The sequence below is a fragment of the Haemorhous mexicanus genome, chromosome 18 (genome assembly GCF_027477595.1).
Source record: "Haemorhous mexicanus isolate bHaeMex1 chromosome 18, bHaeMex1.pri, whole genome shotgun sequence".
Classification (NCBI taxonomy): Eukaryota; Metazoa; Chordata; class Aves; order Passeriformes; family Fringillidae; genus Haemorhous; species Haemorhous mexicanus.
The window spans coordinates 1,848,837-1,917,967 of NC_082358.1; the positions used below are offsets into that span (position 1 = coordinate 1,848,837).

The following is a 69,131-nucleotide window of genomic DNA, read 5'->3' on the forward strand; positions in this document are numbered from 1 at the left end:
AACAGTGCTGAGGATGAGGCCCTGCTGACGCAGAGCTCTGGGCCTGCAGGGCTGCTGCCTCCATGGCGAGGGCGGCGATGTCTCCTCGAGCAGGGCTGCTGAGTCGCTGCTGCCAAAGTGGCTCTGGACACTACAGAAACAGCACCAGAGCCTGCACAGGAACAGCAGCAGCCCCATCACCGGCACCTTCTCAAGGAGGCGTATGCGCCAGCTGCCATTGCCAGAAGAGATGATACTGTGGGCATCATTGCATGTGATTTAGCAAAAGGGTTCAGCACACTTGGCCACAATGGCTTTCTCTTGCCTTGCCAGCCTCACAGCAGTGCTTGCCAGCTGCAGCTGCAGCCTGTGCCCCTGACTGACCTCAGTGGCCGTGCTTGAGGGCAGACTCGCCTTCCACTGGCAGGCACCCCCAGGCAGCAGCACTGGTGCCATTGGGACAGGCAGCACAAGCCCTGGGCTGCAGCTGCCATCCCTCTCCTCCGTGCAGGCACCTTAAAAACACGTGCATGAGCTTCCAGCCTAAATTGTGGACTGGCTTGCAACAAAGAAAGCAGCAGCAGGCCCTGAAGAAAGGCAGGCACGTGTGGCCAGCATTCAGGCTTGGAGGGAAGCACTTTGGTGTCTGCTGAGGACATGGCTCGCTTCACAAGCTCAGGATTTGCTGCTAGAAGATCCTGCTTTGCCCTTGCCTGAGGCCATTTCCTACCCATGCCTGGGCTTCCATTGTTCCGGGATCAAGTCTGGTGATCCTGTGGGCCACAAGTCTGTCCGTGTGCATCTGACAGAAGAAAAGAGCAGGACACGGCTGCTTCCAGCACTTGTCTTGGCCGCTCCTTCAGTGCGCTGGCACCCTCATCAGAGACACAGAACAGCTTCTCCTCCCAGAGTTATCCCTATCCTCTGCACTTCCCCAGGTGTCTGCCTTGATGTTCACCAGGCACTTCCCTGTTTGTGGCCATCCACTGCCACGCTCAGCAGGCAGCCAGTTGTGTTTGCACGTGAGCTGCCACAGGAAGACACCCGTAAGTGGACAGTTGAATAGCAGAGGATGGGCCAATTCTTTTTCTTTCCGAGTGCAAGAAAGACAGAAAAGCACAAGGAAACATGGCAGTGTTTTGGTGGAGTCTCTTTGTGCTGTGAAATTCTGTAGCTGTTGGTGTTTCTGTGCTACTGCTAATCCCTTCCTTGAAAAAATCATTCCAGGAAGGAGCAACATCATCTGGCCCATACCAAATGCTGCCACCAGGTGCTCCAGGTGCTCCTACCAAGAGGCCCTGTAGGATGGAGCACAGCCCCCAGTGCACGTCAGCTTTGGCTGCCCTCTGGCAGAGAAGCCCTCTGGAGGCACAGGTCTCTGGGGCAGGAGATGGGCACCAGCGCTGCCAGCGCTTGGGGGGACTTTGCTTCGGCGGGGACTCTGCCACACGGGCTGATGTCAGTGCTCCCCGGGCCCCAGGGCTCAGAGCAGCATTGGTGCCCTGGCCCACATGTTCCTTGTCTGTGTCACAGGGGCATACTTAGCTCCAGTGTCACTCAGTCCTGCTCAGACTTTGTCTTTGCCTTTCAGAGTCACTTTGCATGGGCATGTGGGACAATGATATGTAATACGTTGTGTCCAAAATTTCTGCAGGACCCCTGTGGAACCAAACCCCCGCCCCTCTCTTCGGCTATCAGGGGAACAGATATGGGTGCTGTCAGGAAAAGTAATATTATAAATACATATTATAATACTGGCTTTTTGCAAATATTTAGATGGATTCTGTATGTATATTAGAGTAGCTTTGCTATAAAAATATAGGCTTTTTTTTTTGTTTTTAACAAAGCCTAGACACAGTATTAAAATAGCTGATATAAAAATAAATAGCTGTGTTAAACTGCCTGCTTGGTTGGGATAACATTCAATGAACATCTGATGGAGCCCCCTGCTGCTGACATGCCAGTTATCAGCACCCACTGTCTGTAGAAAACATGGACCAAAGCCCAAACAGGAGGTGATAACAAGGACAGACTAAAACAACAGCCACGAAATGCACACGCTCTGAAAAGGTGGACCTGAGGAGCAGCCATGCTAAACAATTCTTGGAACATGTAAACTAGTTTGGGGAAAAGTTTAAAGAGGCATAATTGTTTCTGACTATGCAGTAGGCTGATGCAATAGAAAGGGTATGTAAAGGACATCTCTGAAATGGCAGGTGTGCTCTTGGCTAAATGCCAAGCACACACCACCAAAACTTTGCTTTATTATCTTTGTCTCTTATTGTCCTTTATTCAACTTCTACATTTTTACAGGAGAGTGAACCTTGTTTTTCACAATGGGGATAAACAGGGGCTTGGGGTGCTCAAATGCCTCAAGAAAGCACCAAAAAAACCCAAGCACCACATTCCCCTCATGCCTGGGCTGGCAGCCCAGCAGCTCAAGTAGAAGAGTCCTCCATGAGCTCAGGGGAGCAGCAGCCCTCGTGCTGAGGCACAGCCTGTGGAGAAAGAGGTGAGTGGCCCTAATGTGTGCTTTGGAAATCACCAAATGGTTCCTAAATCCCGTTGGAAGTCTCTGTACTAGACCTGGTGGTGGCTGAGGGATGTACGTGGGAAGGGTTTGCCAGCCTTGAGCTGGACTTGTTGACCATCTGAGCTCTGTTCTGTCTGGGAGCCTGTTCCTTTCCCCTTGCCCAAGGGCAGAGTATTGATGAGGGCTGGAGTTGGAGGCTGTGTCTGCCCCGAGAGCCGGAACCGTGGCGCTGCAGGTGCTCCTGCCAGCATGGGCTTGTCTGAGCTGGGCCTTGTGCCTCTTTCAGGTGTCCCTGCTGCAGTCACAGCTGGCCCAAGACCGACAGCACCGGCAGAACTACACTGAGAGCTGTGCAAGGACCAGGCAGGAGCTGTCAGACCTTCACCAGGAGCTGTCCTGCTCCTTTGCAGCTCTGCTCAAGGAGCCCAAAGCTGCTCTTGTGGAAGCAGAGACTTGAAGCTGCATCGCTCTCAACCTTAACTTGGCAGTGACATCCTTGGGCCATCTGTCTCTGGAGAGACAGGCCTTAGAGAAGGCAGGTGCAGCTCTTCTCTTCCACGCAGGATTTGTGCCCTGCTCAGAAGCCCATTCGTGTCAACTGGGGCACAAAAATCCTCCCTAGGACACAGATGAACACTATCGAAGATGAGGGCAAAAAGTACCTGCCAAAGCTTCTGCAAGCAGACCCATTTGGTTCTTGAAGGTCTGTTCCTAGCAAGGAATCTTTGATGTAAGCAGCAAGACTTTTCTTCTGCCTACAAGACCTAGTGATATAATGCCAAACAGAAAGCAGAGAGAAAAATGCATTTGTGGTTGTGTCTCAGTGTTCTTAATCTATTTGATGAGCCTTAAAACCTGCAGCTCTTGGCATTTCTCTGTAGAAATTTGAAAAGCCCATGAAACACCATTCTTCCTCCACATGTGGCTGTTCTCAATGCAAAGCTTTACTTTCCATGAATATTTGTAAGCACCAAGAAACTTTTTAGGCTTTTTGTTTCATGTGCCCTTTGTCAGGGAAGACAGAAGAATTCCTGTGACTCAGGAACTAAGCACATCCCTAAAGAACCTGCAGTTTGAGAATGCTGAGCCTTAGCGCTGACTTATGAGCCAGGTCCCTGCCCAGCTGCCCAGGAGGGCTCTGGGGACCCAGGGGAGGCAGGGCCTGTGCCAGGAGCAGCAGGGAGCTGGGGTGGGGGAGAGTCAGGGAGGGCCTCTCCAACAGCCCCTGGAATGCTGGGGTTTGGACCCTGGCAGCCATCACAAAGGCCATGGAATGCTGGGGGTATGACCCTGGCAACTGTCACAAAGGCCATAGAATGCTGGGGATTGGATCCTGGCAACAATCAGCAGCTCCTGGCTATTGGGGTTTGGACCCTGGAGCTGCCAACAGCTCGTGCTCTTTGGGGCTTGGACCTTGCAAAGGCCAACGGCACTCGTGTGCTATTGACCCTGCAAAGGCCAAGAACCTTTGGATATTGGGATTCAGACCCTGCAAAGGCCAAGGGCATTTGGATATTGGGGTGTACACCCTGCAAAGGCCAAGGGCCTTTGGATATTGGGGTGTAGACCCTGCAAAGACCAAGGGCCGTTGGTCACCGGGGTTTAGACCCTGCTAAGGCCAAGGGCTTTTGGTCACTGCTGCTTCCTCACTGCTGGTGCCAAGGGGCGGATGGAGACCCGGAGGGTGAGTGTCAAGGCCGCTGCTCTCCTTGTGCCAAGCCCTGCAGGGGCCTGGGTGGGCCTGGGCTGTGCCTCAGGGAACAGTTCCCTTTGGGATTAGCAAGGGATTAACAGTTGGCTGTTCCAGAGCTGGCAGCAGCTGTGGTGCTTGCCCTGGGGACAGGCCTGGGAGGGAATAGGGGGCTCCTGGATATCCCAGAGCACAGCCACATCTCCTCCTCTGTCCTTGTCCCACTGGAGGCCATGGGCACAAACAAGGCAGCAGCTTTTCATTGCCTTCCCCTCACCCAAATTACAGCACAGCGTCAGCGCTTCCCAGAGTCAAGAATGAGTTTCTCCCAGACATCTCCAAAATGATCCCCAGTGGCCCAGAAGAGGTCAGAAGGATGATAGGAAGATGCTCCAAGGGCTGGAGCACCTGTGCCAAGGGAAAAGGATGCAAGAGTTGGGGTTGTCCAGGCTGGAGAAGGTTCCAGGGTGACCTTAGCGCCCCTTCCAATGCATGAAAGGGCTGCAAGAGAGCTGGAGAGGGACTTAAGCCAGGGACCTGCAGGGACAGGACAAGCCTTCCCACCAAGACAGGACAGGGATGGATGGGATGTTGGCAGGGAATTCTGCCCTCTGAGGGTGCTGAGGCCCTGGCACCCAGGCTTGAGGTTGCCCAGAGAAGTTGTGGCTGCCCCTGGATCCCTGGGGGTGTTCACGGCCAGGATGGATTGGGCTCTGGGCAGCTCCCCTTCTCGTGTTCTTAGAAGTGATGAGACACCTTCCAGCATGTTTGTTTGTGCTGCTGTCAAACTGCTGGGCTGAAAATATTGCCACGGAGGGGAGGAAGAGCTCAGCTGGAAGTGCTGTGCTCTGGGACAGGCTGGGAAGCACTTAGAGGCAACTGCCTCAGGGGCAGCCATGCAGTCTGAGTGTGCTCTTCCCTGTGCACTTGCAGGGAGCTCGAGGGCTTTCTCACCAGGAACGTTCCTCCAGACCCCCTGAGGTGAGTAAACTGTGCTGAGCTGGCTGGCATTTTGAAACTGGCTCTCCATGAATGGACACTGGTTCTTGTGGGATCAGAAGAGGCATTTCAGTGCTACTTTGGAATAGGAACACAATACCTGACTAACAGCTGGATGTGGGCTTTCAGGTGCTGGCAGACAACGGTGACAGCATGGCCAATTCCATCATTTCCACCCACAATCCTGGGAACATCCTCTCCACTCTGACATCCACTGATGAGCAGCATCCCTTTGAATTGGCTCGGGAAGCTACAGAGAATTGTGGGCGCATGTGGCAACAGTTTGACCAAATAGAGGAGAGAACCCAGAGGATCAGAAGCCAATACCAAATCATAGACTCTCTGCTAGAAGAAATCAGTAGGTGAGCATTTCCTCCTCCTCCTCCTGCATTCCAGAGGCAATCTGCTTCCAGGCCTGGGAGGTCAGAGGTGTCCTGGAGAAGAAATCACCTGCCTACCATGTGTAGGCCTCAGTGTGGCTCTCGAGCATTGTCCTGTCTGGGTTTTTCATGCTCTACTGTGCCTCCCAAGGCTGTCTAGGAGATGCAGAGCCATGCTGGAATAGAAGACTCCTTCTCGCTGTGCTGCTTCCCTGAATTCTGTTCTTTGCGTGCCCCTGCCCAGCCACTGCTTCTTACTGAAAGAAGGCATAATCCTGCCTTCCTTTCCCTTTGCCTCTGCAGGATTTCCTTGGGAGGGAAAGACCAAGGTCTTCCTTAGCCCACTGCCCCCAGCTCCATCCTGGAGTGCTGAAAATTGCACTGCTGACTCTTCAGGCCTCTTGTTTCTTCTGACTGAGCCTTGTCTCTGCAGTGACTGTGCAAACCTTGAGAAGTCCAGGGAAATTCTGCTGCAATGCACCGGAATCCCAGAGCCAGGAGCCTTTTGTCTGCATCAGAAGAGCACCAAGCAGCAGAAGGAAGCATCAGCCCAGGCAGAAAAGACAGAGCAGCAGGACATGATGGAGGTTGGTTTTGGAAAGGAGACTGGTTTTCCCTTGAAAACTCATCTTGCCCCTTCTTGTACAGTGGAGGACTTGGCTGCGCTCGAGGGAAAAGAGCCCTCATTGCAGAGGCAGCTGGAAGTCAAGAGGCAGACATTGGAGGAATTGCAGCTTCAGAGGGATCTGCTGGAGCAAGAGAGGGATGATGTTAGCACGGCTCTGAACACCTTATTGCTGGGCAGCACCTGTGGGAGTGGCAGTTGTGGCAGCCAGATCAGCCCAGATGCTCTTTCTGGCAGTAGAGGACAGGCACACTGCTGTGCACACCTGGCTCAAGATGGCACACGCATTTCTTAGGCAGGGATATGCACGTTCATCAGCAAAGTGTTGCATGCTTCTGCAAAATGTATGGCTTTGGGCAGCCACAGAGCCTCTAAAACAGGGAACGGAGCTGGGGAAACTTTGAGCCCAGGGCACAGGTGCTCCTTGTCCTCTGGCTGCCTGCGAGGTGGCACTGGCTGGCTCTGCACAGGGCACTTGAGGAAGGGCTCGAGCTGTACCTTGTCCCACTTGCAGGATTCTCTGGAGGAAGAGTCATCCAGCTGGTCTCTGGAGTATCTGAGCCAGGAATCCTCTGATCAAGGGCATGAAGTGGCCCAGGTGTGGCAAGAGGAGGAGCTGCTGGGCCAGAAGGCTGACCTTGAGGGCCGACTGGCAGCCACCGAGTGGCTCCGACAAGACCTTGCCAGGCAGCTGGCAGAGACCAGGTAAAGGCAGGGAGCTGAGCCTTTTCAGATGTTTTTACATTCTGTGGACCGAATATGGAAGTGTCTCAAGAAAAAAACAAAAAAAACACAAAATGAAGGTTATTCTTCTGACACCTAAAGCCAGCAAAGTTCTCGTGAGCCTTGGGCTCCTGTTTGTGCCACTGAGCACGCTCCTGTGGGATGTCAAAAGCAATCCACCCAGCCCTGAACTGAGTAGTAGTTCAACCATGCAGATGAGTGAAACCTCAGGTTTCTCTTGGGTTTGGTTCCTTGTTCTGGGCATTGAACATCCCTCGTTCCTTTCCAAGTAGCTTGACATGATCCTGATCTTCAGATCAGGAAGCTTCATCTTCAGCATTCCAGGATCTTACCTTGGCACTTTGGGCGTAGCACACTGCCATTCAGGGTGAAGCCAAAGGCTCCTGCTGAAAATCTTGAGGCATTTCTACTTCCAAGAACACTCTTGAGAAGTGTGGGACAGGACATAGAGCGGGTTAGAGAGCAGCAGGGAAAGCTCTTTGGAATTCTCAACAGCCTCTGGGCACTCTTGATGATTGTTGATGGGCAGCCAGCTGCCAAAGCCTCCAAGGTGCCTTTGGATGGTCCCTCTCACTCTGTAAGGAAGGACAAGTCCCTTGGGCTACTGTCTGCTTAGCCAGCAACACTAAAATAAAGGTGGCAAGTCTACTCCATGACCATGCAAGAGTTGAAAGTGCAGTCTCTGCATTCAGGTAGTTGTTCAGGCAAAAGGCTGTTGTGATTTTTTACAAGTGCTGCCCTGACCATGAGATTTTACTGTATTTGCAAAGTAGTTCTGAAGCCTCTTAAATACAGAGTGTCTGGAGGATGATGTACCTTTATGTCCATTATCAAGAGCATTAAAAAGTCAGGAGTCAGCCAGGACAAGAATCTGTTCTCTCCCCCTGCAGAGCAGCTTGGAAGTGCTGATGAGAGAAAGGCTGTGAGCAAGGCTGGGCTTTTGCTCCTTGCTCCAGCCTGTTTGGGCACAGCTACCCAGTGTCATAGGTCAGGAACAGCAACTGAAGGTTTGGCTGTTGAGGCCAGCTTGGGCTGGGCAGTCTGTGCTATGCCAGGCCATAAGGAAGGCCTGGGCAGTCCCTCAGAGGGCCCTGCTCTCCTCTTGAAATGGCCCAGATGTGCCTTCTCTAGATGAGTTTCCAGGTGACCCATTTTCCATACTCAGGTGTGGGGATCTTGAGCCACGTTGTCCTGGAATACCGGGCTGTGGGCATCTGGAGCAAGCAACTCATGTGTGTCCACAATTGTAACTTGTAGGTCAGCAAAGGAGAGACTGCAATCCAGGCTGTTTGCTGCTCAGCAGCAGATATCACAGCTGCAGATGACCAGGAAGCAAGTGGAGGCAGAGCTGCAAGATGAGCTGCAGGAGGCTCGCAGTGAAGTCCAGGCAGTGCAGAGGAGGCATGAGGAAGGTCTACAAGGCCTCAAAGAGGAAATGAATCTCCTCCTCGAGCAGAGGGAGGCTCTACAAAAGCAGGTGAGTAAAACTGCAGTGACACTGCAGTCATGCAGCCAGGGGTCTGTGGCCTTTTTGCTTTTCCATGGCAGAGCAGCAGCTGCTGGGGTGAGCCCTGGGGCTGACTCATGCTCTGGGGGCTCAATGGCAGCTGCTCTGGGGGACACTCAATCCTCTGCTGAATGTCAGCTGCTGCTCTGGACAGCTGGGCTAGTCCTCTGCGCTGTTGGCCAGCAACCACCAGCATAGATTCCTGCTGGCCTCTTTTTGCTAACCTTGGCTTGGCAGGTGCTTTTTCAGGTGCCCTTGGTGGTGGGCCACTGAGAGACTGAAACAAGTTGTCCATATGCTTTGTGAATCTGGTGCTCTCAAGACAGGGAGAAATGGAAATTGTCCTTTACCTTTGCTCACAGCCTGTGCTGTGGCTGAGAGTGAGAAGCTGTGGCTGTAGCCTCTGACTGCTTTGTTCTCTTTGACTGGAGGTGGGAGAGTTGACATCTCAGCTGGAAGCCTCCCGAGAATGCCAGGAAATGACTGTGCAGAGAGCCCAGCAAGATGGGAGGGAGGCCCAGGAAGACTCCAGGCAGAAGCTGTTGGAGATTGAGCACATCCAGAAGCTGCTGGAGGAGGCAGAACATCAGAACAAGCAGCTGCAGGAGCATCTGCAGAACTTGGAGACGGACTGGAGTAAATGGGAAGAAGTGGCTCAGCAGAATTCAGAACTGCAGGCGTCAGTGAATGCCCTAGAGAAGGAAAAAGCCAGGTAAATGAAAGCCTGTAAGACTCTGCATTGTGGTGAATGGATTCCCTCTTTGCCTTCTTTGCACCTGCCAGGGACTCTGGCAGCATTTCCTGAATGGCAGATTCTGAACTCTCCATGCAATCACATCTGATTTTCTGGATGTTGTGTTTCATTTTCTTTTCTTTTAAGCCTTCAGACAGAGTTCTTCTGAAGACAAAGATTTTTAGGGGGGCTCTTTCCCTCTAGGGTGTATTGTGTGGTTAGGTGGGTGTGTTGTCACTGACCGAGCTGTGCTGTAAGGAGCTGGATACATCCATCAGCTCCACCTTGGGTCCTGTAACTTGAAGCCTTTGGGATCTGGATCAGCCTGGCATCTGATGCTATTTCTGGGCAGAACCATCTTAAGACCCTGATTACTGATCTAGGCCAGATTGCCCTCGGAGGCAGCCCAGAAACAAGAATGTCTCTGTTGCATCCTTCCTCATCAAATGTCCCCCGCTGCCTGCAGGGGGTCAAGCAGGGTCCCTGCCACCCTGCACAGTCACAGGCATTTCTGACTGTGCCAAGAATGCAAGAAACAGGACCAAGGTATGGGGGGCTCCTGCAGCTGATCAAGTCCTGCCAGGCTTCAGTGCCACAGGATTCTTCCTCCAAGAAGACAAAGGAAAGGCAGGGCACTCCTGCTTGCCTGGAGCCTTCTGCATCTTCCATCAGGTTGTGCTCCAAGCCTCGGTTGCCACTTTAGCCATTGTTTCTCTAGGTGAAATTAGGAGGGGTGCTGGTAAATCTTAGGGATCTTGCCAGAGATCCCCTGGCTGTAGGGTGCTGCTCATCCTACCTGGATGTGTAAGGTGGGGGAAGCAAATGTCTCTTCCATGTTGACCAAACCTCCCTGTTTGGAGCCTGGTTAGTCAGAAGGAAATTGTTCCTCTCCCCTAATGTCTTCATGACAAGACTTTGTTATGTTTGAATTCACATTTCCATCTCAAAAAGAAGGTAGGGCATGTAGGCAGGAACTCACTGTTCCTTCAGGGACAAAGCAGAGTAGGCACATGCTGGGCTGGGACTGCATGAGGAACAAACAGCCAAGTTGTTCAGACAAACCTCATCAGACAGAGCAGTTTTTCCCTGAGCTGATGCAAGTCCTAAGAGTTGATAAAATGTGATATCAGTTAGTAATGAGTTGCTTGCTTCCCTTCTAGCCTGATTCTGTCTCTGGAGGAGAAGAATGTGTGCCTCAGATCGCTGGAAGAGCAGAACCTGGCACTGAACAATCAGGTGTCTCAGTGTCAATCTGCCCTTCAGCTGGCCGAACAGCTCTCTTCCAACCGTGCTGGACAACTGCGGGAGCTCAACACGCAGGTAAGCTGTGCAGTGGCATCCTCTTCTCCAGGGACACACAACAGCACCTTTGGCTTGGAGGCTCCAACCTCTTTCCCCTCCCAGCAGCATCCACAGCTGCTGTATTCTGCCCGGGGCTGCTGCTGCACCCTGAGGCCGAGGCTGGATTTGGTGTCTGCTGCAGAAGTTTTCCCCCATCCTCTCCCGGGTCCCAGCAGGAAGTCTGGGAAGAGAAACAGCAGCAGACTCCTCTGGGGCTTCTCTGTCCCTCTGTTAGCAGTGCTGTCCCAGACAGAGTGTGGGCCTGTGCCGGGCACTGAGCAATGTGGGGACACAGAGGTGGCTGTGGCAGGCTGGGCAGGGCACTTCCAGCACAGCCAGTTGAGCCGCTGTTCAGAGCTGCCGCCCAAGGATGCCCAGTGCCTCCCTTACTTGTTTTCTCTGCATTTGTCTCCATTGGAATCCTTGCTTCTGTGCCTTCTGGTTTTGACATGTTTTTTGCCTGAAATCTTTTCTCCTTTGTTGCTCTCCCTGCGGCCCACTCTGCTCCCTCAGGAGCAGCCCTGTCCCTGAGGCTGTGTGCATCCATCTTCCAGATCCTGGCCCTGCAGGACGCAGTGCTGCAGATGGAGGCTTCCCAGGCAACTCGACAGAAGAAGCTGCTGAAGGAGCTGGAAGGGTCTCGAGCAGGAGAACGCTCTTTGAGGGACTCTGTGCACGTCCTGGAGGCTGAGGTGTCTGAGCTGCGTGTGAAGCTCCAGAGCTCTGAGGACAAAGCTCTTGCCTTGGCCACACAGTGTAAGGCTGTGGAGCTGGAGCTGAGGAAAACAGAGGCTCAGAGAGACAACCTCAGAGCCTGCAACCTGGAGCTGCAGAAGAAGTTGGAGGAATGTGAGCAAGGTACAGCTTCTCCTCTGCCACTCATTGCCCCATGCTGTCTCACCAGCTGAGGAGCTGTAGCTGGATGCCTCAGCTCCATTCCCCCAAAATCCAGGCCCTGCCAGAGCCTCCAGGCTATTGGCCTCACTGGAGCAGGCCTGCACAGGCATCCCCTCTCCTTCATCTCTCTTGCCTTGCTCACTCTGCACAAGGCCAAGAGCAAACACACTTTCCTATCCCTCTGAACCTTGCCCCTTTCATTCCTGCCTTTTTCTCTACTGGGAACTTTCCTTCATTTCTGTCAGCTTTGGAACCTTCGTGGGCTTGGGGCCTGGCAAACACAGGCAAGCAGAGAAGACAGTGCTGTTGTCTCTGCAGGATGCACATCAGTTTGGCTTTGCTTTGCTTTTCCCCTTCTACTTCTCCTTCCCCTTCTCTGCTGCAGAGTGGGTGCTGGCAGAAGCCAGGCAAATCTCTCGCCAAATTGCCCTGGAGAAAGAGGCCACTGAAAGGCAGGAAGAGTCTGTGACTCTTCGTCAGGAGGTGGAATCTCTGCAGAGGAAATTGGAGGACCTGGAGAAGGAAAGGAAGGATGTGCTGGTGAGAATTGAAGATCGCCACAAAGGGCCATTTCCTAGCTACGTTTGGACCTTGTGTTCACAGTTCTAAGGGGCGCCTTTTTCCAGTTTCTCTTTTCTAATTGTGTGTGTACTCGTATATATTCATGGCCAAGGTGAGTTTGTAGGACTTTTCTTTAGTGGGCATGGGGAGGGTGTAGCAGGAATGCTGACAGGAGAAAGATCTTTTTAAAGGCTTGCCTGGAGTATTTCTGAACAGTAACCCAGAGATGTCTTCTGGGCTGTGTTTTAAGTCACTTCCTGGGAAGCTGTGTCTCCCCCAGAGCAGGCAGTGGCCCAGGGCAGCAGCAGCCAAGTGCTCTGAGAGCACGTGAGCCCATCAGTCTTTGCTTCTTGCCACAAGGATGTTGCAGGAGAAGTGTGAAGGCCTCTGCTGTTTCCTTCTGTGCAGGTCCTGCTGGAAGAGCAGGAGGAGAAGAGTGCTTTAGCAGAGGCACTGCTCCAAACTCAGGGAGAGCTCAGCCGAGCCCGCCAGCAGGTCCAGCAGCTCAGGCAGGAGGTGAAAGAGCAGCAAGAGAAGGGGCAGGTGAGTGTGAGTAGGCAGGCTACAGAGGACAGGGCAGTGACCAGGGCACAAAAGGCAGCTCCTGGGACTGAGGAAGCAAGGGCTGCTTCAGGCCCTGGGAGCACAGAGCCTGGTAAGCTCCAGAGCTCAGCCCCAGGAAGGAAGGCTTGCAGTGAAGCAGAGCTGGGGAGAGAAGCCAAAAGAAGCAGCAGAGGGAATGGGATTTTGGGGCAGCACATGGAAAGAGGTGAGCCTGAGGGCAGGTCCCAGGGAGTTGCTCTGCTTTTTGTTGCCAGACCATCAAGGCAAATCTGCAGGATGAGCTACAGGAGGCTCACAGAGAAGTCCAGGCAGTGCAGAGGAGGCATGAGGAAGAGCTACAAGGCCTCAAAGAGGAAATGAATCTCCTCCTTGAGCAGAGGGAGGCTCTACAAAAGCAGGTGAGTAAAACTGCAGTGACACTGCAGTCATGAAGCCAGGGGTCTGTGGCCTTTTTGCTTTTCCATGGCAGAGCAGCAGCTGCTGGGGTGAGCCCTGGGGCTGTCTCCTGCTCTGGGAGCTCCATGGCAGCTGCTCTGGGGGACACTCAATCCTCTGCTGAATGTCAGCTGCTGCTCAGGACAGCTGGGCTAGTCCTCTGCGCTGTTGGCCAGCAACCACCAGCATGGATTCCTGCTGGCCTCTTCTTGCTAGCCTTGGCTTGGCAGGTGCTTTTTCAGGTGCCCTTGGTGGTGGGCCACTGAGAGACTGAAACAAGTTGTCCATATGCTTTGTGAATCTGGTGCTCTCAGGACAGGGAGAAATGGAAATTGTCCTTTACCTTTGCTCACAGCCTTGCTGTGGCTGAGAGTGAGAAGCTGTGGCTGTAGCCTCTGACTGCTTTGTTCTCTTTGACTGGAGGTGGAAGAGTTGACATCTCAGCTGGAAGCCTCCCGAGAATGCCAGGAAATGACTGTGCAGAGAGCCCAGCAAGATGTGAAGGAGGCCCAGGAAGAGTCCAGGCAGAAGATGTTGGAGATTGAGCACATCCAGAAATTGCTGGAGGAGGCAGAACATCAGAACAAGCAGCTGCAGGAGCATCTGCAGAACTTGGAGAGGGAACAGAGTCACTGGGAAGAAGTGGCTCAGCAGAATTCAGAACTGCAGGCGTCAGTGAATGCCCTAGAGAAGGAAAAAGCCAGGTAAATGAAAGCCTGTGGGACTCTGCATTGTGGTGAATGGATTCCCTCTTTGCCTTCTTTGCACCTGCCAGGGACTCTGGCAGCATTTCCTGAATGGCAGATTCTGAACTCTCCATGCAATCACATCTGATTTTCTGGATGTTGTGTTTCATTTTCTTTTCTTTTAAGCCTTCAGACAGAGTTCTTCTGAAGACAAAGATTTTTAGGGGGGCTCTTTCCCTCTAGGGTGTATTGTGTGGTTAGGTGGGTGTGTTGACACTGTGGTTAGGTGGGTGTGTTGTCACTGGCCGAGCTGCGCTGTAAGGAGCTGGATACATCCATCAGCTCCACCTTGGGTACTGTAACTTGAAGCCTTTGGGATCTGGATCAGCCTGGCATCTGATGCTATTTCTGGGCAGAACCATCTTAAGGCCCTGATTGCTGATCGAGGCCAGATTGCCCTCGGAGGCAGCCCAGAAACAAGAATGTCTCTGTTGCATCCTTCCTCATCAAATGTCCCCAGCTGCCTGCAGGGGGTCAAGCAGGGTCCCTGCCACCCTGCACATGTGATATCAGTTAGTAATGAGTTGCTTGCTTCCCTTCTAGCCTGATTCTGTCTCTGGAGGAGAAGAATGTGTGCCTCAGATCGCTGGAAGAGCAGAACCTGGCACTGAACAATCAGGTGTCTCAGTGTCAATCTGCCCTTCAGCTGGCCGAACAGCTCTCTTCCAACCGTGCTGGACAACTGCGGGAGCTCAACACGCAGGTAAGCTGTGCAGTGGCATCCTCTTCTCCAGGGACACACAACAGCACCTTTGGCTTGGAGGCTCCAACCTCCTTCCCCTCCCAGCAGCATCCACAGCTGCCGTGTTCTGCCCGGGGCTGCTGCTGCATCCTGAGGCTGGATTTGGTGTCTGCTGCAGAAGTTTTCCCCCATCCTCTCCCGGGTCCCAGCAGGAAGTCTGGGAAGAGAAGCAGCAGCAGACTCCTCTGGGGCTTCTCTGTCCCTCTGTTAGCAGTGCTGTCCCAGACAGAGTGTGGGCCTGTGCCGGGCACTGAGCAATGTGGGGACACAGAGGTGGCTGTGGCAGGCTGGGCAGGGCACTTCCAGCACAGCCAGTTGAGCCGCTGTTCAGAGCTGCCGCCCAAGGATGCCCAGTGCCTCCCTTACTTGTTTTCTCTACATTTCTCTCCATTGGAATCCTTGCTTCTGTGCCTTCTGGTTTTGACATGTTTTTTGCCTGAAATCTTTTCTCCTTTGTTGCTCTCCCTGCGGCCCACTCTGCTCCCTCAGGAGCAGCCCTGTCCCTGAGGCTGTGTGCATCCATCTTCCAGATCCTGGCCCTGCAGGACGCAGTGCTGCAGATGGAGGCTTCCCAGGCAACTCGACAGAAGAAGCTGCTGAAGGAGCTGGAAGAGTCTCGAGCAGGAGAACGCTCTTTGAGGGACTCTGTGCACGTCCTGGAGGCTGAGGTGTCTGAGCTGCGTGTGAAGCTCCAGAGCTCTGAAGACAAAGCTCTTGCCTTGGCCACACAGTGTAAGGCTGTGGAGCTGGAGCTGAGGAAAACAGAGGCTCAGAGAGACAACCTCAGAGCCTGCAACCTGGAGCTGCAGAAGGAGTTGGAGGAATGTGAGCAAGGTACAGCTTCTCCTCTGCCACTCACTGCCCCATGCTGTCTCACCAGCTGAGGAGCTGTAGCTAGATGCCTCAGCTCCATTCCCCCAAAATCCAGGCCCTGCCAGAGCCTCCAGGCTATTGGCCTCTCTGGAGCAGGCCTGCACAGGCATCCCCTCTCCTTCATCTCTCTTGCCTTGCTCACTCTGCACAAGGCCAAGAGCAAACACACTTTCCTATCCCTCTGAACCTTGCCCCTTTCATTCCTGCCTTTTTCTCTACTGGGAACTTTCCTTCATTTCTGTCAGCTTTGGAACCTTCGTGGGCTTGGGGCCTGGCAAAAACAGGCAAGCAGAGAAGACAGTGCTGTTGTCTTTGCAGGATGCACATCAGTTTGGCTTTGCTTTGCTTTTCCCCTTCTACTTCTCCTTCCCCTTTCCTGCTGCAGACTGGTGGAAGGAAGAAGCCAAGCACATTTCTCGTGTAACTGCCCTGGAGAAAGAGGCCACTGAAAGATGGGAAGAGTCTGTGACTCTTCGTCAGGAGGTGGAATCTCTGAAGAAGAAATTGGGAATCATGGAGAAGGAAAGGAAGGATGTGCTGGTGAGATTGGCAGATGCCACTAAAGGCCATTTCCTAGTTATGTTGGGACCTTGTGTTCACAGTTCTAAGGGGCGCCTTTTTCCAGTATAACTTTTGTAATTCCATTCTTCTGAATAAGGAGGAGAAGATGCTGTAGTCATGGTGAAGCCACTTAATGCTGAGGCTGCTGATTTTCCTCCATGCTGGGCTTCTGTGCCCTAGAACCTTTAGTTCTCAATGTCCTCACTGTCCCTATTGACATTGCATGGTTTGGGGAATTCCTGGTGTCCAAACCCATGATCAGATTTCTAAATATCTGGATCTGGAAGGAGGGGGGAGAGTCCCAAGTTTGCTGTTAATAGAAAGCTGTTTGGCCTTGGCCATGTGAGAGCAGCCAGTGGGGAGAGAGGAGAGGAAAGCCAAGTGCTGATCCCCACCAGGACGTGTGCCTGCAAGGGGAGAACTCGTCCTGAGTGGCAGCAGAGGATGACAGACTGACCTGGCCATTGCTGCTCCCAGAGAGGGCAGTGAGGCTCTCAGGGATGGAGCCATGGAAACTCTACACAGGAGAGGTGGAAAACCACTCCTGTCAGCCCAGCCCCAGGGAAAGAAAGGCTGGGGGTGTTTGCTCTTCCCTTCCTCCCTGATGGAGAGCACATCCTCCTGGCACTGCCTGAATCCTGCTTAGCGTGCACTTGAAATCCTGGCTGCAGTTCTGGCAGCTCCTCCCCAAAGGAGCACTGGAGTGGAGCTGCAGGAGGTCGGGGAACAGCAGAAAGGAAGCTGGGAGGGGCTGAGTGAGCTGGGAAAGATGCAGCATCAAGGGGGATCCCAGCTAAGGTCTGCAGCATCCTGAGGAGCAGAGAGAGAGGGGCAGCCTGTGCCTGCCCCTGCTGCAGGAGTCCAGATCTGGTATGAAAAGCAAACCAAGAGAGGGAATGAGTGACCCTTTTTCTCCCTGTTTTGGCAGCATGGACAGGAATTGTACCAGCAGCAGACGAGAGATCTGGAAAGGAAAAATGAAATGCGTGCACTCAACATTCAAAGTCAGCAGGAAAGAATGCAACAATTGGACAGTGAAAAGGAAACCATGCAGGAAGAGTTGAAACATGGGGCTGCTGCTTTGAAGGAAGAAAGAGGGAACACTCTGAGTGCTGCACTGACCACGTTTAAAATTGCCAAAGGGGCTCTGCAGAAACGCTTGGCCTTCCTGAAGGGAAAGACTCGTATCCAAGCAGACACTGGCATTGACTTGCAGTCTCCTGCAGCGTCCCTGAATTATTCCAGAGATGTTTCCCATGAAGAGGTGGGTCTCTATCCTTGTCAGTGCAGGCCTGCTTGGGTAAAGCAGCCCGGGCTGCAGCAGGCAGCCTTGTCTGTCTGCCTGGCTCCAGCCAGAGACCACTGACTGCCAGATTGTTTCCTGGCACGCCTGGAACGACTGATCCAGCTCTGGAGCTTGCTGTTCAGCTCCAGGCCAAAAGCTGGGCATGGGAGCGTCTCCTCCCGTGCCCTTGCAAGGGGAGGCAGCATGGGCTGGTCATGCCGTGGCATTCCAAGGGACGGAGCAGGTGAGCTAAAGAATGGTCTAAAGGGAGCAGAGTTTTGTTCCGAGGGCTGAACAGCAGCTGCACTGCCGGTGCTTCTAGGATGCTTCCCGAGATGGAGATTTCTGAGGGACAGCTTCTGTGATGTTTGAAATATGGGAATCATCTCTCTGCATACCCAGCAGGCTGTTGGAGCACAAGAGAAGCAGCAGTTACATGGCTCGAGGATCAGCCTGGAATCTAAGAAACTGCTTGCATCGGCAGAGAAGAAGAAGAGAGAGAGGCCTGAATTATCTACTGTGCCCAGGAGAAGTGGCGAGCAGGTAAATTGGGCTTTCACTGCCTCTGCAAAGCCTCAGGCTCCTCTGGAACAGAAGCCTGTGGTGTCAGGAAAGAAGAGTTAGATGACTTTCAAGGCCTCGGGACTGCTTGAAGGCTCATTCTTCCCCTGGGCTTGGTTGCCCATATTGTGTTTTGCTCCCGGTGTGGAATACTCTGATGTTTGGGAGAGGGAGAATTTGCTCCCTGGCCCTGGGCTGCCTGTGCAGGAGCTCACTGTTCAAACCAGCTCTAGGCCAAAAGCTGGGCATGGGAGCTGCTTCTCCTGTGCCCACACAAGGGGAGGCAACACATGGGGGTTTGGATTCTGTGTGCAAAGGAATGGAGCAGGTGAGCAGAGTGATGGACTAAACCCAGCTGAGTTTTGTTCTGAGGGCTGAACAGCAGCTGCACTGCTGGTGCTTCTAGGATGCTTCCCGAGATGGAGATTTCTGAGGGACAGCTTCTGTGGTGTTTGAAATATGGGAATCATCTCTCTGCATACCCAGCAGGCTGTTGGAGCACAAGAGGAGCAGCTGTTACATGGCTCGAGGACCAGCCTGGAATCTAAGCAGCCAGGTCCATCAGCAGAGAAGAAGAGAGAGAGGCCTGAATTATCCACTGTGCCCAGTAGAAGTGGCGAGCAGGTAAATTGGGCTTTCACTGCCTCTGCAGAGCCTCAGGCTCCTCTGGAACTTGGCACCTCAGCCCAGGCAGTGCTTTGGAGACATCTGCTCATTCCCTTGCCTCTCCCTGTCCCTGCTGTGGACACACCCCGTTGTTTGTTCTCTCTCTTGTGGCAGACCCTGGCTTTCACAAGGGCACCTTCACTCCACTGCCCCATCCCTGGTGCCATGTCCCTGCACACACACACTGGCCTCTCTTGCACAGCCCCCCGCGAGAGCTTTTTGCCCCCAGTGTTGTCTGGTGCAGTTCAGGGTCTCAGAGTAGGGATCTCCTTGCCTTGCTGTCCAGAGGTCCTTTTGCTCCATGTTTGCTGACAGCTTTCTGTGACCTTCTCTCCCATCCAATGTGCAGGTGGAACCTGAAAGGAGAAGAACCCGAACTTTTAGGCGAGTGTTCCTCCCAGACTACTTTATCTTGCCTGTCCAGGAGTCTGCCCATCAAAATCAGTCAGCTTTTGAAATAGAAGAGTCCTCCAGTAGCTCAGGGGAGTGGCAGCCCTCCTGCTGATGCACAGCCTGTGGAAGGGGTGAGTGGCCCTAATGTGTGCTTTGGAAAGCAGAGCTGGGTTTTTCAATGCTGTTGGAAGTCTCTCTAATAGACCTGTGGTGGCTGAGGAATGGACGTGGGAAGGGTTTGCCAGCCTTGAGCTGGACTTGTTGACCATCTGAGCTCTGTTCTGTCTGGGAGCCTGTTCCTTTCCCCTTGCCCAAGGGCAGAGTATTGATGAGGGCTGAGGCTGTGTCTGCCCCGAGAGCCGGAACTGTGGCGCTGCAGGTGCTCCTGCCAGCGTGGGCTTGTCTGAGCTGGGCCTTGTGCCTCTTTCAGGTGTCCCTGCTGCAGTCACAGCTGGCCCAAGACCAAGAGGACCACCTGGAGAGCTGTGCAGGGAGCAGGCAGGAGATACAAGGTGCAGAAGGGACCTCCTTGCTTCCTGAACGTCTCAGAGAGGAGCCAGGCTGCAGCTGGATGCAGTTTTAGACTAGCCAATAGTTTATGTTTAAAGGATAGTATAGGTGTAGATAGATAGTATAGAACCTTTATACAACTCTGTTCCATACGATGTAGGATATATTTATAGAAAAATAAAGAGTTTCTTATGATCACCATTAAACTAATGGATCTATATCAGGGTGATTTACTACCCAGGGCAGAGACCTATAACTTCCAGTACAGTGCATTATATCTGAAGCAACATTGAAGCAATTCTAGTCAAGGCAGCAAAAACCAATTCTTAAAGATTGATGCTACTCACCCAAACCAATGACCACGGGCAAACATTTCTCTCAGCCTCAAGGCGTGACCTTGAGGAGCATCCTCACTCCAGGGAGGAATCTGCAGAAGGGAGACACGTGCCATGAACCACTTTGCTGAGGGCAGGAGAAACCTGCCGTGTGTGGAGCTTTTTCATTTGTCCTTAGAGAACTGCAGCCTGTTTTTTCTCAGAGTCACAGAATCTCAGGCTGGGGGAGGCTGGGTCACCTTGCCCAGCTCCTGCTCCCCAGCCGAGCCACCCAGAGCCAGCTGCCCAGGATGTGTCCAGGTGGCTTTTGAGTCTCTCCGGGGATGGAGACTCCCCCACCTCCCCGGGCACCTGCACCAGTGCTCAGCCACCCTCCCAGTGCAGAAGTGCCTCCTGAGCTCAGAGGGCACCTCCTGTGTTTCACTTTGTGCCCGAGGCCCTGGGGCTGTCCCTGGCCCTGTCCCCTCTGCAGCCTCCCCTCCACGTTTTTATCCCCATGGATGAGATGCCCTGAGCCTGCTCTGCTCCAGGCTGGGCAGTCCCAGCTCTCTCAGCCTCTCCTCATGGCAGAGACGCTCCAGTCCCTCCATCACCTTCATGGCCCTGTGCTGGACTCTGTCCAGTCTGTGCCTGTGTCCCGTATTGGGCAGCCCAGCTCTGGGCCCAGCACCCCAGGGCTGGCCTCACTGGTGTGGAGCAGAGGGAAAGGATCCCCTCCCTCGGCCAGCTGTGACACAGCTCCCAGTGCAGCCCAGGACGCTGTTCTGCATTGCTGCAGGAGCACATTGCTGGCCCGTGGGCATCCTGGGGTCCAGCAGAACCCTGCCAAACTTCAGTTTTCCAACTGGGTGGCCCCCAGCAGATACCGGTGCCTGTGGTTGTTCCTTCCCAAGGACAGGACTCAGCTCTTGTCATTGAACTGTCACCCTTGTTGAACTGTCCCTCTGGATGGCAGCACTTCTCTCTGGCAGATCAGCCACTCCTCCTGGTTTGTGGGAGGGCACGCCCTGGCCCCATCACCCAATTAACTAACAAAGGTGTCAGAAAGGACTGGACTCAGCATTGTCCTTCCAACGGCCACCGCCAGACTTTGTGCCACTGATCCCCAGGGTTCCAAGAAGGCAGAGTCTGTGCAAGGCATCCTCGCTTGTATGTACTTATTCAGAAAGAAATGGAAGGATTTACAAGAAGGATTTCTGCTCCATATCTTACGCGGGAAAAAATGGAATGAACCGCGCTCCCTCTCACTGGTGGTAGGTAAAGTGGTCCTGTTGTTGGTGACAGTGGATGTCACCTGCACAGGATCTGTGCTACACTGGTGTGACATACTGTGGGAAGGAGCACTCTGAGGGAGGTAAAAGCTGGGCTGTAGAGATCATTCAAAGACTATTCTTCAAACCATCAAAGCCCCTGTTTTGTGAAGATCAGGAACAATTCCTAGGCAAGGGCTGAAGCTTCAAGTATCTGTGAGTTCCTTTACCCCCTAAGTCAATTTCTCCATTAATGACAGCAGATTGTCCTGGTTTAAAAGACAGGTGTCTTCCAGGAAAGCTGGGAAACTTCCTGGAATGGAGAGATAGCCCCCTCTCTCCAAATCATTACAACTCGAAATTACAGGGCTTCCAGGCAAAGATATGGGAAAAGAAATATCAGTTCTTTACTAGAATATATATAAAAATAGGTGAACAAGAGAGAAAAGCCACCAGCACCCCCAAGCAATGCCAGACTCTTCCCAGCCGCTGAGCAGTTCTGCCTTTGCTGTAGTTATGACCACAACCGGCAGAGGGCGCTGTGAGCTGCCGGCGAGGCAGAGCGGCTGCAGTGACTCTGCCCTGGCTCCGGGGGGCGCTGTTGGCCCAGGGGCTCCAGGGGCCCCCGGCTGCGAGCCCTGAGCCACCCCAGGGGTAACGGCGGCCTCGGGGACAGAGGGAAGCTGGGGCTCTGCTTTCCCCAGGTTCTCACCTGTCTGTGGCAGTATCCTGGCCATGGCAGCTCTGCTGTGGTTCCAGTCAAGCAGCACCTGGGGCTCCCTCTCTCCAGAGAGAGAGAGAATAGGTGGGGTGGTCCCGTTTCCCCTCAAGCACCCACACAGATGGTGAGGATCTTCCTGGCAATGGTGAGTGTGGAAAAGTCCCCATCAACCAGCAGTTGCTGCAAGCAATGGGCTCACCTATGGCTGGCAAGGAGAATTCTGAAGCAGTGCCGGGTCCAGCACCAGAAACTGCCCAAACTGCCCTGCTCCTAGCATGGCCAGCAGGTTCTTCTCTCAGCAAGCCAGTGCCCAACCCTGCCCTCCCTCCCTGGAAGTTTCCAGTGGAATGGGAGAGTCATTGGCCAGTCCTTCTGCATCTCAATTGTCCCACAGACAATTCATTCCCCACAGGCATCAACTGCCCTCTCCTCTCCACATCTCCCTTCCAGGTACCAAATGAGAGAAAATTCACCAAAAAAACCACCCCAAACACACAACATTTTCCACCCTGAATTTTTCCCATACCAACACGTTACATCAAACTTTGACTTTTAAACTATAAACATCCATATATTATCCTAATTATATACATACACACATAGATGCCGATATGGATACAAGCACAGTGTTTTGGGCAATTCACCCCAAAAACATGGTCCCCTGGAGATATCCATTGTGTTTATCCATCTTTCTGCATCACCCATCAAGTGCAACCTGGTCCCTGAGCAAAGACAATCCCACAGGTGGGTTTGTCTTTGAGCAGAATTAATCCAAACAGTCTTTCCCAGCACACCTCCCATGTGCACCACCAGAACCTTGCCTCCACCTGCTGTGCACAGGGGCTCGGATTGGGCATGGCCACCTTGCTTGGTGGAATCTCTGCTATTAACTAACCATGTAGCCTTTGCTAAAGGCATCTCCCACTGCTTGAGGGTCCCATCCCCCCATTGCCTTCAATGTGTTTTTGAAGAGTTCATTGCCCTGCTGAACTTTCCTGGCTGCTGGTTCATGGTAGGGAATGTGATGTACCCACTCAATGCCAGCTTCTCTAGCCCAGGTGTTGATAAGGCTGTCCTTGAGATAAGTCCCTTTGGTGGACTCAATTCTCTCACAGGTACCATGCCTCCAAAGGACCTGCTTTTCAAGGCCCAGCATGGTGTTCTGGGCAGTGCCAGGAGGCACAGGCTGGGTGTCCAACCATCCCGGGGTGGCTTCTACCATTGGGAGCATGTAGCACTTGCCTTGGCAGGTTGGAGGCAGCGTGATGTAGTCAATCTGCCAGGCCTCGCCATGCTTCTGTTTGAACCATGACTCCCCATACCACAGGGGCTTCACCTGCTTAGCTTGCTTGATGGCAGCTCACGTCTCACAATCATGGATAACCTGGGAGATGCTGTCCATGGTTGCATCCACCCCTGGGTCTCGTGCCCACCTACAGGTGGCATCTCTGCCCTGATGGCCTGAGGCATCATGGGCCCATTGAGCTGTGAACAGCTGTCCCTTGTGTTGCCAATCCAAACCCATCTGTAACACCTCGATTTTTGCAGATGGGACAGAGTGGTGCTATGACGAGCCCCTGCAGAGCACACTCGGTTTCTTGCTGAGAAGAAACAAGTTTAACTCACACCTCCAGGAAGGTTTAACCAGACCTCTGTAGTTCTATCATTTTGAAAAAAAAAGATCAGTTCAGCTTTGTAGTGCATTTAGGTCACAGTACGGATTCTGGGAAGGGTCTGACAGCTCCATGTCAGCTGGCATAGACTGTGTTGTTGAGAGCATAGGGTTGTCCCTGCAGAGAAATGCAATGAGGTTTACAGAGCAGAATTGCAGGAGCTCAGTGAGAGTGGGAGGAAGGAGTTCTCTGCCCAAAGTCCTGGCAGGGGCAGATGGTCAGAGGGGACAGAGAAATGGAGTGCTGCCTGCCTCCATCCTCATAGCCCCTCTGGTTACACAGTACGCCCCAAATGGAACATGGGTTTGTCATTCTTATTCCAGGACAGGGCGTGAAAAAAAGAAGAAAACTCAGAACTGAAGCAAGAGTGATCTTGCTGGGCTGAAGCAGCAGAGGGAAGATCTTCTGGCTGCTGGTACTTTCCAGTGCTTACCTGGCTGAGAAGAGGTCCCAAGGTGCCAAGCTGCTCACGGGTAGAACTGGCTGCCTGCAGCGAGCAATACCCTCCCTGCAAGCAGACCGAATTGCCGGGGAACAGGAAGGAGCTATGATTTGGCCTGGCTGGAGAAAAGGGCCCCTGTAGCCTGTGAGAGATGGGGGTGGTTGTGCAGGTGTCAGGGGAGTCCTGCTGATCCTGATGTGCTGGAAGTGTCCAGGGAAATGGGGGTGCAATTGGAAGGAGAGAGACTGGTGAAGTTCGTGGCTGAGCTTGATCCGCCGCCGGCTACCTCTAGTACATAGCAGTTCATCTGGGAAGGCCTTCCACAAGCTAGAGCTAGTAAATATCCGCACGGCACAGCCCTCATCCCCTCAGGAATGTCCCTGCTGACTGCCCCTCCAGCCGTCCTGCTGTCGGCTACCCGCAGCTGGTATCACGTTCTCTCCCGGAGATGGTCACAACGAATAACCTTTCTTAAGAAAACTTTGCATATGCCACGCTTTGCCACACGCCGGCCGGTCACGGCGACCCGCGGCGCACTCCCCGCGGGGCAGCCCCGGGCCGACCGGCAGAGGAAGCATCGGATTCCGCTGCCCGCCTTCCCTTTCCCTTTCCTCTTTCGCCGTCCCTCTTCCCCCTTCTCCTTCCGGGCAGCCGCGCAGCCGCAGCCGCGGCGCCGGGGCCGGAGCGCTCCGAGCGCCGCTGGTGCCGACCCGGGCCCGGGCCCCGCCGGGGCCATGGCGCGCTGCCCGCGCCGGGCGCTGGGCGCGGCGGGGCCGCTGCTGCCGCTGCTCTGCGCGCTGCTCCGCGCCGCCGCCGACACCAGCACCGGCCGGGTAGGTCCGCGAGCGGGGCCGGGCGGCGCCGCGGCTGCCACCGGCGTCCCGGGGCCGCGATGTGCGCTGGGTGTCTCGGGGTGGGCCGGAAAGCTGGGCGGGCAGCAGTTCCTCCGCCTCCTCCGCCAGAAGATTTCCATCATCTCCCGCAGGGCCGGGCTGAGCTCGGGTGTGCGGGCACAGCTCCTCCGGCCGTGCCTCGGCAAGTTGGGACCCGCCGGAGAAGCAGCCGTGCTCCTCCAGTGTGAACATAAGCTTCGGTCTCCGGGAGCAGCTTCTCGGAGTGTCCGGTGGCCATCGGGGGGTGCCCCGTTCCCGCTGCCGCCTCCGAGTGCGGTCGGCAGGGAAGGGGTGTACGCGGGGGCAGCCCCGCTCCGGGCTGTTTTGGTTACTGTGCTCTCGCTGCTCGAGGGGAGCTAATGTTGGTTATAATGGAGTGTCCCAGCATTGTTGTGCTTGTCAGAGGCCAAGGCAGGGATAGCAGATGGTCTTGGAGCAGTTTTGCAGCTTGGCTTTGTCTGAAGCCATTGGTCATGTCTGTGTTTAGTAGCGTTGTATGTGCCCTCGATGAACTTTGGCGTGCCCGATCCACGCTCTCGTATCGCTTCCCTACCCCGTCGGGAGCACTGCCTCCAGCTCTGGGGCTCCTAACACAACTCCATTAAGGAGCTGCTGGTCCAAGGCCAGAGGGGGCCATGGAGATGTTCTGACAGCTCGAGCTCCGCTGCACTGAGGCAGGCTGGGAGAGCTGAAGGTGTTCACCTGGAGAAGAGAAGGCTCTGAGGAGACAGTACAGCCCCTTCCAGTGCCCAAAGGGGCTCCAGGAGAGCTGGGGAGGGACTTTGGACAAGGGGCTGGAGGGCAGGACACAGGGACTGGCTTCCTACTGCCAGCAGCCAGGGTTAGATGGGATATTGGGAAGGAATGTGAGGGTGGGGAGGTCCTAGCACAGGATGCCCAGAGCAGCTGTGGCTGCCCCATCCCTGGAAGTGTCCAAGGCCAGGTTGGACAGGGCTTGGAGCAACCAACGAGACCATAGTGGAAGATGTCCCTGCCTATAGCAGGGGAGTGGAATGAGATGGGCTTCTAACCCTTCTTTGATACTTTCTCCTGCTTTGGAAGCAGGGCCCTTCCCTCTCCCTAATGGCTTCTGGCATCTTCTTGTTGCCACAAAGAAACAGGGATTGTTCTTCCACTTTTGCTTCTCCTGACTTGAGCCCCTTTCCTGCTGCTGTGTTATGTTAAGGGAGAGCAAGCATCTTCCCTCCCCCTTCCCTGAGTGATCATGTCAGTGGGAGAACAGGTCATGCAGATGATTTATCAGTGCTTATGGGGTGAGGACTGTCCTGTGGGTCAGAGCGATGGGGGAAAAGCTTATAGGATATATGCTGGTCTCATAATAATCCTGGTCTAAGAATTGAATCAACCAGAAGAATGAAGCGCTAGGGAGTGTGCGTGAAAAGTTATGGGGAAAAGTTCAGGAAAACAAGCTTTCATTCTACTACTGCTATTATTATGATTGTTGTTGTTCTTATTGTTACTGAATATTCTGATTTCTCCTCATATCAAAGTGAGGGAGGGGAAGACAGGAGAGGAAAAAAAATCCTGAATAATTGTATGTTTTTGAAAATGCTGTCCTTAGCATTTTGACAAGTTTGATATGCAGTTTTATATAAGGCTGCATTTTAGGGTGGAGGCAGGGAAAAGGGACAGAACTCCTTGAGGAGAGTTGGCTATTTTCCTGTTCTGACAGTTGGCTGGTGTTAGCTATTAGCTGAGGAAACACCCACCTAATCAGGTTGTTCAATTTTTTGTGTGTGTTTTAGGTTTTTTTGGGGGGGTTGTTGCTGTTGTTTGTTTGGTTGGTTTTGTCCATTTGGTTTTTTAGAATTAGTCCTGTTCTCATTGCAAGTGCAAAGGTGAACTTGTGTTTCCAGGGATTTCTCAGGACTTTTAAGCTGTTTTCTTGGAATGATGGTCCAGAGACAGCAGTGGGTAGTGGGCTCTTGGGAGCTTGCTGCTGTGGGGACTGAGGACTCTCGTGATGGCAAGAGCACAGGGTGCACAGGAAGTCCCTGGAGCAAGAACAAAGCTTCTTGGGCATTTCTGATGCTCCAAAGACTTAAGTCTGCCCCAGTTGTTCAGATGATGCTCATTTCTAAGTGGCAGGTCTGCCTTGTCCTGTCAGGACAGGTGATATTAAGCTGGTCTTCAGCCCTTCCTAGGAATCGTCTGATATTACCAAACCTAACCAAAAAAAGAGAGATGGCTGAATATTTTGGGCTAGTTTGTCACTTTTTCTTTTGAGGAAATGTTCTGAACTGTTATGTTGAAAAACTTACTGTGGCATCTTACCATCTGTTTCTTTCTTTTTCAGGGTTGGTTAAAAACTTATGGCTACTTACTTCCATCTGACAGCCAAATGTCTCCCTTGCAGTCAGGAAAAGCTGTGCAGTCTGCAGTTGCCACTATGCAGCAGTTTTATGGAATCCCAGTAACAGGAGTTTTGGACCAGACAACTATTGAGTAAGATTAATCTAGGCTGTTTTTGTCTTTCTCTTTCTTAATGCACTGTCATATTTCAGTATGAAATATGTATTTCATACTGACAGTATTTTTTATGAGTGTGAGGAGAGGCTCTTGTTACTGTTGTTCTTTGGGCACAGGTCCCCATTGCTCCTGCACAATCAAAGTGTGAATCCTGTGAGCTTTTGAAAGTGGAAGGCATCAAGGGTTTAATTTACTTCCATCTCTGTCTGAATTCAGGTTAAAATTCTGGCTCCAGAAACGGCTTCTAATCTATTTCCTAATTAATTTGATTTGTGCATCTCCACAGATGTTATTTGTGGAGATCCATAGTTTGAATTGAAGTGAGTTATTGGAGTCTGATTACAGTAGTCAAGGCTACTTAGCTGCCCACAGTTGCCATTTGTTGGACATTGGATGTTCTCTGCTCTGTGTTGGCCATGTGTTGTTATTTGTGATCTGGGTTTTGATAGCTCAGAAGCATTGGTGTAAATTGCCAGGGCTGGAGAGGATTTTTTTTTCATCTTCTCTTCAGTGTGGGCTCCAAAGAGTGGTGTGGCAGTGGCTCCTTGTCTGGCTGCCAGGGTGTCGTGTAGTGGCTGGATCCATCTGCTGCTGGTCTGGGGAGCATCTGCTAACTAAAGCAGAATGCAGAGAAGGTCTTACTAAGGCTTTCTGGGGAAAAAAGCGTCTCATGGTGAGCAATAAGAGAAAGCCCAGTGGAATTTGCTTGGGCCCTGCCTGTTTGTCCCTTGCCCTTGTTACATTAGGAGACCCTTTCACAGCATGCTCTGCCTGGTTCCTCATCTCTCCTCATAGAGCACACTGCTGGCAAAAGGGACATGGTAGCCCAAAAGAAAGGGCCATAAAGTAACCAAATAATGTAAAGAAGAAAGTTGCTTGGTTTTATGCCTTCCAGACTGCAAGAAGAGGGAGAAACAGAAGAAATTATTGAATTGGACAGGAGGGGATCCTGCTGGACTAGGACTACCTCTCCAGTGAACGTAACATTCCCTCCTTTAGCTCACAGGAAAAGCCCCTTGTTCTCCATTGAGGGACAGAGAAAATCCTGTATGCTTTTCAAATGAGTTGAAAACAAAGTGCTTTCTTTTTAAAGGTGGGGATTTTCCATCTGAGATCTCTTTGCCATTAATAACATGGTTTGTAGGTGAATGCTGAAGCAGAGCCATCGAGCAGTGCTGTGTGTGTGCAGTTGGTGTGTAGAAGCTTAGACTTGGGATGCTGATGATTTGGAAAGGGGTGGGGAAAGAAGGGGCTGTGATATTGGGGTGCTAGTTTGGAAAGTTAAGGAGCTGCTTCTGCTGCCTTGTGGGTGACAGGGGAAGGGCACAAACTGTGAGTGGGAGTCCCTGCTTTAGTAAGTAAAAGTTTTTCTGAAAGAAAGAAATGTGTTGCCCACATTTTATGACTTTGTATTTGTGGGCAGGGCTTGATCTGCCCATGAACACCCAAAGGCTGATGAGTGAAAAACCCAGATGGTTCCCTCTTCTGAAACTCAAGTCTCGAAAGCTTGAGACCTCAGCTCCAGCCAAACACTGGTGTGCTTTGGAGGCATGTTGGGCTGCTCTGCCTCCATCTGTCCTGAGCCAGTGGGTCCATATGTTGTATGGCAGGGGGGAATTTGCCTAGAATTTGCATGAAGAGAAAAAGAGGTCCAGATTGCTGTTAGCAGTGAGCCTGTCGTTTGAGCTGGAAGGGGCATCTGCCTGGGCTGTGTTGGGCTGTCACTTCCTCAGACCTGGTTGTGGAAGCTGGTTGTGGAGTAGAAGGAAGAGAGCTGACAAGGCAGGCTGCCTCCAAGGGCTCTGAATAACTTGAGCATTTACTAAGTCATTGTTTCAGTCTGTGTTAGGAGTTTTGAGATTGCAGTTAGGAATTTTTCTGTCACTTCCGTCAGTGTCACAAGTTCTGTCTCTTTAAAGTGACTTTAAGAATCAGAGTTATTTACACTTAGTATGGAAGCCTAAAGTTTCTCATCTCCTTTCCCACATGCCCTCAGATCTGGAGCTTGCTTTTTCCTCCAAGATTGGTACCCAAGCATGTGGAAACCACCATGCAGGTACTGCTAGTGGGAGAGGAAAAGAAGCATCACCACAGGTGATGCTTTTTAGTACCCAAAAGGAAGTTTGGGTGGGGATCCATTCAGCAGAGGATATGTAGTTTCCTGTAAAGAGTGCAGGGAGAATACATAAAACAGCCTCCTCAGACCCTGCGACTGATGATGCCTCAGCAAATTTTGTGTCTGCCTCAGCTGGTGGGTTTAACTGTGGTTTTGTGAGCAGCTGAGCAAGGATATAATCCTGGAGTGTGCAGGAGAGAAGGCACAATTGTGCTGAACAAAAGTGGTGATTTGTCTTTGTCATGGTCAATCCCATGGCTTTGGAAGGAACCAAGACATGATCTTACTTGTGTGAAGAGTCTTGTGCTTTGTCCTGAGCCTGTTGTGCAAGTCTCTCACCTTGGGCTGCACCACAGCTGTTTAAAGATACCACTCCCACCAGCTCAAGAGTAGGGGATTGAGAGTGACAGCTCCCTCTCTTTAGGAGAGTCTTGTGAAAGGCTTGGAGCCTGAGCTGGGGAGAACAGCTGTATCTGGACAAGAACTGGATGTCACTGCTTTTGGAAATGGCTTGTTTCCTGATGCCAAGCAGCTGGAGGAATGCAATAGTCTGTGCCTCAGAGTGCCAAGTATAAATTTTGATGATGCAGTGTTACTGCTGTTCCCATTTAAAAAAAATAAGGATGGGGGAATCAACCCTAAGTATCTGAATCTTGCTGCAAATAATTGTCTTTTGTTGTTTCTGATGTGATGATTTCCCCTAGAACATAGAGTGGGGTATTCAAACTGCTCAGTAGAGAGTGACTATCATAAGGCTCAGCTACAGATGATTAACAGCAGCAAGCTACAGCTTTGTGGATATTTTGCCACAGACCTGCTCTGCTGAGAGGAGGAGAGATGGCTGGATTTGTACCATGTGATTAGAGCAGGGCGCATATGTCTGGGAAGTAAGTTGAAGCAGGGAGCTGATCCAAATAAACATTCTCAGCTTGACATTAGCTCAGGCTGACGACAGCTCGGGTGCTGCTGAGCTCCAACCAGGTAGCTGAGCTCTGTTCCTTGGCTTCAGACAGGCAGTATCTGAGCTCTGGAACAAACTGTGGAGAAATATAGGGGTTCAGACAGGCCTAAGTGAAATTGGGTTCTTATATAGTTTAAATACTATATAATGAGGAGTGAGGGGCCATGGGCCGCGTGAGTCTCAGTAGCTCTACCTTGGAAGCTTTGGCTCAAGAAGTGCTTGAAGCCCCAGGAGTTGGGATTGCAGCTTCCTCTGGAACAGCCCCATGCTCTTGCGCCTGTACCTGGAGCTGGCAAACGGGCAGGGAATTTGGCTGTTGGAGGGAATCCACTTTCTGTGGGGTCTCTGTGCAGTTCTGGCTTAGATAATAGTGGGCTGAGCTGTGTGGGGGTGAATTCATGTGGCCAGCTGGGCATGGGCAAGTGTTGGGAACTTGGCAAGGTGTTCTTACAGGAAACAGATGCTGAGGTGTGAGGTTGTGCTGGTGTGTCAGCACTGCCCTGGACAGCCCCAGTGACTTCTCTACACATGCAGGCTGGTTTGGTAGTACTGCTCTGTTAATTCTTTATCTTCTGGATGATACTAGTAAGGATAAAACAGAAGGTCATTTTCTGACTACAGTCAGGGCCTGATGATGGTGATGCTCAGACTACTGGAGTTCCCATGAAGCTCAGGAGGTGAAAACCTGATTCAGACTATGGCTTGTGTAAGGTTATGATGAAAACATTGTGTCATAACACGTGAGTGGGACTGAAAAAACCCCTGAAAACTCAGGAAATATCTGGGAGCATACAGGTGACAGTAAGCTTGAGGTCTCTTTAGGAAAGTGCTAGAAGCAATGCAAAAGAGCACAAATAAAGGACACTTGGAAAAACACAGTGTGTTCAGGTTGAATTGATATTTCGAAAAGCAAATCTTAGATGTACTGCTTTTCTTTGAAGGTGGCAGCAGTTGTGTGGGCAAGACAGATCCAATTTCCACAGGTTGCCTGGATTTCTGAAAGATGTACAGTGCTGATAAATGTGAGGTGATGTAAGTGGGGAAGATCTGTGCTGGCTTTATATACACAGCTTGGGTTCTTGTCAGGTACAGTGCAATGTGTATAACAGCTCTCATTTGCTCTGTTCTTGGTGGGGAGACAATGACAGATGACTGCATTGAAATTTATAAGCAACCAGAATTACAGAGAGGAAGTGGAATCAGGAAAGGGCTGCATGGCTGCCTGAACAGGGAGCAGGTGTGTGGGTTCTGAAAGAATTTTCTGGCGAGGCACAGTGTCTGTGTGTCTGGTTGGTTTTAATTGAAAAGGTGTCCAGACAAAAAGTCTTGTAAGCCATCTTCTGGTGATGGGAGACTCTCCCTTCCTGAAGGTCTGGGGTTAATATTTTTTAGTGAATAAGATGTACATTGTTTAGGCCCAAGCGTGGACTACTTGCCATTGGCTGGCTGCAGTTGATGGAGGAATGTCTGCATTTGGAGGCCAAAAGTTGTCCCCTGGGTAGCCAAGGATGTGGGAGAAACCTTACTGAGGAGGGGGGACAGAATTTGGTGTCCTGTGAGAAATGGGCCAGCAGTGGCTAGAATGCTTTTCAGTGGGATGTCCTGCAAAGTGTTCTTAAGGGCTTTGTGTCCCTTGCCTTTGCCATCAGAGTGAGTGGATCAAATGCATGAAATGCCTGAAGAAGTCCAGTGGCTGAGGCAATGCCAGTCTGCTTAGGGAGAGACTGTGGCCAGAGACTGCTTGTGTCATTTCTGGACTCTGCTCTGCTGTCCTGGGATACACTGCAAAGTCTCAAAGGATGTGACTGGGGGCCTGTGGAGACTAGTACCTGCAGTTCCTCAGTCTCTGCCCTTGTCTCCTTCCCAGCTGCCACATGCACTGATGGGCAGATTTGTTCCTCCATAAGCCACCTCCGGCTTCTCTGGACCACGTCCACATGAGCAAGTGTAATTTGAGGAACAGTCTGTTTCTCCTTGATTCTGTCAGAGAATCATTGAAGGAGCATCTTGAGTTCATCTACTCCAACCCTCTGCTAAAACAGGGACATCTAGAGCAGGCTGCCCAGCACCATTTCCAGTTGGGTTTTGAATATCGTCAAGGATGGAGATTCTGCCACTTCTCTGGGCAACCTCTGTGAGTGTTTGACCACCCCCAAGCTACTTTAAGAAAGGAACAAAAGATCTGTCAAGGCTGGAGGTAAAGCAGGTAGGGAAGGAGGGTGGACTTCTGTGATAATACTGCCTGGATCTCTGTGCAAGGGACAGCATCCTTTGCTCTTCCAGTTCACTTGGCAATAGAGTCTAGAGTTTCCTACATCATGAGTGACATCAAAGAGTCAGGGGTTATAGGGAGAACCTAATGGAATTTGGTGTGTGTGACCCAGAGACTGGGGGGATCTGTTCTGGTCATTCCAGGTAGAAGCCTTAGTTATTGTCTGGGAGGGTTGTGTTTGCACTTGTTCAGTTTTACCTAGTGAGGTATGAGCTAGGTTTTTTTCAGTGGCACAGGACCACTTTGTCAAATGGAGAGTGGATCCAGTAGGTGATAGGTGAATTTGATCCCAGGGGACACCCAGCTGCGATTTTGATTTGGGTCTCTTGTGGCATTATCATGATTAAGCTCTTGTTGAGCACAGGGACTAGCGAAGTGGTTTTGGTGTGTGGATTGCTAGCAGAGGTGGGTAGCACAGCCCTGTGCAGAGGATAAACCTGACAAAGGAAGGACTGAACCCTTCTTGGTGGCAGCACTGGCCATCTCTCAGAGGTCTTCCAGTCACCCCCTGAATTGTTTGGAATCTCTTTTCCAAACTCTTAGTGTAGCTTGTTGTTTTTTGCCCTTTCCTTGCAGGTGGATGAAGAAGCCTCGCTGTGGAGTTCCGGATCATCCCCACCTGCGCCGCAGCCGGAGGAAAAAGCGGTATGCACTCACGGGCCAGAAGTGGAGACAGAAGCACATAACCTACAGGTACAGCCCCCTCCCTCCCCCTTTCTGATGGGGCAAAAATGGTCTGTACTGGTTTGGCATGCAGAATTTGTAAGTGCTTTTAAATTGAAACTGGATCCTCCCTGTAATGTCCAGTCTGGGCTTTCGTTCTCAGAATGTGGTGGGGGAGAATGCTGTCAGAACCCGGGCGTAACTGAAGAGTCTCTTATCAATTAGAAAATAACTGATCAGTAAAGGCACCTGGATTGCAGCCATCAGTTGTGTAATTTTGGTAGAAAAATCTTAGTAAAAGGCCCTTTTTCTTCTGTTAGAAATCTAAGGCTCTAGCCTTTAGATCATGGGTCACTTTTAACAAACCATTAAAGCAAAAGGAACATCACTGTTTGGGGACGAGATGCTTTCTCCTTCTACTGATTTGCAACATTTATTTTTGCAGAGGTTTTACTTTTGCTCCTGTAGTAGAGCTCTTGCTTTTATCCAGGCTTAGGCCAGCGGGGGTGAGCTACGGGTGTCAAGGGAGGGTTGCAGAGGGGCAGTTGTTTCCCAGAGAGGTGTTCTGAGTCAGTCAGGCTCGGAGCTTTTGGAAGGCAGTTGCTGAAATATGGTCGGTGGAGGTTTCTGACAATAGGAATGTCACTTCAAATTAAAATTAACTCACCCTCTAGTTGAAATTGCAGCCTTTTAAATTTTTTGGAGGGGGAAAGGAGATTGCAAAGGAGTGAAAATTAGAGATGTAGTCATTAAGGAGGAGATCTGGGTAAGACTAAGTCAGAAGGAATGTGTGGGGTGAAGAGGTAGAAATGTGAGTGACCAGCATGGGAAAAGTACCAAAAATGTGTAGGAAAGAACATGATGGAGTGAAGGAAAAGAGGATCAGAAACTGGGGCCCTCTGTCTCTTCTGCCAAGAATTCTGAGAAGGGAGGAGGATGCTTCAAGTAACAGTGAAGGGCTGCAGAGACTGGGAGGAGGGGCTAGTTCAAAGCTTCCACCAATAGTAATTGTTTTAACTCAAATTGTAAAGGGACACCTTCTGTATGCAAAGGTCTGAGAATCAGATCCTTCTTCTAACCTTTTTCTGGACCGTAGGGGAGAGGGGTATGGAGACACATAAATAAAATAGATCTTAAGCATATGCATGGGCAAGAGAAGCAGCTTGGCAGATGACTGCACTGCTGCCCTTGTCAAACCAGTAGTGTTTAGCTTTCCAATTTCTGTATTTGTTGTGTGCATTCAAGTGATGGGTGTCTTGATTCACTTCTGAGTGTGTTACAGTGGGTTTATATTAAATCAAGCCAGCTTCATTAAACACTGAAAATTGTTCCCATGACATAGATACTTTATATTCCCCGAGTCAAGCTTAATAGATCATGAGGCTATTATGTGCACATGCACAAAACATCTCATGAACAGCATTTTTAACATTTGGTTTAGAATTATGGGACATTTATGTGCAGTTAAATGCCCCTTACTCTCCCCAAACTCTGTATCTTTAGCTCTCATGGACTGGGCTGTACAAAACTGGCAGATCCATCACCCTTATGAGCTCTAGAATATTTTAAGTGGTTTGGAGAAGGAAGCAGGTCATATAAGTAAGGTGGTGTAGTTTACTGGAAGTTTGTTTCTCAAAATGAATTTTAGTGGTCCCTTTTTTTTCATGTAGTAGATTCCATCTCAGCATAACTTCAGACAAAATCGGAAGTAATTTACATTTTTAAAAAAATTTACTCAACTATCTGCACCCAGATTTGAAAGGTTTTTAGGAAGTGATCCAAAATCAACCAAAGAATGATGAAGGTTCTTGTTAATGAACGTAGAATTCAGAGCAGGGTGGTAGTTCTGTTGGTAACTTTCTTTGTAGCAGCAAAACTTTGCAAGAAACTTCCTACTGGAAGTTGAAACTGTGTGGTTGTGTATTGATAAGTCTCAAATGTATTCTGCAAATTGAAACATCCCTTCTTTCTCATTCCCACAGTGTCCACAACTACACCCCCAAGGTTGGCGAGATTGATACGAGGAGAGCCATTCGTCAGGCCTTTGATGTTTGGCAGAGAGTGACGCCACTTACCTTTGAAGAGGTTCCTTACCATGAAATTAAGAATGACAGAAAGGAGGCAGATATTATGATCTTTTTTGCTTCTGGTTTCCACGGAGACAGTTCTCCATTTGATGGAGAAGGTGGATTCCTCGCTCATGCTTACTTTCCTGGACCAGGAATTGGAGGAGACACTCACTTTGACTCAGATGAGCCATGGACCCTGGGAAATTCTAATCATGATGGTAAGAGTGCAGGTCATCTTTCCCAACAAGGATAAGTTGGTTGCAGACACACTGACAGGCTTTCAGCTAGAAAGTATTTGCTTGGTGGAGCTTTCACCTCCCATACAGTGGTTCACATGCTTTCTAAATACATATTCTATCTTAAATGGGAAAATAATAGTATTAATTTGTTTGTGGCTGTGCATGCTGTGAATTTTAGGAGTGAACAGAACAGTGTGTCTGCTGGCTTCTTACATCTCTCAAGATTTGGGCCTTAACTGCTACAAAACCCACAACTCTGGGAGGAAAAAGATGAATAAAATAGTGTTGAAATTGTATCAAATGGAATACTTTCCAAGGCCAATTAAAGTTAGTTGTAAAGCTGAATAGAAAGTTGAGAGTAAAGACATTTGAATTGCCAATTTGTTTTGATCCATATTTGTTTTCTCACACTCTGGAATTCCTTATCCTGTCAGAGTTTGGGGCTGGCTGATCAGTAAAGGGAGACTGATGATTGGGACAGCTCTTTTTATCTGATGAAGCACGAAGAGTTTCTGCATCTTTCTAGCTTTATCTTACTCTCTAAAGGCAACGAGCCCTTTCTGTTCTGTTTTCAAAGCTTTGATTGAGGATAGTGATGCCTTGTAAAAAGTTTAGGCTGATAATCAGAATTTCATGGTGGCCTCACAAAATATCTCTCCAATTTCCACAGTCCTAATGGTTTGGGAAGAACAAGGTGTCTTTAAGCCTTCAGGGATTCAAAATCATGTTTTAATATTTTGATAAGGACTGCAAGTTTACTTGGATTGTAAATATGTCTTGATTTTTAAACTATATAAAAGCAGCAGTGTTGTTGTGCCCATGATGCCTAAGGACTATGCAGAGGTGATGTCTTTCATAGGCCAAACAGTGTTGTTTTAAAAGAAGAAAAACTTTCAGGCACACAAGCCGCCTTCAGAGCTGGCTTAAAGGTGACAGCTTGCTTTCAGACTGGATTGCAAATGGGGAAAATCCCTCAGAGTTGTGAGTTGGTATCAGATGATCTCTGACAGGAAATGGAGCTGTCAGGTTCACCAGGGAGTGCTGACTTGTAGGAAAGCAGAGATGAGACGATCCTTGTCTTTGCAGGGAAAGGGGAGCAATGTTTCCTGGCATGTGCAAATGACTAGAGGAGGTGTAGGCTGAGAAAGGGAGGTGGGGTATGGAGAGGGGGAGAGTGTGGAGACTGTGGGAAATGATAATGTGACGGAGAAGCAGTGTTTTGCTGCCTTGAAATGTTAGGAATTTTTATTCCTAGGTTTCTGGCTGGAGGGCTCCCTCCAGGATCAGGAGTGACAGACAGGGACTGAGTGGTTACCATGTGAGAGCTGCAGCAGTGAGGCGTGTTTGTGTGTGTCAGGGCTCTGTGCCACTTCATTCTGGCCTCAGCAGTTATTTGAGCTCAGCTGTGGGAGTGTGGGAGGCCCAGGTGTTGGATATGACTTCCCAGGAAAGCTCATGTATGAGACCTGGGAGTGCTGATGTCTGGGGTAGAAGGTCCTTGCAGGAAGGTGGAAGGGAAGGTTTTGACGAGTTGTACTTGCTTTTTTCTATCCTCATTTTCTGCACAAAAGACTTCCTTCTGAGATAAGCTTTGCAAGGTTGGGAGGCTGCTTAAAGACTGGCAGGGATGGCTCTGCAGAAAATATTCCATCCTTTGGTAGGATGTTCCACCACAGGTGGTCACTTCTTCCAGGATTTTTTTGGATGCATATTTTAGGATGGTGTTTGAGTGCAGTGCATACAATGAGTAGAGTGTCTCTCTTTTTATAAAAGCTTTTTTAATGCTGTTCTTATCCATGTGGCTCTTTCAAAAACATGATGTATTTCTCTGCTGTTCTGAGTGACTGTCATGAGTGGTGTCCTCCAAGTTCATGAATTGGTATTTGAGGGGCTGGTGTGCTCTTTGTGTAAGAATTGATAAAGGATTTGAGATTTGCTTTCCAGAGGATGTCACCTGTGCATTTGCTTTCAGATTACTGTGCTGCATAGACTGGGCTGCACAGGCTCTTTTGAAAAGTCACCACTGAGGATGTTGAGAATGGTGGGGTTGTATTTGACCCTTCCATCTGGGGCAGTGTTGATGGTAGAAAGGGAATTTGATGTTTTGAGGGTGATAGGGGAAAGGCTGTAGTCAAAGCATTATAGACATGTTGTGTGAGGAATTTGGTTTTGCCTGCATCCTTTTCTTTGGTGTGCAGTTGTGAAGGTGTTCTGCTTCCTCACTGGGTGATCCAGGCCTCTTTAGGGAGGGGTTTCCTTCTGTTTCACTATTCCTTGTCACTGGAGCACTCATTTGCTTCAGGTTCTCACCTCTGATGTGTTCTACTTGAAATGCTTTTAGGAGGACTTTGAAGAGTTTCTTCTTGTCACAGGTTTCCTGCTCAGTTCACTGCCAATTTTCATTGAAAATAAGTTATTAGAGGGGACAATATCATCTGTTTAACAGGAAGTGTTTCTTCAAACGTGGTCTTGCTTGTCCTTTAGATATGTATTTTGTGGCAACAGGGTTGATCAGTCTCGAATTGAAGATGCCTCAGTGAAAGAATAAAAAAAGCCCTACCAGAAAATCATTAGCAAAGCTCTCATTTATTCACGTGCAAAAAAGGAACTGGTTTGGCCATTCAGTGTCTGTTCAATTATTATAAGAGTCTTGAAATAAGATTGAAGTAACAATGATATCTTTTCATCAACCCACAAAATACTACAGTGGAAAATATTCCACTCCTGACAGGAATGTGTCTTGGTTGAAGGGGAAAATTCAGCCGTCTACCTTGGAGCTCTCTTAGCCTTGCAGTTGTGAAGGTAAATCTCTTGTCCACAGAGCAGAATGCTGAAACTGGTGCCGCAGATCCTTAGAACATTTTGCTGACCTCTTACCCATGTAGTTTTATGACAGTTACTCCAGTCTGAATCCTTGCTTTTGTGGGTCTGCATCTGTTACACTGTATTGTGGCACCTGCAGAGGTCCAGTCCATCTGTGCTTGGAAGCAGCTGTCACCCCCCAGAAGAGCTGCTCTACAGTCTTCACTAGCAGTACAAATTATATGGATAAAAGTGAAATTTTTCACATGAAACTTCATCCAGTCAGGGAAAATAAGAATCATTTGAGCAGATCTTTCTATGCAAACAGCCATGTCCAATTTGTACATGGAGAATGTGGTGTGTCCTGTTGATGAAAGCTTCTGTCTTGTCAAGAGGCCTTGTGGTAATCCACTGGGGTTATTGACAACTTTATCATCCCAGCTAGGATATAGTTAGTTGGGATTTACATACTCATTATCATTTTGCATTGTTATTATTATACTGATTTTGCCCTTTTGGACAGCATGGCCACTGCCATGTCCCTTAAAATTATTGGTGTAATCATAATAGCTGGGATGCTGTTGGTTGTCCCCTTGAGCCCTTGGTAACAGGGGCACATGCACCAAGCCTTCCGTTTTCTTCTGCTGTGAAGAATGACCCCTGCACAGGCTTTCAAAGTGAATGCAAAGTTTCCCTCCCCATGGATATTAGTTACAGTTCCACTCAGGCATTCCGTTTCTTTAGCAGAGGAAAACTGTACTTTCAATTTATGGTTGCTGATTTATCTTCATAATTGTACTGCCTTCGCTGGCATTCTCCTAAGTAAGCTCTGGAAGATTAATTTAGATAATCTTATGATGAAGATGGACAAAACCAGGTAGGAAGCTGAACTCCTGGAGCAGCTCTTATTAACTGGGACCATGGGATAAAGAATTTGTTTGTTTTCCCGTGATAATGTTGATGAGAGCAGCTGGAAGCATGAAGCAGAACATTGGAATTTGGAGGAAACAAGGGAAATCAGAGAAGTGATGCAGCAAACAACATGCAACTGGCAAAGAGGGGGCACATTTAGAGATAAATCATCTACACAAGCACACACGAGGAGCAGCTGGCATGGTCACAGTGGTGGGGACTGACCTCGTGGTTCTCCTGGAAGGTGCTCTTCAATAGGAATGAAAGCAGCTCTTGGCTGCCTAGCTGGTCCCAGGCTTGTTAGGCTTTGGTGCCTGGCGCATGGAGGCAGGTGAAAGCTGTGTTTGGAGTCCCTGTCCTTCAGCAGGACCTGGGCTGTGGCTGCTCCCTGGCCAAGGGGCCCCTCTGGGCTGCTCAGACACAGCCTTTGGACACCTGCGCGTGTCAGCACGGGCGCAGTTCCCAAGTGCTGGTTTTGTCAGAAAGAACACCTGACTTTCCTCTCCTTTCTTGAGGTTTTGGGCATTTTTTACTTGAAATGTGCCGTAGCAACAGCCAGGCAGGCTTTGAAGTGCCCACCTCAAGACTCACAACACCGACACGTTGCTCAGGCAGCAAAAACCTGAAAGGGGTGAACAGACTTGGCAGTGCTGGGGCTTCTCTCCCTTGGCTCCTAACTTGGCTCAGGCAGAGAGGAGGTGCATGAAATACATTATTAGCTGGCCAAATTAAGTACTTAGTAGCCTTTATGTGGAAATAATCATTATAGATATATGTAACTCCAAAGACAAGTTGAAAAGGAATCCTGAGTGACTGAAAGTTAGTTCTGTCAGTTTAAATATCCACATGGCACATAACAGCTCTTACACACCTCTGACAACTCAAACATTATTTTAATCCAGATTAATTACAGAAAGTAAATTTTTATCTCCAGTTTAACATTACAAATAGTATTTATAATAATCCCAGGCAAATCTCCCTTCTGGTGTTTTAAAAGCAAAAATACATTGCTGTTATGCATGTCACTAACACCATACCACTAAATCTGTGGTGTCTGTCAACCCCCTGCAGGTCGATTAGAGAATCTTTTTAATACTAAAGTGAGGTAAGACCTGGGGTATCCATACTCTGCCGGGGATCACTAGATTTTATTTCTTTAACCATGCCCAGAGTTGGCCTTCAAGACCCTCCCTATCACCTGTTGTCACGTGGCATTGTAGGTGGGAGTGTGCTCAGGGCAGCCACTGCAGCTCCTTCAGGAAACACCAGCAGCTGATGAATTATTTCTGTACCAACTCCAGTGTGGCTCAGCTTAACATTGTGTGGTCACTGTACAGACCATAGGGTTCATCTTTCAGTGCCTCTCTTCCACACCTGTAGCAAGTTTTCTCTGTTAGTGTTGGATGACCACTGTGGCAGCTTTTTAGATGTTGGCAAGAAACGCTGGGCTTTGCTAATATCAAGTAAACAAATCTTATAATTGTTCCAACTGATCGTGTCCCCCACAGATCCCAGTGGGTTCCTGCGGAGGCTTCTTTGGAAAGCTTCCTGTTCATGGCTTCTGAGAGAAAGCCAACCAAAAATACTGCCAGAGTTTGCAAAAAGCAGTATGGGAGATGAGATTTCACAGGTCACCTTCAGTTAATTCAGTGCTAATTCAGTGCAGGAGCTTCTGCAGAAGCTCTGGAGGAAAAGGGCCTGCACCACCTTTGGAAAGGTCCTGGCAGCCACAGGGCAGAGGAACTGGACAGCTTTTTGCCTGTGATTCTACCACAAGGAGTAGCATTGTTTCAGTGGACATCTATCTGAACAGCAGAGCGAGCACTCCTGGAGTCACCATCTGGCCATGGCATATGCTCAGGAACCTGACCAGGTTTTTCAGGACAGCCAAATATTGTCTAGGCTGACGAATGTGAATATTCAGCAAGGATATGAAGGAGAAAATTTTGATTAGGGTAGCTAATTTTGGAGCTTACTGACAGCCAGTGATCATGACGTGCCTGTTTGGGGGAATGCAGAGCTTTAAGCCAACATTTCATTTGCTGATCAGTGTGTTCAAAGCACTGTCTTCACTAGAGGTTTACTGTTTTCTGTCCTGGCAGTATTAACATCACAAACCTTCTTGATTCTTTGGACATTTGTATCCCTGTAAATGAGATGAAACCAGGGGAGCTGGGCTTCGTCAGCCCAGTGAGGAGAAGGAGGATGGGGAGGAAGCATCTAATAAAAGTCTTCCACCTGAGGAGGTATTAGAGAGAGGAGGGATCCGCACTCTCTTGGAGGTGGAGGAACAGAAAAAGGAACAAAAGGCAAGGGGCACAAGTTTCAACAAGAAGAGCTCCACCTGGGGTGTCAGGTACAAACTTCTTCATCTGCAGAGTGGTAGAACTCAGAGGCTGCACCTGGAGAGGTTGTGGGGACTCCATCCTTTGAGGCTTTTGGAACATGGCTGGATGATGTCCTGAGCAACCTGATGTAGTTTTGAGATTAGCCCTGCTTGAAGCAAAAAGTTCAACTTGGTGGCTTCCAGCCATGCCTTTCAGTCTACATTTTTCCATAATTCTTTAGCACTGCCATAGACAGAATTTGAGTTCCTAGAACTTGAAAGCAAATTGTAGTTACTTCTCATGGCAGCTCTGAGCCATAACAAGGTATTCAGCTCATAAAATTCTCTGTTTCTGTCAGCTAGTGTCCTTCTAAAACCAGGACTGCTTAAAATTGAAATCTTTCATGAGGGAGGACTAGTGATGCTCACAGGGGCGTGAAAAGGTAGCTGGCAGTATTTTTTGCCAGTTGCTTGATCCTTTTGAAGAAGCACCTCTGACTGTTCCTTTTTTTCATGCCTGCATGTCCAAGGTTTCTGGAGCATTGACTAGACTAATCCTATAAACGTAGAATGTATGTTAGAATATCCAACAGATTCCCTGGATTAAAGGGGATGTATCAGTAGGTTTGGCTTTTTCTAGGTGAAAACTAGTCATACAATTCTTCATTATCAAAGACTTCCAGGTGTTTCTAGTCACTTTGGAAACATTGATGGCTAAACATTATTTATCCTATTTGTTTTGTTTGATTACACTTGTGATATTTTATTTTATGGGGCGAGGGAACTGAGAGGAATGCAGAGTATCCAGCTGTAGCTTTGTTTTTGTGTTTGAGATTTGCATTGGCATCCATTTTCCTAGGTTGACTCTCTGCTCTCTGCTTGCTCACCACTTACCTGACTTGTGCAAGTGCAGTGCCTGCTTGGAAAAGAAAATGCACCTTAACCCCTGTACCTTCAGCCAGCAAATTGCCAGAGCTTGGTAGTCTTTTCTCCTTGATTAATTCCTGTTTCCTCTGCGTCTTGCCTCGCTTTGTCTCATTTCTTTCTTATTTTACCACTTTTTCTCATGTTCATTTTCTATGGAGGTACTGAGACTGGCAATCTACAGAGTGTGAATACAGTGAGTAACTCACAAGAGAGAACATGTGTAATTTTTAGTGCTATTTGGCTGCTAAGTCGATTTTTAATTTTCTTTCTTTGATTTCTCAGATACAGAACATCTCCACATCTAAAGAGTTTTGTTCTAACAAATGGCATTTTGAATCCATCATTATTTTTCAGGCTTTTGACAGTGTTGTTGAAAATGAGCATCAGCGTTTTCCAGAGCAAAAACCAGAGCTGCTTTGAGGTTACTCACGTGTCCCTTAGCACAGAAGACCTGGAAGGCTCTCACGTACACGTTGGAAGTCAAGTGGGGCATAAATTGTATTAAAATTTCAATTTATTCTCTCAGGCCTTTTGATGATACATCACCAGGTCATACTGTTGCTTGGTATTTTGTTCATTGAAGACCGGTTCTGTGTTTAATCTCCAGGACATACCTACTTAACGCTGGTTTCATCCTGTAGCTGCTTGGAGAGAGACTCCATCCCATAAGCCGGAGCTCTCTCACATCCTGTGCTAATGTTGAACAGATTTGAGCAAGGATATAGACACATGATTTCAAGAAAGCCAGCCACAGTAAAAAGAAATCAAATCAGGCAGCTTAAATCAGCAGCAGTTTGAGATTGCACCCCTGTCCTGTCAACCTGAAGGAGAAGAGAGGAAGCCCATCAGCACATGGGGAAGATTTCTGTCTTCACATTCTCCTCTCCACCCCTGGACAGCCTCTCTGTAAGTAGTGATTTCTTTTGGTGTGTTTGCTGTCATTCTTCAAACGTGGCAGTGGCTTCACAATGCAGGCTGGATTTTAAAGCTTGGCAGTCCTAGTTATTGATTACAGTGGGATTCATTAATAAGGGTCACCTCCAAATTCCAAATTTTCAAAACACTGTACTTGTAAATACACCTGATGGTACTTGTCAATACCTGAAGTTCACAGTCTTCTTTAAAGAAAAATATTATCCCATTGCATTTGTTAGTAGTCATTCAATATACAAAGTAGAAATATAGTTATGTAGGTATTTGGAGTCCTATTGATTTATGTATAATCAAAATAAAGTATTTTACTTCTTTTAACAGAGAGTGAAATACTCTGGGATTCACAGGAAAGAGCCAGTAAGAACCAAAATGGTGTGTCATTCCCTTAAAAAGGAAGGGAAAAAAAAGTGTGAAAAAAAACAGGTCACAAGAATCAAGGTGAGCCAAAAAGTCTCTTTTTATCATTTTCCTTTTATAAAGCAGAAACTGATGATGTGAAATGAGCCAAAACTGAGCCATGTCTTTAATAAAGTTGTGGCATTCCACTTGCTGAAGGGCAGAGGAGAAAAAAAACAGACCATCAGGAAGAAAAAAAAATAAAAATAGAGGAATTCTTGAAAAGAGTTTGCAGGTCATCACAGGCAGAGGTGGATTGTAGCATCAGGCAGGGAAATGGCACCCAATACTTTGGATTTTGACATCACACATGAGCAGCAAACTTGGGAGGTGCTTAAATTTCTTCTTTCTTTTCTCTGCTCTTTCTGAAGGAGAGCTCACAATTTGAAAACAGTTTGACTAATATTGCCTTCTCTACCCAAATCCACCAAGAATATGACTCTGAGGAGGAGATCTTTTCCATCCCAGCTCTCTTGTGTCTCAGTCCTGCTCAGTCTTTACAGCCCCATCAGGAACTTCTGTGTTAGGGGAGGACAAAGACAGAAAGTCTCCTGCTCTAGAGAACACCCTGGCTGTGGCACAGAGCTGCTCTTACAACTTCCACAGCAACACTTGCTCTGTTGCCAGCATCAGGAATTAAATATTATTTCAACCTGATGGGCAAAAAAGTATTCCAAATGTCACAGACTGGATTGTCCACACTGCCTGTGCCACGTCCTGGGGTTTTTTAGTTACCTTACAGTGTTTCCACAGCTGGGTCAGGACTGAATTCTGTCAGTCGACTCTTCTGTGTTTAAATACTTTTAAAATACAACCCATAGCTCATTTTCAAGACTGATTGAATGAAGGTCATACCTACATTTCTTTGTGTTTCTATGATTTTTTTTTTTCTTTACTGTTTTACCATCTGTTCTACCAAATTCTCTGCTGGTATAGGCAAATAGGAATTCTCATTTTGGGTTTAGTAATTCTTTGATATTGAATTGTTTATGGAATTACAACCTACATTTGTGAAAGATGGGTTTAATTTTTCAGCAGAACATGCTTGCTCCACTGACTGTCAGGCTGCTGAGCAGCTGAAATGGCACAACTGCCCCTCTCTCTGGCTGCCACTCTCTCAGTTTTGGTCTTACCATTCCAGACCATTAGTCTGTATTTTTCCTCTGAGTTTCTACAGGAGCTTGTCCTCACAGTCCCTTCTGGCATGTCAAATAAAGCCCAGCTTGCACCATTGGTAAGGTGTATAGAACAGCTGCCAGCCCTGATTTGTGCACTGCTTTTTGGGCAATAAAGGCAAATTACCTTTCATGTGGGTAACATGATGTGTTCTTTGTCCTTCTGCAGTCCCTTGGTCTCGTGGGGATCACTTTAACATGGCTGTGGTGCAGTTGCTGTTAAAACTGCAGGTCACTCCTTTCTGCAGGGAAGCTGTTCAGACACTTTTCAGAGTTTTCCGTAATTCCTTAAGAAGCAACACATAACAATAATTGCTTCTGAACAAAGGGACACCTGTATTTCTTTTTAACATGTATTTTCTTCCTCTCTAGATAGAAAAGCTGTTTTCCACAGAATTCCACAGAGCAGTATCACCCTTTCTTCAGGGTCTTCAGAAGATTGGAAAGCTTTCCTTGAGCAGAGCGTGTCGTGGAGGTGAATGGAGGAGCACAGACAAATCACATGTTCTTCTGCTGGACAGCTCAGACCTACCTCAGGTCTGAAGATGCAAGAACCAAGGCATAGCTTAGAGTAGCCCTAAAGCTTCTTTAAGTTGTGCTTGGGCAACAGTTGTCTCTACATGGCTGTTGGGGTAGGAGGAACAAAAGCATGTTTAGTTCACGCCATCTCCTCTGTAACTACCTGAGGCATGCTATTGTCACACACAGTCAATCATCTGACTTCTTAAGGATCATTCTTACTTTAATAAAATTTCAAAATACAACCCTCATATGTCTTTTTGTGTCTGAGTACGCTGCAATATGTAGATTTGTTGGTAGAGTGATACAGTTCATAAAGGATAAAACTAGCATGACAAAGAGCAGAGATTCAGTCTCTTTTCTGCTCTTAATCAGATATGCAACATTACTTGTGCTTCTGTTGTCTTAGAAGCTGTGTCCTGCATTTACAGTCCCCGGTGCTCTCCAGAGCCTACCCACAGGCACAGCTGTGCTGAGGGATTAACACTGATGGCAGTGACTGATAGCACTGCCCTGATGGAGTCTGTGACCTGCTGCTGTGTGCTGACAGGCATTTCAGCCACCTGCAGGAATTATTCAATGAGGTACGTAGCCAAATAAAGTGTTTTGGTATGGATTTCCATAGTTAAAAGGAATGACACTGTACAGGAAGGCATGTGCTGGCAACTTCACAAAGCAAAGCTGTCTCAAGGTGTCTGTTACCTATTGATTGGTTTTTCCAGAGGAAGATTAAAATCAAAGAATCAGGAGGGGTGGAGTTTGAGAGTTGCAGGAAGTTCATATGTAAACAGTGTATCTATGACTCCAGTGTTCTCTGTTGCAACAAAACCATGTGTTTCTTTATTCTGCAGGGAAAAGTAGAATGTTAAAACAATTTGAGAGTCCTTTCACCAAAGATCTGGGTTTAATGTGGGATTATATTGCAGTTTATCCAAAGTAAGGCAGCTCATCTGGGAGCACACCAGCTAATGAGGTTTATCCTGAACACAGATTGTTTTTAATTAAGAAAAATTAACTTAAACCTATGTTTCAAGTTGTATAGAGCCATTGAGCTGGATGTAAGGTAAGTAGTGTATTCACCTGGTGTGTCATCATGATAATGGAGGATGCTTTTATAGTGCTATTGGTGTGTCCTCAGTTGTAATTTTCTGTGGTGATGACACTGTGCTGGTAAGGAAAACACATCAGCAACTTCAAAACTAAATTACCTGTGTTTCTTTGTGTTTAGTATAGCAGCTCAAGCTATTTCACTCAATGAGCTGACTTGTTCCCACCAGTTTCACAGGGTCCTCCTCTTTCTGGTGCTCACTGGTGGACTTTTGGCTGCTTCCTGAGAACTGGGAAAGAGGAAGCTCAGGCAGGTCTCTGACCAGACCCATTTGTGACGTACAGATGGTGCAAATGAGCAAAAATTGTTGTGTTCCTCTTGGGATGGTTTCCTCCAAGTGCACATCCTTCTTTACCCTACTGTTTTTTACCCAGGTCTTGGGATACTCTGAGTGCCAGTTTTTCTTGTTACTTGGTCTTGGGGTGTGGGTTGAACAGCAAATTAAAGAGCTCTATCCCACTGCTTGACCTTGTTTCCATAGCAAAGAAAGCACCAAGCTATGCTGTTAGTTCTCCATCTGAATCTTTCTCCAAGAGGATGGAGAACTGGGAAGTCAGAGACCTTCTTGTATGTTCAAGAACCAACAGAAACCATGTGGGAGGTACAAGCTCCTTTCCAGACTTCTCCAGCTCAGCAGTAGGTGAGAACACAGAGAGCCCTCAGAGCCCCAGGCTGAGTGCTGTGGAAGGAGAGAACCACACTGGTCGTTTTATACCTCAGTATTTTCTTTTTAGAGCACATCATAGCCTACCCCTTCAAAAGGAACAATGTGTTCTCTTCCATGCTATGGAATTCGCTACCATTAGCAAATTAAAGGGAACTTGTTGCTTAACAATATTATTGATTGAGTGACCCTTCAAGAGAAAACAGGATGATGAATCCAGAGCTGGATTTTTGAGAACTCCTGGCTTCTGAAATGGTCTTAAGACTTCTTCCTCCCATCTCCTCCCATGGAATGCTGTCTCACTTGTTCTCTGAGAATGATGTTGTAGTTTCAGTCCTGAAACCCCTTTAGAGTGTGCAGCAGGATGGAGAAAGGAGATAACAGGGGCATGCTGGAAGGAAAAGATCAACAGATGTGTCTGGGAGGAGGCTAGAATAGAAAGATGAGGGGATTAAACAGTGGTGAGAAAATTTTGGCCAGGGCAGGGAGCAGAAGGAGAGGGAGCTCTGTGTGCTTCTGCCATGACTGCCTTCAGCAAAATTAGATGAGAAGCAACCACAGCACTGAGAATCAGGGTACTTGGGGAGAACTAAGAGGAGCTTCTTGGCCTGCTTTCTGTGGAGGTCAGTTCACTTCCTAGGAATTCTCTTGAGCTCTACTTCATCTGCTCCAGCCATTGCCCCAGGTTTATCCCTGCTTTGGTTCGGGTGGTCTCCTGGCCATGGAGGAGGAGAACTTGTCCACTCCACTGCTGTCCTGCCTGCTGTGGCTGTGCTGGAACTGGGATAGTTCATTTATTTGAGTTTCTTACCTCTAGTTGCAACAGAGCTTCCCAGCCAACATTTTCTGTGCTCTGTGACATCCTCACACACAACTGCCAGCCAGAATGGTGGTTTACAACTGGACAGCAGCAGCTGTTTTCCAGGGCTGTTTTTCCAGGAACAAGTATTTCCTAAGCACAGCGGGAAAAGGTGTGTATCTGTTCCATAGGGGAAGAGCTGGCTGGCCTGACCACTGTGGTGGTTGAGGTACTTCTTCAGGAATGAGCCTTCATCTTGCTGATCATCACAGGACTCTTACTGGGTATCTCACTGGTGATCAAAGAACAAACAGCCATGATCTGCTGGACCTGACAGCTGAAGAAATCTGGGTAGTGCGAAGATCAGTGGCATCCTTGGCTGCGGTAACCGCGAGATGGAGAAGTTCAAGAGTTGTGTCAGAGGAGTTGCATGAGATCAGTACTGATACCTTCATGAAATGACATCAGTGCTGCAGCAGAGTGTCACTGTCATATTTTCTGAAAAATCCCTTCTCCAGGATTTCTTCTCCTGGGAAGCTGAGAAGCCTCGAATAAAAAAGAAAACAATATTATCTCATTTGCTTCTCCTGTCTTTTGCCGCTTTGGAATGTGGTTGGAGATTGTTTCTCCAACAGGTGAATTGTTTTGAGTTAATGACCAACCACAGCCAGCTGTGTTGGGGCTCTGAGGAGTCAGTCACGAGTTTTTCATTAGTATCTTGTTAAGCCTTCTGTAAGTATCCTTTCTCTATTCTTTAGTATAGCATAATATAATATAATATAATATAATATAATATAATATAATATAATATAATATAATATAATATAATATAATAATAAATTAGCCTTCTAAGAACATGGAATCAGATTCATAATTTCCTTCCTGCCATGGAGGACTCCAGAAAATACCACAGAATATGACAGGAAATTTGGAGCAGAGCCGGATGACATTTGATAACACTGCCCAGTGATGCTGTTGTTCAGAGACCTCGAGAGGCTGGAGGAACAGGCTGACAGGCACCTAGGGAAGGTGAGCAGTGCCAGCAAGAAGATGATCCTTCCTTTCCACCTGGCACATCTGGAGTGCCCTGTGCACAGCTCCCCACTATGAGAAACTTGACATTTGACATTCAAAACCTGACCAGACAACTGGCTTTACCTGACCTTGCTTGAGCTGAGCATTGGACCAGACAATCTCCAGAGGTGCCTTCCAGCCTCAGCCATCCTGTGAATCCGTGGGATTTGTTTTCCACCTGTCAAGTGGGCTGGCATTTATTTTGGGCAGAAGCAAATGATTGAAAGCTATTTGAAATTAATTTAACTTAAGATAGTGCCTGATCTTATGCTTCTGATAAAGGATTAGCACAGAGAGGCAAGTCACTTCCATAGATTTATATGTAGCGTTACATAGACACAGGTTCTAGATCTGCTGGCAGCACAAATACTGCAGGTACTTTAGCAAGGAGGAAAATGCCACCGAGGGAAGATGAGGGAAGATGTCCCTGAGCACAGACAGTGAGCCTGTGGTGGGCAGAGTCTCATGAGGTCAGCTCTGTCCTGAGTGACCTTTACTGTGGACTTCCACCTGTGAGTAGTTGTGGTAGCAGTGAAAATGATGCTTTCATTAGCAACGTAAGGCTCTGTGCCTCCAGCCACGGCCACCGGCTGCTGCCCGCACACTTTGTGCCCTGCGCATTTTCAGGCCTGGGCCCGGGTGGGCGTGAAGCACCCCATGCTCAGGTCCTTCTTTCTTCCTTTCTTACAGGATGATAGCCAGGTGCAGTTGTGCTCCATGTTCATGTTCCGAGAGCTGCTGTATTTTTTACCGGAAGGGGAAAGAAAGGCCCTGAAGTCGCACGTGCGCAAGAGCCTGCTCCCACTCTTTTTCCACTGCCATGACGAGAACCAGCGTGTGGCAGAGGTGAGGACTCAGCAGCTGCTGCTGGTCCCCTGGCAGGGGGCTGGGCTGCCTCCTGCTCTGGCGCCTGGCAGGCTGCAGCCTCCTCCTGAGGGACCTGTGCGGCTCCTGTGCCCTGGGCTGTGGTGCCATCTCTGGGTCTCTGCTGCTCTCCAGGCCTCCGGGGAAATGCTGCATTGTTCAGCCACATTCCTGCACAGGAAGGATCTCGAAGACATGCTGCAGCTGGATCAGACCTGGAGGTTCGGCGAGAGCCTGGTAAGGACGACCTGCAAGCCCCAGCCTCAGGCTGGAGAAGCCCCCTGACCGCGCTGCTCAGCGAGTGCGGCTGGCAGCCGCGCCCCTGCCCAGCACTGCATCCAGGGCCGCCAGCCTGCGCCCCACACGCCGCTGCCTTCCCTGGGCCACGCGGGCTCTGCTCCAGGCTCCCGTGGCCCCGAGATGGGTGCCGATGGAGCCGGGCCCAGCTGGGCTGTGCGGCGGGGCGGCACAGAGGCTCCCCGGGCAGCTGGCCGGCGGACAGGGCTCTGTGGACGGGGGAGGCCAGTGCTGGCCGCACGGAGCGCCCTGCCAAGGGGCTGAGCCTGCACCAAGCGCACACTCCTGGCGCTCTCTCCAGCTGGCAGAAGGCGGGAGCCGAGCGGCCGAGCACGTGCGCCACGCCCTGCAGTACATGGAGAGCCCACAGGAGTCCCTGCGACAGGCGGCCATCAGGTTCATCGGTGAGGCACCATCCTGGGCTGCCCTTCCCAGCCCCGCCCTGCCACAGCTCGGCCCCTACCCCGGCCCCGGCCCCAGCCCCGGCCCCGCCCCGACAGCGCCGTCCATGCCCTGCACCTTGGAGCCCCGCCTGCCCTCGGCGCTGCTGCCGCCCTCTCGCAGCCCTGCGCTTGGGCGGCAGCATGCAGCAAGGGCCCGGCCCGAGCCCTGCCGGGGCCAGGAGGGTGTGTGGCCCCAGGGCTGGCAGCGCTGCTGGCAGGGAGCTGTGCCACTGCCGCCGTGACAGGCTCTGTGTTCCCAGGGATGGCCGGGCGGCACCTCAGGGCTCACAAGCGAGAGCTCCGGCACATCCGTCAGGGTGAGTGAAGGCAGAGGGCTGCCAGCCCCGGCTGGGCTGCTGGGGGGAGCTGCAACCCCTGCCCCACTGCCGAGGGCTCTGCTCCCTGTGCGGAGCAGGGCTGGCGCGGCCGGAGCACACGCACCGATTTCAGACCCACGTTGGGCAATAGTGTCCGGTAGCTTCGGGCTGATCCCCTTGCTCCCTGCTCCCTCCTGGCCATGGCCAGAGCCGGTTGGCATGGCCCTGGCACGGGGGTCTCCTCGGGTCCCCGCCGATCCGGGATCTGACCGTGGCTCTGTTCCTCTCCCTCACAGCCCTTGAAGACAAGGCAGAGGACATCAGCCCTTCCTGCAGAAGCCTGGCTCTCGAAACAGCCTTTGTCCTCCGGGCTGTGGAGAGAGCTCCACGCTCCATCTTGCAGAGGCTGCAAGATCGGTTTCGGAGGGCACGCAAGGAACGGCCTTGTCTCTGGGACCACGGCTGGCTGTGCTGCTGCAGCTCTGAGGAGAGCTGATTTGAGAAACTCTCTGTCTGCTAAAGGGCACCTAAGCCAGGGGGGATTTTTCTTTTCTTTAAGATTAGTTTTTTCCTTCTTTTTAGTTGTTCTTTAGGATATAAATATAGAATGTGTTCTAATACCCAGACTCCCAGGAGCTTTCTTTGGTGCCCAGCATCCACAGGGCACCGGAGAAGAGGGGAAAACGGGTCCTCATGCCAAGCAAGCTGCCCAGGCGTGCTGTGGGGAAGGGGAGATGGCCAGAAGCCCCTTGGCCTTTGGTGGTTCTGCTGAAGCCTTTGTGCTGGCGACAGAGCGGCTGGGCAGTGGCCGGAGCTGTGGGGATCCCTGTCGGACTGGTGCCTGGAGATGGCCACAAGCCCTCCTGCCCAGCCAGGAACGGCCATCTGTGTCCTCCTGTCCGTGTGTTGCTGCCTGCATTGCTGAGGGCTCCGAGGTGCCTCTCAATTCGGCTCCTCTGCAGCTCCCTCGGGGCTGCGCCGCTGCCAGGCAGCTTGGCCGGGCTGGGGGAGACCCTGAGGGGACAACGGGGCAGTGGGAGGCCGTTAAGGGATGAGGTGCTGCAGGGGCCCTGACGGGATAAGGCACTGGGAAGGCACGAGGGCCCTGTGGGATGAAGTGGGGGGCAGGAGGCGCCAGGGGGACAGTAGCGGGTAGGAACACAGGCTGGTGGGAAGCCCTGAGGAATTGGGTGTCAGAGGCCATAAGTAGCTCCCAGGCTGCCACCTTGTTCCTGACAGCCGGCTGCTCTCTGGCGCTTCCCCAGAGAGGCTCCCACGCCTGGGGCAGAAGCCCTGCAGGCCGGGCCTCAGCAGGAGGGTGGGGACACCCCTGAGGTGCCCAGGCTGGGCTGGCTGGAGACAAGGAGGGCAAGGGGGCCCCGCCGGGGCACGGTCACTGGGTGCCGCCAGGGCAGCGGGCAGAGCAGGGCTGGCGGCCAGCCGGGGCCCCCGCGGCTGCCCAGGCCACGGTGCTGAGGATGAGGCCCTGCTGACGCAGAGCTCTGGGCCCGCAGGGCTGCTGCCTCCATGGCGAGGGCGGCGATGTCTCCTCGAGCAGGGCTGCTGAGTCGCTGCTGCCAAAGTGGCTCTGGACACTACAGAAACAGCACCAGAGCGTGAACAGGAACAGCAGCAGCCCGATCAGCGGCACCTTCTCAAGGAGGCGTATGCGCCAGCTGCCATTGCCAGAAGAGGTGATACTGTGGGCATCATTGCATGTGATTTAGCAAAAGGGTTCAGCACACTTGGCCACAATGGCTTTCTCTTGCCTTGCCAGCCTCACAGCAGTGCTTGCCAGCTGCAGCTGCAGCCTGTGCCCCTGACTGACCTCAGTGGCCGTGCTTGAGGGCAGACTCGCCTTCCACTGGCAGGCACCCCCAGGCAGCAGCACTGGTGCCATTGGGACAGGCAGCACAAGCCCTGGGCTGCAGCTGCCATCCCTCTCCTCCGTGCAGGCACCTTAAAAACACGTGCATGAGCTTCCAGCCTAAATTGTGGACTGGCTTGCAACAAAGAAAGCAGCAGCAGGCCCTGAAGAAAGGCAGGCACGTGTGGCCAGCATTCAGGCTTGGAGGGAAGCACTTTGGTGTCTGCTGAGGACATGGCTCGCTTCACAAGCTCAGGATTTGCTGCTAGAAGATCCTGCTTTGCCCTTGCCTGAGGCCATTTCCTACCCATGCCTGGGCTTCCATTGTTCCGGGATCAAGTCTGGTGAACCTGTGGGCCACAAGTCTGTCCGTGTGCATCTGACAGAAGAAAAGAGCAGGACACGGCTGCTTCCAGCACTTGTCTTGGCCGCTCCTTCAGTGCGCTGGCACCCTCATCAGAGACACAGAACAGCTTCTCCTCCCAGAGTTATCCCTATCCTCTGCACTTCCCCAGGTGTCTGCCTTGATGTTCACCAGGCACTTCCCTGTTTGTGGCCATCCACTGCCACGCTCAGCAGGCAGCCTGTTGTGTTTGCACGTGAGCTGCCACAGGAAGACACCCGTAAGTGGACAGTTGAATAGCAGAGGATGGGCCAATTCTTTTTCTTTCCGAGTGCAAGAAAGACAGAAAAGCACAAGGAAACATGGCAGTGTTTTGGTGGAGTCTCTTTGTGCTGTGAAATTCTGTAGCTGTTGGTGTTTCTGTGCTACTGCTAATCCCTTCCTTGAAAAAATCATTCCAGGAAGGAGCAACATCATCTGGCCCATACCAAATGTTGCCACCAGGTGCTCCAGGTGCTCCTACCAAGAGGCCCTGTAGCATGGAGCACAGCCCCCAGTGCACGTCAGCTTTGGCTGCCCTCTGGCAGAGAAGCCCTCTGGAGGCACAGGTCTCTGGGGCAGGAGATGGGCACCAGCGCTGCCAGCACTTGGGGGGACTTTGCTTCGGCGGGGACTCTGCCACACGGGCTGATGTCAGTGCTCCCCGGGCCCCAGGGCTCAGAGCAGCATTGGTGCCCTGGCCCACACGTTCCTTGTCTCTGTCACACGGCCACGCTTAGCGTGGCCACCATGCGGGATGTGTCCTGAGGAGGCCGTGCCAGCTTCTGTGGAAGGCCCCGTGCCCTTCCCGCTGCGGCTGCGTCAGCAGCCACGGGGGAGCGAGAGCCCGCAGAGCAGGGCAGCGTTTGCTCATGGTTTGAGCCATTCCTAAAGATCCTGTCGGGCTCTCTGAGACACTTGGGGAAAGGCATTCCTTCCAACCTGGGCCACTTTGGGGGGGGCTGGCAGCGGCCCCAGGGCAGCTGGCAGGGTGTCCAAGGGCCCTTTGTGACACGGTGCGGCAGGGTCACCATGGAATGGAATGGGACTACGTGTCCAAGGGCCCTTTGTGACATGCAGGGACCTAGGTGTTGGCAGCGACGTGGCCACACCATTGTGCTCGGTGCACGCGACGGGACAGGACGGAACAGAGCACAGTGCACTCGTTCCTTACTGACCCGGAGCTTTCCCGAGGCGTTATTCCTACAGGCGACCTCGTGGCGAGACCACAGGACTTGGTGACCTCTGGCCTTCCCAAGGCTTCTCTTCTGCAGGTGCTCTTTAGGGCAGACTGTGGCATTCACTGACCACGCTCCTTGACGAGGAGTCTCCTGTCCTTGTGGCTGGAGCCCTCGAGACCAGAGTGCAGGACTTGCTGTTCTGTAACCTAGCCAGGACTTCACTCTTGCAGGTGCTTTCAAGGCACAACTGCAGCACTTGCTGATTCAGACTTTTCCGAGCCATCTTCTCCTGCAAGTAGCCATGAACCCAGGCAGTGACACAGAGCAGAGACCTGCGAGCGTGCCCAAGCTGGCCTGGGGGAAGGAGGAGAAAGAAGGCCCTGGAACTGCTCCAGCACAGCAGCCTGAAGAGGTGGAGCAGTTCCAGCTAGTGCAGAAGGGTGAGTGGCAGGGCTGGTGCCCGCAGCTAGCTTGGCCCCATCCCATCCCATCCCATCCCATCCCATCCCATCCCATCCCATCCCATCCCATCCCATCCCATCCCATCCCATCCCATCCCATCCCATCCCATCCCATCCCATCCCCTGTGGACAAGCCCATGGAGAGGACGGAGCAGGGGTCGGGGCAGACACCCCGCAGCCGTGCTCCAAGCCCTGGGGCATCGCGGGGCTGTCCCTGCCTGGGGAGCACAGGGCTGGCCTTGTGTTCTCCGGCCTCTCCTGCAGCCCCTCAGCTCGGGCTGTGCTCGCTCTTTGCCAGGGGCAGCCGTGGAGCGCGCACAAGAGCAGGAAGGCACCCGTGGCCTCTTCCGCAGGACAGCGCAGGTACCTGCAGCCATGCCCAGTCGGGCCTGTTGTCACTGCTGGGCCTGTTGTCACTGCTCAGCCCAGCACCGTGCTCGGAGCACTCCACGCAACATCCCTTGCTTCTTGCCCTTCTGCTACAGATGGTTGGCAAATTCATGAAGAGGATTCGGGAGGAAGAGGCCAGCGTCATGGGCAGCGTGATCAGAGCGTACCCTCCCGTCCTCAAAACCAAGACCAGTGCTGCCCTGCTGGATATGCTTGTGGAGGAGGGTCCTTCCAGTCCAAAACAAGTAAGCAGCCTGTGGCCTGGCTTCCAGCCTCCCAGCAATTGCTTGGCCTCCCAGGCCATGCCTGCTGCTCACTGTAAGCCTTGAGGCCATGGCGGTTTGATGGCAAGGGAAGTACTTTTCTGGGGCAGCTGGGCACGTTACTCCCTCTGGCAGCTTTCCAAATCTCCCCTGCCTTCTCCAGGTACCCGCCATGGTGAGGTACATCCACCAGTGGCTCGTGGCCAATGAGTTTCCTCAGTACAACCTGTACAGGCCCCTTCTGGATCTGGCAGAGGCACAGCCCGCTGATGTGGTGATGGCTCTTCTGCGTGTGGCCCCATCATGTGACAGGTACAGAGCCCACGTGCTCACAAGGCTCAGGCCTCAGCAGCCCATCACCCTGTACAGCCTGTCCCACGTGTCTGACAGACAGAGAATTCCAGGGCCCTCTGCCTCCTCCCTTTGCCAGCCCTGGCATGTCAGCCCCCAGCATGCTGCCATGCTCCCTCCCTGCTCCTCAGGGGCCAGTCCCCACTGGGCTGAGCTGCCTGTGTGCTGAGGGGCAGTGGGCAGAGGCAGGGCTGGCAGCTACTTCAGGTCCCTGCTGCGGCCCAGGCCACAGCGCTGTGTCCCAGACCGCCCTGAGACAGAGCTCTGACCCCACAGAGCTGCTACCACCATGTGGAAGGCCATCATGTGCGCGTGCAGGACTGCAGAGCCGGCCATGCTTGCACTCCTTGACGTGCTGGGCAACTGGCCGGAGCACAGCATGTGCACCTCCGATGGGGACCACACGGCTGTCCTTGCCCTGGCTGTGAGTTTCTGCAAGTGGCCTTTGCTCACCCCAAGCTTACCTCTCCATCAGGTCTCCATCCTCCCTCCCCCATGGCATCTCCCTGCCTCAGGCACTGGGCTGAAACCTGGCCTAGGGGCAGCTTCAGAGCCACCAGGCCCGGTGCTCCCCCTGCGTCTCCGCTGGCCTCTCCTTCCCATGCTGGGGCCCTGCCACACAGACACCTCAGCACTGAGCTTGGGCTGCTCTGTCCTTTGCAGGCAACCGTGGTGATGTGGAAGATCCTCCAGATGCCCTGTGTCCCACACGTAGTGAGCGTGCATTTCCCCCACCTCTTTGTGCATCTGCTCTTCCAAGTGCTCTTCAGCACCTTGGATATGCCAGAGGCGGCCGACACCTTCTGGAAGGGATGCCAGCAGCAACACGGCCTCGCCACCGACCCCAACAGGTGCTCCATGGCAGTCCTCCTGTCCCTTCCACGTGCCCAGGGCAGGTGCCAGTGCCCTCAGCATCACCTGGGCTTTGCTCTGCACACAGCTTTGTGGAGCAGACCCTGAAGGACCTGCTCTGCCGACTGCACTACGAGGACGTGGTGGTGGCAATGGAAGACAAGCGTGGCTGGGACACGCTGCTCTGTGCTGACACCCAGCACTGTGCTGTGGGCGTGCTGGCCAGGTGAGACCCCCTGCTCCCCAGCTGCCCCCGGCATTTGTGCCCTGTGCCCGGGGTGCCCCCCACAGTCCCCGTGGTCGTGGGCCAGAGGGCCTTGTCACCAAGGGATGGCCAAGGAAGACTGCAAAAGGCTGGGAGAGGAGTGTGCCCAAGAGCAGCCACCTCCCAAAGGGCCTGGCTCTCCCTTGCAGGGTGGTGGAGAGAGGCCAGACCTCTGTGAGTCAGTCCTGGGAGATTACCCCTGCTGGCTCAGGGTTTTGCTTCCTATTTCCCCCTGTCAGAGAAATGCACCACGCATCCGAAACCTTGTGTTCTGCGATTGCGTTCTACCTGCTCGGGCTGCTCAGCAAAGACATGCCATCCCGGGATCTGGCTGCCATGGCGTTCCTTGTGGAGGTGAGCCTGAGGGCCAGCGCTGCCTCGCTCAGCTGCCTCCCAGCTCTCTGCCCTCTCGTGGCCGCAGCTGCCCGGGACGGTGCCCGCGCCCTGTGCTGCTGCCTGGGTCCGGCCCTTTGTGGTTCCGGGCTCCTGCCGGCTGGCTCCCCTGTCACCGGCCTTGTGCCTTCCAGATCCTGGGGTGCCTGAACTTGAGTGAATGCCGTGACAGCGTCCTGGAGGTCATGTCCAAGAACCTGCAGAGCGAGTGCAGGGAGATGCGTCGCCTGGCACTCAGAGGACTCCTGGTGCTCGGCACCAGTGTCTCGGTGAGAAGAGGGCAGTGGCTGAAGCCATGCTGCCAGCGTGGGGCTGGGGAAGGCAGTCGCTTGGGCTCGGCTGGCCTCTGGGCGCTGAGGCAGCCGCTCCCAGCTCTCCTGCCTCCCGCTCCAGCTGCCCGAGTGCTCTGGCACAGGCCTTTGGCCTCTGGGCCCTGTGGCAGCAGGGTGGCGTTTCACACACTCGTCTTCCTCGCAGGCCTGCATAAGAATGTGGAGCCTGCACGAAAGGCTGGTGGAGCTCCTGCAGGAAAATGACAGCGACATGCTTAGGATGACCATGGTTCTCCTCAGCGGTTTGTTCCTGTGCAATGGCGCCCCGATAGCCAGCCCCCTCGCCCTGCAGCTGGCTGAGCAGCTCCCGCTGCTCTTTGACAACGTAAGGCTCTGTGCCTCCAGCCACGGCCACCGGCTGCTGCCCGCACACTTTGTGCCCTGCGCATTTTCAGGCCTGGGCCCGGGTGGGCATGAAGCTCCCCATGCTCAGGTCCTTCTTTCTTCCTTTCATACAGGATGATAGCCAGGTGCAGTTGTGCTCCATGTTCATGTTCCGAGAGCTGCTGTATTTTTTACCGGAAGGGGAAAGAAAGGCCATGAAGTCGCACGTGCGCAAGAGCCTGCTCCCAGTCTTTTTCCACTGCCATGACGAGAACCAGCGTGTGGCAGAGGTGAGGACTCAGCAGCTGCTGCTGGTCCCCTGGCAGGGGGCCGGGCTGCCTCCTGCTCTGGCGCCTGGCAGGCTGCAGCCTCCTCCTGGCCTTGGTACAGGGACCTGTGCGGCTCCTGTGCCCTGGGCTGTGGTGCCATCTCTGGGTCTCTGCTGCTCTCCAGGCCTCCGGGGAAACGCTGCATTCTTCAGCCACATTCCTGCACAGGAAGGATCTCCAAGACATGCTGCAGCTGGATCAGACCTGGAGGTTCGGCGAGAGCCTGGTAAGGACGACCTGCAAGCCCCAGCCTCAGGCTGGAGAAGCCCCCTGACCGCGCTGCTCAGCGAATGCGGCTGGCAGCCGCGCCCCTGCCCAGCACTGCATCCAGGGCCGCCAGCCTGCGCCCCACACGCCGCTGCCTTCCCTGGGCCACGCGGGCTCTGCTCCAGGCTCCCGTGGCCCCGAGATGGGTGCCGATGGAGCCGGGCCCAGCTGGGCTGTGCGGTGGGGCGGCACAGAGGCTCCCCGGGCAGCTGGCCGGCGGACAGGGCTCTGTGGACGGGGGAGGCCAGTGCTGGCCGCACGGAGCGCCCTGCCAAGGGGCTGAGCCTGCACCAAGCGCACCCTCCTGGCGCTCTCTCCAGCTGGCAGAAGGCGGGAGCCGAGCGGCCGAGCACGTGCGCCACGCCCTGCAGTACCTGGAGAGCCCACAGGAGTCCCTGCGACAGGCGGCCATCAGGTTCATCGGTGAGGCACCATCCTGGGCTGCCCTTCCCAGCCCTGCCCTGCCGCAGCTCGGCCCCTGCCCCTGCCCCGGCCCCGGCCCCGGCCCCGGCCCCGGCCCCGGCCCCGGCCCCGCCCCGACAGCGCCGTCCATGCCCTGCACCTTGGAGCCCCGCCTGCCCTCGGCGCTGCTGCCGCCCTCTCACAGCCCTGCGCTTGGGCGGCAGCATGCAGCAAGGGCCCCGCCCAAGCCCTGCCGGGGCCAGGAGGGTGTGTGGCCCCAGGGCTGGCAGCGCTGCTGGCAGGGAGCTGTGCCACTGCCGCCGTGACAGGCTCTGTGTTCCCAGGGATGGCCGGGAGGCACCTCAGGGCTCACAAGCGAGAGCTCCGGCACATCCGTCAGGGTGAGTGAAGGCAGAGGGCTGCCAGCCCCGGCTGGGCTGCCGGGGGGGAGCTGCAACCCCTGCCCCACTGCCGAGGGCTCTGCTCCCTGTGCGGAGCAGGGCTGGCGCGGCCGGAGCACACGCACCGATTTCAGACCCACGTTGGGCAATAGTGTCCGGTAGCTTCGGGCTGATCCCCTTGCTCCCTGCACCCTCCTGGCCATGGCCAGAGCCGGTTGGCATGGCCCTGGCACGGGGGTCTCCTCGGGTCCCCGCCGATCCGGGATCTGACCGTGGCTCTGTTCCTCTCCCTCACAGCCCTTGAAGACAAGGCAGAGGACATCAGCCCTTCCTGCAGAAGCCTGGCTCTCGAAACAGCCTTTGTCCTCCGGGCTGTGGAGAGAGCTCCGCGCTCCATCTTGCAGAGGCTGCAAGATCGGTTTCGGAGGGCACACAAGGAACGGCCTTGTCTCTGGGACCACGGCTGGCTGTGCTGCTGGAGCTCTGAGGAGAGCTGATTTGAGAAACTCTCTGTCTGCTAAAGGGCACCTAAGCCAGGGGGGATTTTTCTTTTCTTTAAGATTAGTTTTTTCCTTCTTTTTAGTTGTTCTTTAGGATATAAATATAGAATGTGTTCTAATACCCAGACTCCCAGGAGCTTTCTTTGGTGCCCAGCATCCACAGGGCACTGGAGAAGAGGGGAAAACGGGTCCTCATGCCAAGCAAGCTGCCCAGGCGTGCTGTGGGGAAGGGGAGATGGCCAGAAGCCCCTTGGCCTTTGGTGGTTCTGCTGAAGCCTTTGTGCTGGCGACAGAGCGGCTGGGCAGTGGCCGGAGCTGTGGGGATCCCTGCCGGACTGGTGCCTGGAGATGGCCACAAGCCCTCCTGCCCAGCCAGGAAGGGCCATCTGTGTCCTCCTGTCCGTGTGTTGCTGCCTGCATTGCTGAGGGCTCCGAGGTGCCTCTCAATTCGGCTCCTCTGCAGCTCCCTCGGGGCTGCGCCGCTGCCAGGCAGCTTGGCCCGGCTGGGGGAGACAACGGGGCAGTGGGAGGCTGCCGGGGGCTGTCTTTCTTGCTGGTCAGAGTGACCCCGACTAAAGTTCGAAAGTTTCTTTTCCTAGCCCGGTACTTGAAGAAGAAGTCAGGGCTCTTCATTTTTTCGGTCTCAAGATTGTTTATTGCATCTTATCTATAAAGTTCTTTCTCCCTGTCCAGCCGAGATCCGTTTGGCAGGACAGCCAGAGGCACTCCCCCCTCCTCCAGGGCGGTGTTATCTTTATATACTACAAACTACGTGTACAATATTTACAGTTATTTTCCAATACCTATCATCTATATTAGACAGTGAGTTTCTACTTTAGACCAATCTAAAAGTGCCAACATCACCAGACAAGATGGAGGTAGAGAAGAAGAAGAAAGGCTAGACACGCCCAAATCCCTCCATCTTGTCACCAGAAACCCCTATACCAAAAATCTTAAAACCTACATTTAGACTCTGTAATTATTTATTCTTACACTATTTACACTATTGTGGCTTTTATCTCTTTCTGTAAAGGTGACAAGTTATTCGTGGTTCATAATCGAACCCACTGGTGTTCTGGGCTGTGTGCCAGGGTCTCCGAGCCCCCTGGCAAGGGTCCCAGGAAACTCCGGACTCCCAAAGGAATGTCCTGAGTTCCGACAGGAGGCCGTTAAGGGATGAGGTGCTGCAGGGGCCCTGACGGGATAGGGTGGTGGGAAGGCACGAGGGCCCTGTGGGAGGGAGTGGGGGGCAGGATGCGCAAGGGGGACAGTAGCGGGTAGGAACACAGGCTGGTGGGAAGCCCTGAGGAATTGGGTGTCAGAGGCCATAAGTAGCTCCCAGGCTGCCACCTTGTTCCTGACAGCCGGCTGCTCTCTGGCGCTTCCCCAGAGAGGCTCCCACGCCTGGGGCAGAAGCCCTGCAGGCCGGGCCTTAGCAGGAGGGTGGGGATACCCCCGAGGTGCCCAGGCTGGGCTGGCTGGAGACAAGGAGGGCAAGGGGGCCCCGCCGGGGCACGGTCACTGGGTGCCGCCAGGGCAGCGGGCAGAGCAGGGCTGGCGGCCAGCCGGGGCCCCCGCGGCTGCCCAGGCCACGGTGCTGAGGATGAGGCCCTGCTGACGCAGAGCTCTGGGCCCGCAGGGCTGCTGCCTCCATGGCGAGGGCGGCGATGTCTCCTCGAGCAGGGCTGCTGAGTCGCTGCTGCCAAAGTGGCTCTGGACACTACAGAAACAGCACCAGAGCGTGAACAGGAACAGCAGCAGCCCGATCAGCGGCACCTTCTCAAGGAGGCGTATGCGCCAGCTGCCATTGCCAGAAGAGGTGATACTGTGGGCATCATTGCATGTGATTTAGCAAAAGGGTTCAGCACACTTGGCCACAATGGCTTTCTCTTGCCTTGCCAGCCTCACAGCAGTGCTTGCCAGCTGCAGCTGCAGCCTGTGCCCCTGACTGACCTCAGTGGCCGTGCTTGAGGGCAGACTCGCCTTCCACTGGCAGGCACCCCCAGGCAGCAGCACTGGTGCCATTGGGACAGGCAGCACAAGCCCTGGGCTGCAGCTGCCATCCCTCTCCTCCGTGCAGGCACCTTAAAAACACGTGCATGAGCTTCCAGCCTAAATTGTGGACTGGCTTGCAACAAAGAAAGCAGCAGCAGGCCCTGAAGAAAGGCAGGCACGTGTGGCCAGCATTCAGGCTTGGAGGGAAGCACTTTGGTGTCTGCTGAGGACATGGCTCGCTTCACAAGCTCAGGATTTGCTGCTAGAAGATCCTGCTTTGCCCTTGCCTGAGGCCATTTCCTACCCATGCCTGGGCTTCCATTGTTCCAGAATCAAGTCTGGTGAACCTGTGGGCAACAAGTCTGTCCGTGTGCATCTGACAGAAAAAAAGAGCAGGACACGGCTGCTTCCAGCACTTGTCTTGGCCGCTCCTTCAGTGCGCTGGCACCCTCATCAGAGACACAGAGCAGCTTCTCCTCCCAGAGTTATCCCTATCCTCTGCACTTCCCCAGGTGTCTGCCTTGATGTTCACCAGGCACTTCCCTGTTTGTGGCCATCCACTGCCACGCTCAGCAGGCAGCCTGTTGTGTTTGCACGTGAGCTGCCACAGGAAGACACCCGTAAGTGGACAGTTGAATAGCAGAGGATGGGCCAATTCTTTTTCTTTCCAAGTGCAAGAAAGACAGAAAAGCACAAGGAAACATGGCAGTGTTTTGGTGGAGTCTCTTTGTGCTGTGAAATTCTGTAGCTGTTGGTGTTTCTGTGCTACTGCTAATCCCTTCTTTGAAAAAATCATTCCAGGAAGGAGCAACATCATCTGGCCCACACCAAATGTTGCCACCAGGTGCTCCAGGTGCTCCTACCAAGAGGCCCTGTAGGATGGAGCACAGCCCCCAGTGCACGTCAGCTTTGGCTGCCCTCTGGCAGAGAAGCCCTCTGGAGGCACAGGTCTCTGGGGCAGGAGATGGGCACCAGCGCTGCCAGCGCTTGGGGGGACTTTGCTTCGGCGGGGACTCTGCCACACGGGCTGATGTCAGTGCTCCCCGGGCCCCAGGGCTCAGAGCAGCATTGGTGCCCTGGCCCACATGTTCCTTGTCTGTGTCACAGGGGCATACTTAGCTCCAGTGTCACTCAGTCCTGCTCAGACTTTGTCTTTGCCTTTCAGAGTCACTTTGCATGGGCATGTGGGACAATGATATGTAATACGTTGTGTCCAAAATTTCTGCAGGACCCCTGTGGAACCAAACCCCCGCCCCTCTCTTCGGCTATCAGGGGAACAGATATGGGTGCTGTCAGGAAAAGTATTATTATAAATACATATTAGAATACTGGCTTTTTGCAAATATTTAGATGGATTCTGTATGTATATTCGAGTAGCTTTGCTATAAAAATATAGGCTTTTTTTTTTGTTTTTAACAAAGCCTAGACACAGTATTAAAATAGCTGATATAAAAATAAATAGCTGTGTTAAACTGCCTGCTTGGTTGGGATAACATTCAATGAACATCTGATGGAGCCCCCTGCTGCTGACATGCCAGTTATCAGCACCCACTGTCTGTAGAAAACATGGACCAAAGCCCAAACAGGAGGTGATAACAAGGACAGACTAAAACAACAGCCACGAAATGCACACGCTCTGAAAAGGTGGACCTGAGGAGCAGCCATGCTAAACAATTCTTGGAACATGTAAACTAGTTTGGGGAAAAGTTTAAAGAGGCATAATTGTTTCTGACTATGCAGTAGGCTGATGTAATAGAAAGGGTATGTAAAGGACATCTCTGAAATGGCAGGTGTGCTCTTGGCTAAATGCCAAGCACACACCACCAAAACTTTGCTTTATTATCTTTGTCTCTTATTGTCCTTTATTCAACTTATAAATTTTTAAAGGAGAGTGAACATTGTGAAAAATAGGGATGTATAAAATGGGGTTTGAGGTGCTCAAATGCCTCAAGAAAGCACCAAAAAAACTCAAGCACCACATTTCCTCATGCCTGGGCTGGCAGCCCAGCAGCTCAAGTAGAAGAGTCCTCCATGAGCTCAGGGGAGCAGCAGCCCTTGTGCTGAGGAACAGCCTGTGGAGAAAGGGGTGAGTGGCCCTAATGTGTGCTTTGGAAATCACCAAATGGTTCCTAAATCCCGTTGGAAGTCTCTGTACTAGACCTGGTGGTGGCTGAGGAATGGACGTGGGAAGGGTTTGCCAGCCTTTAGCTGGACTTGTTGACCATCTGAGCTCTGTTCTGTCTGGGAGCCTGTTCCTTTCCCCTTGCCCAAGGGCAGAGTATTGATGAGGGCTGGAGTTGGAGGCTGTGTCTGCCCCGAGAGCCGTAACCGTGGGGCTGCAGGTGCTCCTGCCAGCGTGGGCTTGTCTGAGCTGGGCCTTGTGACTCTTTCAGGTGTCCCTGCTGCAGTCACAGCTGGCCCAAGACCGACAGCACCGGCAGAACTACACTGAGAGCTGTGCAAGGACCAGGCAGGAGCTGTCAGACCTTCACCAGGAGCTATCCTGCTCCTTTGCAGCTCTGCTCAAGGAGCCCAAAGCTGCTCTTGTGGAAGCAGAGACTTGAAGCTGCATCGCTCTCTGAACCTTAACTTGGCAGTGACATCCTTGGGCCATCTGTCTCTGGAGAGACAGGCCTTAGAGAAGGCAGGTGCAGCTCTTCTCTTCCACGCAGGATTTGTGCCCTGCTCAGAAGCCCATTCGTGTCAACTGGGGCACAAAAATCCTCCCTAGGACACAGATGAACACTATCGAAGATGAGGGCAAAAAAGTACCTGCCAAAGCTTCTGCAAGCAGACTCATTTGGTTCTTGAAGGTCTGTTCCTAGCAAGGAATCTTTGATGTAAGCAGCAAGACTTTTCTTCTGCCTACAAGACCTAGTGATATAATGCCAAACAGAAAGCAGAGACGAAAATACATTTGTGTTTGTCTCAGTGTTCTTGATCTATTTTATGAGCCTTAAACACTGCAGGTCCTGGCATTTCTCTGTAGAAATTTTAAAGGCCCCTGACACACCATTCTTCCTCTTCATGTGGCTGTTCTAAAGGCAAAGCTTTTCTTTCCATGAATATTTGTAAGCACCATGAACCTTTTTAGGTCTTTTCTTTCATGTCCCCTTTGTCAGGGAAGACAGAAGAATTCCCATAACTGAGGAACTAAGCATATCCTTAAAGAGCCTGGAGGTCTTGAGAATGCTGAACCTTAATGCTGACTTATGAGCCAGGTCCCTGCCCAGCTGCCCAAGAGGGCTCTGGGGACCCAGGGGAGGCAGGGCCTGTGCCAGGAGCAGCAGGGAGCTGGGGTGGGGGGAGAGCCAGGGAGGGCCTCTCCAACAGCCCCTGGAATGCTGGGGTTTGGACCCTGGCAGCCATCACAAAGGCCATGGAATGCTGGGGGTATGACCCTGGCAACTGTCACAAAGGCCATGGAATGCTGGGGATTGGATCCTGGCAACAATCAGCAGCTCCTGGCTATTGGGGTTTGGACCCTGGAGCTGTCAACAGCTCGTGCTCTTTGGGGCTTGGACCTTGCAAAGGCCAACGGCACTCGTGTGCTATTGACCCTGCAAAGGCCAAGAACCTTTGGAAATTGGGATTCAGACCCTGCAAAGGCCAAGGGCCTTTGGATATTGGGGTGTAGACCCTGCAAAGGCCAAGGGCCTTTGGATATTGGGGTCTGAACTCTGCAAAGGCCAAGGGCATTTGGTCACTGGGGTTTAGACCCTGCAAAGACCAAGGGCCTTTGGTCACTAATATTTTCTAACTCTTCATTTGGGGGGCAGATGGAGACCCGGAGGGTGAGTGTCAAGGCCGCTGCTCTCCTTGTGCCAAGCCCTGCAGGGGCCTGGGTGGGCCTGGGCTGTGCCTCAGGGAACAGTTCCCTTTGGGATTAGCAAGGGATTAACAGTTGGCTGTTCCAGAGCTGGCAGCAGCTGTGGTGCTTGCCCTGGGGACAGGCCTGGGAGGGAATAGGGGGCTCCTGGATATCCCAGAGCACAGCCACATCTCCTCCTCTGTCCTTGTCCCACTGGAGGCCATGGGCACAAACAAGGCAGCAGCTTTTCATTGCCTTCCCCTCACCCAAATTACAGCACAGTGTCAGTGCTTCCCAGAGTCAAGAATGAGTTTCTCCCAGACATCTCCAAAATGATCCCCAGTGGCCCAGAAGAGGTCAGAAGGATGACAGGAAGACGCTCCAAGGGCTGGAGCACCTGTGCCAAGGGAAAAGGATGCAAGAGTTGGGGTTGTCCAGGCTGGAGAAGGTTCCAGGGTGACCTTAGCGCCCCTTCCAATGCATGAAAGGGCTGCAAGAGAGCTGGAGAGGGACTTAAGCCAGGGACCTGCAGGGACAGGACAAGCCTTCCCACCAAGACACGACAGGGATGGATGGGATATTGGCAGGGAATTCTGCCCTCTGAGGGTGCTGAGGCCCTGGCACCCAGGCTTGAGGTTGCCCAGAGAAGTTGTGGCTGCCCCTGGATCCCTGGGGGTGTTCACGGCCAGGATGGATTGGGCTCTGGGCAGCTCCCCTTCTCGTGTTCTTAGAAGTGATGAGACACCTTCCAGCATGTTTGTTTGTGCTGCTGTCAAACTGCTGGGCTGAAAATATTGCCACGGAGAGGAAGAGCTCAGCTGGAAGTGCTGTGCTCTGGGACAGGCTGGGAAGCACTTAGAGGCAACTGCCTCAGGGGCAGCCATGCAGTCTGAGTGTGCTCTTTCTTCCCTGTGCACTTGCAGGGAGCTCGAGGGCTTTCTCACCAGGGACGTTCCTCCAGACCCCCTGAGGTGAGTAAACTGTGCTGAGCTGGCTGGCATTTTGAAACTGGCTCTCCATGAATGGACACTGGTTCTTGTGGGATCAGAAGAGGCATTTCAGTGCTACTTTGGAATAGGAACACAATACCTGACTAACAGCTGGATGTGGGCTTTCAGGTGCTGGCAGACAACGGTGACAGCATGGCCAATTCCAACATCTCGACCCACAATCCTGGGAACATCCTCTCTACTCTGACATCCACTGATGAGCAGCATCCCTTTGAATTGGCTCGGGAAGCTACAGAGAATTGTGGGCGCATGTGGCAACAGTTTGACCAAATAGAGGAGAGAACCCAGAGGATCAGAAGCCAATACCAAATCATAGGCTCTCTACTAGAAGAAATCAGTAGGTGAGCATTTCCTCCTTCTCCTCCTGCATTCCAGAGGCAATCTGCTTCCAGGTCTGGGTGGTCAGAGGTGTCCTGGAGAAGAAATCACCTGCCTACCATGTGTAGGCCTCAGTGTGGCTCTCGAGCATTGTCCTGTCTGGGTTTTTCATGCTCTATTTGCCTCCCAAGGCTGTCTGGGAGATGCAGAGCCATGCTGGAATAGAAGACTCCTTCTTCTCGCTGTGCTGCTTCCCTGAATTCTGTTCTTTGCTTGCTCCTGCACAGCCACTGCTTCTCACTGAAGGAAGGCATAATCCTGCCTTCCTTTCCCTTTGCCTCTGCAGGATTTCCTTGGGAGGGAAAGACCAAGGTCTTCCTTAGCCCACTGCCCCCAGCTCCATCCTGGAGTGCTGAAAATGGCACTGCTGACTCTTCAGGCCTCTTGTTTCTTCTGACTGAGCCTTGTCTCTGCAGTGACTGTGCAAACCTTGAGAAGTCCAGGGAAATTCTGCTGCAATGCACCGGAATCCCAGAGCCAGGAGCCTTTTGTCTGCATCAGAAGAGCACCAAGCAGCAGAAGGAAGCATCAGCCCAGGCAGAAAAGGCAGAGCAGCAGGACATGATGGAGGTTGGTTTTGGAAAGGAGACTGGTTTTCCCTTGAAAACTCATCTTGCCCCTTCTTGTACAGTGGAGGACTTGGCTGCACTCAAGGGAGAAGAGCCATCATTGCAGAGGCAGCTGGAAGTCAAGAGGCAGATACTAGAGGAATTGCAGCTTCAGAGGGATCTGCTGGAGCAAGAGAGGGATGATGTTAGCACGGCTCTGAACACCTTATTGCTGGGCAGCACCTGTGGGAGTGGCAGTTGTGGCAGCCAGATCAGCCCAGATGCTCTTTCTGGCAGTAGAGGACAGGCACACTGCTGTGCACACCTGGCTCAAGATGGCACACGCATTTCTTAGGCAGGGATATGCACGTTCATCAGCAAAGTGTTGCATGCTTCTGCAAAATGTATGGCTTTGGGCAGCCACAGAGCCTCTAAAACAGGGAATGGAGCTGGGGAAGGGTCTGGAGTACAGGTGTGACCAGGAGAGGCTGGGGGAGCTAGGGGGGCTCAGCCTGGAGAAAAGGAGGCTCAGGGGGCACCTTCTTGCTCTCCACAACTCTCTGTGACAGGAAGCTGCAGCCAGCTGAGGGTCAGGCTCTCCTTCCAGGGAACAAGGGACAGGAGAAGAGGAAACAGCCCCGGAGGAGGTTTGGATTGGGTGTTACAGGATGGCTGCAAGAGAAGGCTTTGTTTCAGAGTGGCTCTGTCAGACAGTCTCAGTTCTGGGGAATGTGGTAGGTTTGGCAAATGCACAGCAGAGGTTTTGCTTTGGCCACATCAGCCAGATGTCCACCAGTCACTAAATGTCTGCTCAGCACAAGAGCTGTTCCCGTGCCAAGCATCCTCTTGTTGCAGAGGGTTCAATATGTGAGGAGGTGACACTTGGATGTGGGTTTTGTTCTAGAAGGGGGAAATCCTATGTATTTTCCCTTGATTCAGCAAGCCAACTTGTTTTCCCCTACGTTCCTGAAAATGTCCAGCAGTGAAATAGATCCAGATAGAAATTTTATTTGCCAAGTGGCTGTTGTGGAAGATGCAGTGGTTTAGGGTGACAATGCAGAATTTGGAGTAGGGATGTTTGTTGGGAAGGAGCTGTCATGGGCCCAGGCAAGGCAGCAGGGCCTGACACAGCACTTCCAAGGTAACAGTGTGCAGTATTGTCCACAAGGGTCCCAGGATGAGGGAAGAGACGAGAAGGTTGACTCCATGCTTCAGCAAGCTAGGTTTATTATTTTATGATAGAAAATATATTAAAACTATACTAAAAGAATAGAGAGAAAGGATTTCATCAGAAGGCTAAGCTAAGAAAAGGAAAAGAATGAAAAACAAAGGTTTGTCTCGGACCAAGAGAGTCTGGAAAGGTGAACTGTGATTGGGCATTAATTCTAAAAAACCAGATGAGACCAATCACATATTCCCCCTGG

General features: G+C 51.8%; 1 protein-coding gene and 1 long non-coding RNA gene across 4 annotated transcripts; one reads left to right on the forward strand and one right to left on the reverse strand.

The window, feature by feature from the left end:
* Positions 1 to 2,182: 2,182 nt before the first annotated feature.
* Positions 2,183 to 23,928, reverse strand: LOC132335667 (uncharacterized). The gene is made up of 3 exons (XR_009488718.1): positions 23,738 to 23,928; positions 19,673 to 19,752; positions 2,183 to 18,778 (listed from the first exon to the last, which is right to left on the reverse strand). It is a non-coding gene; the product is annotated as an uncharacterized LOC132335667 (long non-coding RNA).
* A 36-nt stretch (positions 23,929 to 23,964) lies between these two features.
* On the forward strand, positions 23,965 to 45,690 carry LOC132335666 (matrix metalloproteinase-24-like). Of its 3 annotated transcripts, XM_059862473.1 has the most exons (7): positions 23,967 to 24,579; positions 26,957 to 27,105; positions 33,055 to 33,171; positions 35,124 to 35,428; positions 42,771 to 43,322; positions 43,671 to 43,787; positions 45,293 to 45,690. In XM_059862473.1, the coding sequence occupies exons 1-5, from the start codon at positions 24,121 to 24,123 to the stop codon at positions 42,776 to 42,778; spliced, it is 1,038 nt and encodes a 345-aa protein (XP_059718456.1). In that variant the 5' UTR covers positions 23,967 to 24,120; the 3' UTR covers positions 42,779 to 43,322; positions 43,671 to 43,787; positions 45,293 to 45,690. The 3 variants fall into 3 exon arrangements, with proteins under 3 accessions (XP_059718453.1, XP_059718454.1, XP_059718456.1); XM_059862470.1 differs by having other exon boundaries at positions 23,965 to 24,579; positions 35,124 to 43,322; XM_059862471.1 differs by having other exon boundaries at positions 23,965 to 24,579; positions 35,124 to 43,322; positions 45,347 to 45,690.
* The last annotated feature ends 23,441 nt before the right edge of the window (positions 45,691 to 69,131 follow it).

Excerpts from the sequence above, each read along its gene's own strand:
- LOC132335666 (XM_059862470.1), top strand. The coding sequence starts at position 24,121 with ATGTCCCTGCTGACTGCCCCTCCAGCCGTCCTGCTGTCGGCTACCCGC. Across the intron at positions 24,580-26,956 it reads CCGACACCAGCACCGGCCGG|GGTTGGTTAAAAACTTATGG; the intron begins GTAGGTCCGCGA and ends TTTCTTTTTCAG. Across the intron at positions 27,106-33,054 it reads TTGGACCAGACAACTATTGA|GTGGATGAAGAAGCCTCGCT; the intron begins GTAAGATTAATC and ends CTTTCCTTGCAG.